The 54,535-nt window shown below is 44.6% G+C and overlaps 3 protein-coding genes across 4 annotated transcripts in view; 1 reads left to right on the top strand and 2 right to left on the bottom strand.

The window, feature by feature from the left end:
• Positions 1 to 8,987, bottom strand: part of CASP9 (caspase 9) — a 26,592-nt gene extending 17,605 nt beyond the window's left edge. The window contains exons 1-2 of the mRNA XM_029227968.1: positions 8,812 to 8,987; positions 4,711 to 5,107 (exon numbers count right to left, since the gene is read on the bottom strand). Of these exons, the coding sequence (XP_029083801.1) occupies positions 4,711 to 5,107; positions 8,812 to 8,943 (529 nt within the window). The 5' untranslated portion in view covers positions 8,944 to 8,987. The remainder of the gene's footprint in view (positions 1 to 4,710; positions 5,108 to 8,811) is intronic.
• A 4,128-nt stretch (positions 8,988 to 13,115) lies between these two features.
• Positions 13,116 to 45,198, top strand: DNAJC16 (DnaJ heat shock protein family (Hsp40) member C16). The gene is made up of 14 exons (XM_029227980.1): positions 13,116 to 13,294; positions 17,879 to 17,945; positions 18,965 to 19,298; positions 28,329 to 28,513; positions 30,311 to 30,415; positions 31,117 to 31,275; positions 38,730 to 38,860; positions 40,544 to 40,727; positions 41,703 to 41,885; positions 42,027 to 42,103; positions 43,244 to 43,324; positions 43,416 to 43,514; positions 44,087 to 44,257; positions 44,761 to 45,198. Exons 1-14 carry the CDS (start codon positions 13,128 to 13,130, stop codon positions 45,155 to 45,157), a joined length of 2,340 nt encoding a protein of 779 aa, XP_029083813.1. The 5' UTR covers positions 13,116 to 13,127; the 3' UTR covers positions 45,158 to 45,198.
• A 3,782-nt stretch (positions 45,199 to 48,980) lies between these two features.
• The window catches only part of AGMAT (agmatinase), an 8,216-nt gene continuing 2,661 nt past the window's right edge, over positions 48,981 to 54,535 (bottom strand). Inside the window, exons 3-7 of one of the 2 annotated variants that reach the window (XM_029227970.1) lie at positions 53,375 to 53,423; positions 52,131 to 52,326; positions 51,513 to 51,692; positions 50,283 to 50,367; positions 48,981 to 49,179 (exon numbers count right to left, since the gene is read on the bottom strand). In XM_029227970.1, the coding sequence (XP_029083803.1) occupies positions 49,106 to 49,179; positions 50,283 to 50,367; positions 51,513 to 51,692; positions 52,131 to 52,326; positions 53,375 to 53,423 (584 nt within the window). In that variant the 3' untranslated portion in view covers positions 48,981 to 49,105. The remainder of the gene's footprint in view (positions 49,180 to 50,282; positions 50,368 to 51,512; positions 51,693 to 52,130; positions 52,327 to 53,374; positions 53,424 to 54,535) is intronic. The other variant, XM_029227971.1, reaches the window with a different exon arrangement.

Raw genomic sequence — 54,535 nt, 5'->3', positions numbered from 1 at the left:
CTACTGGGCATACGCCCATGTCTCCAGCACAAGAGAAGGGGGGAGCTGAGCACTACTGGGCATACGCCCATGTCTCCAGCACAAGGAGAAGGGGGGAAGCACATCCTCTCTGCTGCCCAAGGGAAGGAGGGGTAGATGTCCTAGCGCTGGCCCTTGCCAACTCAGAAATCACAGAAGGAAGCCAACCAGCCTGAGTGCTCGCCCGTGGCAAGGCCCCACGTGAAGTCTTTTCCAAGAATGGCTTCACTGACTCCTCGGAGCAGGCCTTGCAGCTGCGAAGGACTGTCATTTATCCCCAGCTGCCAGAGGGGAACTGGAGACTCAGAGAGCTTGACTGTTAATAGTAGGTGAACACAGTCACCAGCTCCACGGTGAAGGGGCCAGGAGACCAGGTAGGACTAAAAAGCCAACTTTCAAGAAAGTTTTAGCCCAGGTAAGCAGGCCACCATGATGGCCAATTTATGTTTATGTGTCAGCTTGACTGGACTACAGGATGCCCAGATATTTGCTTAAACATTATTTCTGGGTATGTCTGGGAGGATGTTTCTGGATGATATGAGCATTTCAATCTCCAGAATGAGTAAACAGATCACCCTCCCCACGGTGGGTGGGTACCATCCAATCCGTTGAGGGCCTGAATGGAACAAAAAGGTGGAGGAAGGGAGAATTCACTCACTCGCTGCCTGACTTCGAGCTGGTCATGGGTCTTCCGCCCCCAGACTGGAATGTACAGCATCAGCTCTCTGGTTCTCAGGCTTCTGGGCTTGGACCACAAATATACCGTGGGCTTTCCTGGGTCTCTAGGAGAGCAGACTGTGGACCTTTCAGCCTCCACAATCACGTGAGCCAACTCCTTATAATAAATCTCTTTATACATCCCTATATCTATATTCTGTTTCTCTGGAGAACCCTGACTCATGCCGCCACCAACAGCTCTCCCAGCCCGCCCCCTGCAAGCGGTCCTGGCTGAGACAAGCAGTGACAAGGCATCATGTCCAAAACTAAGAAAGTTAATTCCATTCTGAAGGAAAAGGCATTTCCCACCGAACATCAAAAGACAAAGCCACCCACTCTGGTAAGTCCCCCAAAGCACTGTATTCAATTTCTTTGAGGCACTAACCACAGCGGTGATTAAAGACCCAGCTATGCAGGCATGGATTGAACGTCTGACCCTCCCATGTGAAGGCATGGACTCTGCAGCTTTGTTTAATGCTGCGTCCCCAACACCAGGCTGATGCCTAGGTCTCAGCAAGTACTCAGTAAATATCTGAGTGAACTAATGAGTAAATGGCACAAAAACAGGAACAAGAAAGAGAATGAGAGAATTAGTTCTTTATGAGGCAGTAGATGGAGTGGATCTGGACTTTGGAGCCAGAGTCCCTGGGTTCAAATCCCTACTCTACCACTTACCAGCTGCGTGACATTGGACAAGTTATTCAGTCTCGGGGCCTCTACAGTTCCCATCTGTATTATTGGATAAGAGGAGCAACTACCAACCTCATAGGGCTGCGGTGATGCCTCAGTTCATTAGTACATGTGAGGTACATAAAACCCGACACGTCTGACAACTTAATAAAAGTGAGCTTAGCTACGATTATTATTAACACTCATACTCCAGAGCAGTATGTATATACAACCCCAGCACTCTTGACATTTTAAGCCAGATTATTCTTTGTTATGGGCTGTCCTGTGCATTGTAGGATGTTTAGCAGCATCGCTGGCCTCTACCCACTAGAGGCCAACAGCACTCACCCACCCTCAGTCGTAACAACAAAGTATGTCTCTAGACATTGCCAAATGTCTCTTGTGGGGAGGGGAGATTGCCCCTCCCCCTTGAGAAACCTTGACCTAGAGCACACTTTCCCATATTAACTTATTAAAGGCTCTGAGAAGTCCAGCTGATGGCCCTAAACCTACTCATCCACTGGTATGACTACAGAACTCTTCCTTTGTGGGTCACCATGAAACCTACCTTGGGAAACATTCCTGTGCAGTACTTAGGAGCCTCCAGCCCAGCTCCTAAAAGGGACATCCTTCAGCAGATCATGGGTGGATGGGGCAGTCGCTCTATTAAGCCAGGAGACCAAGGCCCAAGTCCTAGCTCTGACCTTGAACTTGCTTTGTGACTGAGCTGTTCTCAGAGCCCAGCTTCCTCCCCTGTAAATGGGGCATGATAACAGAGGAGCTTGCCCTGTCTACCACTGCACAGGGTTGTTCTGATGACCTGAAAAGCACTGTGTATCAATAGATACATTTTAAAGTGATCTTATTATTGTTATTATCATTTACCCTTCAGATTTAAGCTCCCACTGGGAAAAAATACTCACAACAAACAGGAAATAAAATAACTCACACGAGACCAGGAAGCTTTAAGCCAAGACTGTTGGCCCTAAATGACTCACACTGACATTTCCCGGAACAAGATAGCAACAGTTGGACTTTGTATTTTGCCTCCCTCCCTAATGATAGAATAATAATGCACATGAACAATTCCAGAACTGGTCTTCTTCCCCAGACCCTCAGTATGTATGTTTGTTTCTCTGCGTTAATGAGTCATCCAAAATCATGCAGTTATCCAGCACAGAAAACAGATACCACTTTTTGCCCATCACATAGGAAAAAATGTTAATACTCATTGTTGGCAAGAGTGTGGGAAAATGGTCTCCTTCACTTATGGTTGGTGTGATTATAAAATGGCATGTTTTTGAAGTCCAAGTTGGCAGCATCTATCAGATGGGAACATGTACGCTTTAACCCAGTAATTCCATTTCTAGAAATGTATCCCCAGTCGGAGATAGATGAACATGCAAGGCCACTGCAGAAACAACACAAATGTCCATTAACAGAGGTTGGATAAATGAAATACAGTGCAAAGTACATGTGAGACCATACAGCAGAGCAGGCAGTGGGGAAGCCTGGACTGCAGTCCTGTTTCCATATCTCACTAACTACGTGATTTGGGGCTTCCTGGTCTTGTGTGAGTTATTTTATTTCCTGTTTGTTTATATACAGGTGGGGGAACTAAGATCCTGCAAGCCGAGCAACACGGCCAAAAAACATAAACAAAACAAACAAACAAAAAAAAAAAACAGTAAATTGGGAAAACTGTAGTACCTACCTTACAAGAGAGTTGGTAAGATTAAATTAAATCATTTATTGAGGGGACTTCCCTGGTGGCGCAGTGGTTAAGAATCCACCTGCCAATGCAGGCGATACGAGATCAAGCCCTGGTCCAGAAAGATCCCACATGCTGCGAAGCAACTAAGCCCGTGCTCCACAACTACTCAGTCTGCGTTCTAGAGCCCGCGAACCACAACTACTGAGCCCACGTGCCACAACTACTGAAGCCCGCACGCCTAGAGCCCGTGCTCCCCAACACAGGGGAGACATCACGATGAGAAGCCCGAGCACCGCAATGAAGAGTGGTCCCCGCCCGCCGCAACTAGAGAAAGCCCACGTGCAGCAACAAAGACCCAACGCAGCCAAAAATAAATAAATAAATATAATAAATCATTTATTGAGCACTCCAGACAGTGCCTTGCAAAAAGTAAGCACCCAGTAAGGTTAACCATTACTACTATTATTATTATTAGCATCCATGCAATGGCCCACTAGGCATCCATGAAAAAGGATGTGCTGGATCTCCATGTGCTGCCACGGAAACGAAGCCCTAACAAAAAACCACATGTCCATCAACAAGAGATGGTTAAATAAATTGTGGATGATTCAGAATAAGAACTACCTTGTAATGAAAAAGAACTAACTACTGATATGCACAACCACATGAATGAGTTTCACAAACATAATGATAGCAAGAGAATCCAGACTCAAAGTTTACATAGGATTTCATTTATATTGAAGTTCAAGGACAAGCAAAAGGGATCTATGACAACGGAGCTCAGAATAGTGATTCCCTTGGATGGGGTAAGAGTGGGAATAGACTGGAAAGAGGTACAAGAGAGTGTGATAGGACACCAGAATGTTCTATGTCTGTTTTTTGTTTTGTTTTGTTTAAATTCCTTAAGTAGAAAATGCAATTTTTTTAATTTAACTTTATTTTTTTAATACAGCAGGTTCTTATTAGTTATCTATTTTACACATATTAGTGTATATATGTCAATCTCCATCTCCCAATTCATCTCACCACCTCAACCCCCCACCACCCCCATAGAATGTTCTATGTCTTCATGATCTGGGGTTTGGTTATCTGTGTGTACACATAGGTAAAAATCACCCAGCTGCACTCTTTGGATTTCTGCATTTTACCGGATGCAGCTTTGTGACCTTGGGTGATGATTTAACTTCCCTGAGCCTCAGTTTCCCGGGCCTTGCAGGGCTGTTGTGAGGGAAGGAGGTAAGGGTATGTACGGTGCCTGCTTGGGGCAGACACTTAACAGGCAGCTGCCTCCCTCCTGCCCCCAGGCCTGGGCTAGTCCACACCACCCACCTGGAACCAAAGGCAAAATCCTAAACAATAGCTTGATCTGGAAATACTGATCAAAACCTCCAACATCCAAAACAGACTTCAACACATGCTTTTCAGAGCAGGGGCTCTCCTGAAGACCTACCAGAACAGTCCACCCATCCCCTACGAGTACTCAGAAAGACAACACCAAAATTAAATTAAACCTCACCCTACCCAGCTGTACCACTGGTCACTCCTCAATGACCGCTCAGTACACCCACCCACCACCCACTCTTGGTACTCACGGATTTCACTGAATCCTCCAGAACCAATGTCCACTGGCCTGGGTGCCTCTGGTCTGAGAACCTCGGGCCTGAGCTTGGCTGGCCAGAGCTCCTCAGGCCCCAGCACCACTGGAGCGAGTTTTCCTTGGCTCGGCCTCGATGGATCCTGCTTCGCCCCTCTCAGCTCCTTTGGTTTGAGGCTCACTGGTCCGAGCACCACAGGCTTGAGGTTCAGGGGTCTGATGGCCTCTGGATCCTGCTTTGCTGCTTGTCTGCTGGTTCTCAGTAACGAAGCCAGAGTCTCCTGGCCTGTGTCCTCTAAGCAGGAGATGAACAAAGGAAGGGCCTGACTCCCTCGGGTCTCTAGATCTGTGATCAGCTGCCTGGCCTGATCTCGCCGAGACCCAGAGCCTGCCCGCTGTTTGGAAAGAAAGACATGGCACTATTATCCACGTGCCTTCCTGTGAATCTCACCCTGTCCCCCCATCCCCCATCTACCTAAGTCTAAACAATCAGGCACCTCCGCAAACGTTGAGCCTGTAGTTGCACTGAGCGTGTGCCACCTGCCAGTCTTTACCTCTTCAATCAGTATGTTGGAGGTGTCTGCGGTGTGCCCAGCACCGTGCCAAGTGCTGAAAATGCAGCAGCAAAGCGTCGCAGTCTTCAGGGACCAAACGTCTAGCGGGGGATGTGAACAGACACATCAACGACACAGCAAAGAGAGAAGTGACAGAAGGGAAAGCACATGGGGCTGGAAGGGTACAGGGGCACTCAGCTCAGCCTTGGGGCGTCAGGGAAGCCTCCAGGAGGGGCTATCTTAGCTGAGACCCCAGGGAACATTAGGAAGTGAGTAGTGAATTCAGAGAAATGAGAGACATAAGGGGGGAGACAAAGTGAGAGAGGAGACCTTTGCACTGTTGAGTCAAGAAAGCTGTGGAAGCCACTGAAGAGTTTTAAGAAGGGAGTAACGGGGACTTCCCTGGTAGGCCAGTGGCTAAGGCTCTGCGCTCCCAATGAAGGGGGCCCAGGTTCGATCTCTGGTCAGGGAACTAGATCCCGCATGCCGCAATTAAAAGTTCCCGCAAGCTGCAACGAAGATCCCGAGTGATGAAACTAAGACCCGGCGCAGCCAAATAAATAAACAACTAAAAAGAAGGGAGTGACAGAGTCAGATGCCTTTTAAAAAATCATCCTGGGACTTCCCTGGTGGCACAGTGGTTAAGAATCCACCTGCCCATGCAGGGGACACGGGTTCAATCCCTGGTCCGGGAAGATCCCACATGCCGCGGAGCAACTAAGCCCAAGTGCCACAACTACTGAGCCTGCGCTCTAGAGTCCACGAGCAACAACTACTGAGCCCGCGTGCCACAACTACTGAAGCCCGCATGCATAGAGCCCGTGCTCCGCAACGAGAGAAGCCACCACAATGAGAAACCCGTGCACTGCAATGAAGAGTAGCCCCCACTCGCCGCAACTAGAGAAAGCCCGTGCCCAGCAACAAAGACCTGTCACAGACAAAAATAAATAAATAAATTTATTTTAAAATTAAAAATAAATAAATAATAAAAATTTAAAAATCATCCTGGGGGTAGGGTGGACAATGGCAGGGAGTGGGCCATAGCCAAGTCAGGTGGTGGCAGAGACTTTGCAGCTGGAATGGAGAAAAGCGAGAGGACATACCAGAGAAATAAGGAGCGGAAATTGACAAGACTTGGGCATTGATCGGGTGGACTGTGAAGTTGCAGGAATGGTCCAGGTTGACAGGTGTCAGGATGGTGGTACCAGACAACGAGATGGGGATCAGGTTATGTGCTGGTTGTCCTTTGAGGCCCAGCTCTGGGCAAGTTCCACAGGGATAAGACATCACCCTGTCCTCAAATATCCTACAGCACCGTGGTCCAAGAGAACTTTCCAGGATAATGGAAATGTTATCTGTGCTGTCCAATATGGCAGCCATCAGCCACACGTGGCTACTGAGAACTTGGGTCATATGACTGAGGAGCTGCATTTTTTGTTCAGTTTTAATTACTTCATATTTACATTGAAATAGCCACATGTGGTTAATGGCTCCTATATTGAATAGCACAGACCTATACTATCATTGAGAAGGTAATTCTCATTAGCAAAATTAGCTGCATGCTTACTTCTCTGCAAGTAAATCGTGGTGTTTTGGTTTCTCTCAACATTTACTGAACACTCACAGACACTGTGATAAATGCATCATTTCATTTAGTCCTCCTCAACAAACTTAAGGGGTTAAATTACAATTATCCCCACCTTATGGATGAGAGAAACTGAGTCTAAGAAAGGTGCTGCAACTTGCTAATATGTAACAAAGCCAGATGACAGCCCAGATCCATGTGGTTCCGCCATACTAGGGGTGGCAAAATGGTGGCCCATTGTTCATAAGACATTCTTTAAAAATTCTAAATTTGTTGCTAACATTTTTTTTATATTGGAGTATAGTTGATTAACAATATTGTGTTAGTTTCAGGTATACAGCAAGGTGATTCTGCTATACACATACAAGTATCTATTCTTTTTCAAATTCTTTTCCCCTTTAGGTTATTACAGAATATTGAGAAGAGCTCCCTGTGCTATTTTTGCTAACATTTAAAATCAGGGAACTCGACATCGAAATCAAGATTTCCAGCTTCTCGGGAATTCCCTGGTGGTCCAGTGGTTAAGACTCTGCGCTTTCACTGCCAAGGGCCTGGGTTTGATCCCTGATCAGGGAACTAAGATTCCACAAGCCACAAAGCGCAGCCAAAAAAAACCCTAACCTGGCAACACTGGGCCAACATTCTGGTATAACCATACTCATCTGGAGCTGTGGGGCAGGGCAGAGGCTGCCTGCTCTAGTGCCCACCCATTGGGCCTCCAATGACATTCGAGTTTATGACTCCTGTGAATGTACCTGATGGCAAGGGTATGGCCTCAAATCACTTCCACTCCTCAGTACACAGCAGATGCTCATAAGACTTCTTGTAATATTATTATTCATTGGCAATTTTCCATATGATATTTATCCTATTAAAGACTTCCTCACTGGATCAGGCCAAGTTCCTGGATGATGCAGAAACTGGCCTGCAAGCAGCCCACAGGGCACTGTGCAAGGGCCTCTAGGAAGCCACACATTCCCACTGTATCTTGTGGTAAAAAATACCTCCTGTGGGCTTCCCTGGTGGCGCAGTGGTTGAGAGTCCGCCTGCCCATGCAGGGGACACGGGTTCGTGCCCCGGTCCGGGAAGATCCCACATGCCGCAGAGCGGCTGGGCCCGTGAGCCATGGCCGCTGAGCCTGCGCGTCCGGAGCCTGTGCTCCGCAACGGGAGAGGCCACAACAGTGAGAGGCCCGCGTCCCGCAAAAAACAAAACAAAACAAAACAATACAAAAACCTCCTGTTCCCTCCTGACCTCACAGGCCTGTAGGGAGAGTCAAATAAGCCAAAGACATGACAGTGCTTTTAAAGAGAACCTCAAATGTTTGACTTTATTATTCTCTTCATTACCTGCAGTAGGCCCCGCATCTCCAAACCCCTTACAAAACATAATCGTAACTCATGAGGGGCTGGCCAAGGAGGACAGGGCACAGCCAGCTACCATATGATGTGCCCTCACTCTGTGCCTGAAACTTTACTGTTTCACACCCGTTATCTCTTTTAGCCCTCAGGACAATACTGCTGTTGTCCCCACTTCACGGCCCAGGACACTGCAGATCGAAGAGGATACAGCATCAGGCAGTCTGACCGCCCAAATGGGTTTCCTGAACCTCCACGTTAGAAGAGGAAAAAACAGTACACCGCCGCAGCAGCTAACGGTGTACTCTGATGGAATCGCTTTAGCAAACCCTCGAAAAGGCGTTTGGGGTTGTCTGGTTCCTCTAGGCAATTTAGTGGGCTCGACGCCCTGCGGGAAAACGGGGTTCCCTGACAATGGTTCCCCAAAGGGAGCGGGTACTGCGTGGCACAGACGCGAGAGGAGAGGGCGGGAGCTCGGCCATTAAGTCACGGTGTGGCTTCAGCAACCCTCTCCGCGCGGCCTCGCTGTCCCCATCTGTGACCTGAAGTGTTCGCGGCGCGGGAAGATGGGGGCGCCGGCTGGTGGGGGGGGTGGGCCGCACCTGGATGTCCTCGATCATGTCGGGGGTGAAGAGCTCGCGATTCAACAGAGCGTCCCAGAGCGCGGCCACCTGCAGCTCGCCGACCAGCCGCACCCGGGACTGCCGCAGGAGCCGCCGGTCGGCCTCGTTCATGTCGGGCAGACGGCAGAGGTCCCGACCGCCTCTGACCGCTTCCGGGTTTGGGCCGCCGAGCCCCGCCCTCTCCTCAGGACCTGCCCGGGGACCTGCCACCGCGTTCCGCCCCGCCCCCATCTCCCCACGCCCCCGGGTCCCGCCCCCAGGCCCCGCCCTCGAAACCCACCCCAGCGTTACTGCACCGCCCCCCGGTCCCGCCACCTCACTACCTCTAGCCCATCGGCTCCGGCCCCGCGCCCTGCCACGCCCGCAGGGTGCGACCCGCCCCCAGGGCACACCCGCGCAGCTCCGTCAAGGGCGCCTGCGGGAATTCATTACCCCTTCGCTTTCGCAGACTCGGAGTGGGTTACTCTTCTAGTAAGAGACGGTCATGCCTGGAGCGATGGTCTGTCCCGCCCCATTCGACCCTCTCCTGGGCATGATTCCCCTCTAGCCCCCTGCCCTGCCCCCAATGAAACCATAAGTCTCCGCCCCGTGCCCAGATATCCTGGTTTACTTTGCCAAACTTTTCTCATGCAACCAAGTCCACCTTATAGGTCTCCCATTCCCCTCTTCCCTCCCTCCCACCCTAGCACCTCCCACAAAGAAAAAAACCGGCAGAAATCATGTCCTCTGATCAGTTTGTACGGCTCATTTCCTCATTTCAAAATTTGCTCCTATGTCAACTATATTTCAATTAAAAAAAACATTGTGCTAGCCACTTTACATTGTATTACCTCATTTCTCCCTGACTACAATCCTACCAGGGTGATAGTCTTTGACATTTCCCAGATGTGGACGCTGGGGCTGTAGGAAGTGAAGTCACTGTTCAAGATCACAGAGGTAGTAAGTGGCAGAGGCGAGTAGGATTTAAACCCGAGCCCAACTCAAGGTCCACACACAACCGGGAATCCACTTTAGAATGTATTCTCTTGAGCAGTGAAACCTCAGCCCCATTCATCCATTTATTCCCGAATATTTGTTGAGATCCTATCTGTGCCAAGGTCTGTAGAGGCACCAAGAATATAGAGACGAACAAAACAGACTTTAAAAGGCCTGCTTTTATTTATTTATTTTGGGCTGTGTCAGGTCTTCATTGCTGCGCGCGGGCTTTCTCTAGTTGCAGCAAGCAGGGGCTACTCTTTGCTGCAGTGCGCAGGCTTCTCATTTCGGTGGATTATCTTGTTGCGGAGCACAGGCTCTAGGCGTGCGGGCTCTAGGGCTCATGGGCTTCAGCAGTTGTAGCGCGTGGGCTCAGTAGTTGTGGCTCACGGGCTCTAGCGCGCAGGCTCAGTAGTTGTGGCGCATGGACTTAGTTCTTCCGCGTCGTGTGGGATCTTCCCACACCAGGGATCAAACCTGTGTCCCCTGCATTGGCAGGTGGATTCTTAACCACTGCGCCACCAGGGAAGTCCAAAAAGCCCTGCTTTTAGGTGCTTACATTCCAGTGGGAGGAGACAGATTATAAACAATATAAATAAATAAAAGATACAGTATGTTAGATAGTGATAAATGCAAAGGAGATAAAGACTAAATAAGCAGGGCAGGAGGACATGAAATCTCTTTCTTTACATCCCCAAGGAACCTATGTCATTGGCTCAATGAAAGTTTACCTCACTCACTTGTGCCTCTCCTCCACCGCCCCCACCAGCATCACCATACACATATCCCTTTCCCGTGCTTAGGACAGGACCTGGTACATTCTAGAGTGGAGATCGCTTTTGGGTATATAGGATTAGGAGTCCTGGATTCTAAGCCTTGGGCAAGTCCCTGCCCGTCTCTGGGTCTCAATCTCCCCCATCAGGTTACGGTGGAGTTGGACTAGAAACGATCCCTAAGGTCCCTTCCAACTCTGACGCTCTAGGATTCTATGAATAGGGTTAAAGAGAATATAGGGACCAGCGACTGCTTCCCCATCCCAGCAACTGTTGTTAGACAAGGGCCATCTCCTGGTAGAAGTGGAAACTCCTCCCTGGATAGGGGAGGTGTTTTGGCATCCCATCATGCATCGCGACTTCGCCTCGCTAGGAGGGACGTTTTAGCCTCTTTGGTCGCCACCATCCTTTTGGATCCAGCCGGAGCGCGAGCCTCGTTCCTATGACAACCGCGCCAGGTCCACGCGCAGACGGCGGGTGGCAAGGGTCAAAACAGATTTTCAAAGTTGAAGCCCTAGAACTGTTCAGTCCGCGCCTTTGGTGCGCCGGGCCTTTAAGTATCACGTGACTGCCCTCCGGCTTGTCCCTCCTCTTTCCCCTCCCCAGGCCCCGGCGAGCGCTGGTGGACCGGAGGCTCTCGGCCCCGGGAAGTAACTGGAGCACGGACGTTGCAGCCGGTTAGGACGGTGCCCTTTCCAGGTAACTACTTCCCGGCGTGACGCGCGGAGCCGCAGACGCGGCGGGGCCGGGCGGGCTCAGGGATCTCCCGTCAGTTCCTCCTCGTTCCCGGTCCCCGCTGGGCCCGGGGGGAACCCGGAGCCGATGGGGCCTGGCCCAGGGTTCTCGGGGGCGGCGAGGGATGCGGCTGTCTCCTGGAGGGTTGCGACCTCCGGCGGGAGCTCGAGGCGGGGCTCAGAGCTAACCATGTCTCTGGGACCGGCTGCCTGGTCCGGGGTATACTGCCCGAGGGCGATAGCCTACCTGTTGGGCAGGTTGTTTCCTGCCTTGAGGCCGGCACCGTCGAGCTGTCAGCAAAAGAACACAGCCCCCCGGCACTTGGGCCCTCTAAGTGGAGGCGACTGACACAGTTGAATAAGGCACTGGTTGCACTGCATGGTAGAAAAAATAATGGCAGTAAATACCGCTTATTGGCTGCTGACCCCGTGCTCAGTAAATCCTTTACATACGTTTAACTCCCATTTTGATCCTTTCAAGGTGGTATTATTTACCCCATTTTATGAAGGAGGACGTGAGGCTTAGCAAGTTTTAAGTAATTTGGCCAAGGTCATAAAGTGGTAGAGGACAGACCCCAATGTTAGACGGATTCCAGAGTCCATGTGCTTAATTAGTAGCTACATCACCGTCTCAGTTTTTAGCGTGCTGTATGTGTTTTGTGAGAGAATAGGTTATAGATTGCCTTTACAGAAAAGAAACTGGTTTGTTTTAGGATTTTATTCAGCATGCTTGCAGTCCTAAACAGTGGCCATCAGATTAGTCAATTTCTTGAGGATTTAGACTCCCACTTGTCAAAATCCACAATGTTACAGCTTTGTCTCCCTTAAGTAAGATGCCATATTAGATACTTGATCCTTAAAATTTTAGTGATTTGTGAGAAACCAAGATATGGCCCTTGAAAAATCATTGTGTGATATCACAAAGATCATACTCCTGGAGTGTAAATGTCCCTGCAGTACAGCACTACCTTGTTCATTTACCAGCTGGCATTATTTCCAAAATCCACAGTGAATTCAGTCACTACACTCACCAGAGCTGGAGCTTTAACATTTGAAGATCATGCCTGGTCTACGATCTTTGCCATTAATCCCCCTTCACGTGGCAAACTAAAATGTTTCTCACCACTTTTTTTCATCTGAGGTCTCCATTTGTAATGACAGTTGCTAGTGATTAAAGAACAGCTTCTTATTTTCTTGTTTGAATGGGCATGGTGAGAAAGAATAGAATTGGGGCACACAAAGTTGTAACTGCAGTTTTTTTTTGAGTATTTCACTTTCATTCTTATACTTACTTAACTCCCAAGAGCATCACAACTATCTCATTTTGTACTTTTGCACATGGTAAATCTTAAGATTTCATGAATTTGTTTAGCATGTGCTCAGTGAGGTATTCTCTAACCACATATTTTAAGTTTAAACTATTATTGTCAGAATAAGTGAAATAGTGTATTTGAGATGTAGTTGCCTTGATTTCCCTGTGTATGTTTTCCCACGTTTGCTTATTATTTCTTCTTCTCATTCGTTTTCAGTCATTCCTGAAGCTTTTCTGATACAAGGATTTTGGAGAGTTGCTATTCTTATTGCTCATCTCTTCATCTATAATAGTTCTTATTTGTGATATTCAAAAACAGTAGCAAGATTGTTCATTTAAGAAGATGTGGTCAAACAGCTTGGCACTTTTCCTGCAAAATATCTTTTGTTTTGTTTTTCATCTGTATATCTTATACCTTTACCTAGAAAGCAAGACTCTCCAGATTTCTACCAGTAAAACTTACTGCCTCTTCAATCATTTCAGCTCTGGAAAGGAAGAGAAATGGAAGTGAAAAAGTTGAGCATTTCCTGGCAGTTCTTGATAGTTCTGGTTCTGATCCTGCAAATTCTGTCTGCGTTGGATTTTGACCCATACAGAGTCCTAGGGGTCAGCCGAACAGCCAGTCAGGCTGATATTAAAAAGGCTTATAAGAAGCTCGCCCGGGAATGGTAGGTGAAACAAAGAAATAGCAGTTTAAAATAAGCTAAGCAGTTTTAGTAGGAGAATGAAGCCTAAATTATGGTTAGCTTTTATTTGTCTCTGTTTCTGTGTTCATTAAATATATAATATATATTTGTCTAACGTATTTTATGTGGAAGGACCTGTATTCGTGTGATTCTAGAATTTTTAGTGATGAGATCCAAAGCCTCTGTTACTATGAAACCCCCTGTTAGGAATTCTTTGGCTTAAAGAATTGCCTTGATACTGTTCACTTATTTAATGTTAAAGTAAGTAGGAGGAAACTTTAATAAATATATTTTAATATATATTATAAATTATATATATAAAATATATATAGTCAAGAGTGGATAAGCTGCCCTTCCCGTGATTCATAAAGTAACTCTTTGTTTTTGTTTTTGTTTTTTTTCCGGTACGCGGGCCTCTCACTGTTGTGGCCTCTCCCCTTGCGGAGCACAGGCTCCGGACGCGCAGGCTCAGCGGCCATGGCTCACGGGCCCAGCCGCTCCGCGGCATGTGGGATCTTCCCGGACCGGCGCACGAACCTGTGTCCCCTGCGTCAGCAGGCGGACTCTCAACCACTGCGCCACCAGGGAAGCCCCATAAAGTAACTCTTTATGAGTGCCATTGCTAAACAGAACACTATCCAGTCCTATTGTCTAGGTCTTTAATTTTTAAGCTTTCAAAAAAATTTTATAATAAGAGCTTTTTGCCCTCAATTTAGTAAGAATATTCAGGAACTGAGTACATTACTTTAAAAAATTATCACACAGAAAAATCTTAATTTTACCTGTAGACATTGGGGAATAAGCAAGTGTTTGTGATTTAGCAGGATAGCAATAAATTTAAACCTTATTTTGGACAAACATCGGTTTCTTCCACCGATGCCTTGGACATGACACAGTAGAAGCGCTAGATTATATAGCTGGAGGGGAGCAGCAGGAGGAGGAAGGGATGGTGAGGACACAGGCAGCTAAAGCTGGCAGAAGTAAGGAGAGGAAGTCTGGGATGGGAGCCATCATCAAGTACCTGCTGCATGCTAGGCTCCAGGTTCTATGCTGTTTATCTCATTTAAACCTTATAATTACCCTTTGAGGGAGGATATTGCTGTCCCTGTTTTTCCGGGGAGGAACTAGGCTCATGGTTGGTAAGTCTGTATTACCTGTGGGTTCCATAGGTTGACCTTCTGCACCAGCAGGTAGTTTATTGCTGTTTTCTTTCTTTTTTTTTTTTTGCGGTACGCGGGCCTCTCACTGTTGTGGCCTCTCCCGTTGCGGAGCACAGGCTCCGGACGCACAGGCTCAGCGGCCATGGCTCACGGGCCCACCCGCTCCGCGGCATGTGAGATCTTCCCAGACCGGGGCACGAACCCGTGTCCCCTGCATCGGCAGGCGGACTCTCAACCACTGAGCCACCAGGGAAGCCCTGCTCTTTTCTTTTTTAATCACTTACCCATCTGGGCAGAAGCGAGAGTGAGTGGGTTAGTGTCTGGGTGGGTAGGAAGTTATGCAGGAGCAAAGCTGCCACGTGCAGATGACACTGCGGGCTGTGCATGACTCTGCCTGACACCATTTTTCTTCAGTGAGAGATGCGTCTGAGTATTCAGTTGGTTGCAGTAAAGGTGAAAGATAGTTTAAAATATACTTTTGAATGTTTTGAATATGTAACTATCTTAGACCATATATTCATATCATGAGGAACCCAGAATTGGATACTAAAAACACAATCTCTGATTATGCATGGCCTCTTTCCAGGGACTCTACAGCAAAGTTGCTTTTTTTTCTACATCATTTCAGACTCTTGCCTCTTTGTATTTAAAGCAAAATACATAAATCTGCAATTCATAAGGTAACAACATTCTTTTAGACACAGTGTGGCCTTTGAATTAATTCACAAGGTAGCAATATTCTTTTGGACAGGATATGGCCTTTGACACAATTTGAAAGCAGAAATGATAGCTTGGTTATGTGGGATCTATTAAAATGTACAGCTTTGACTTTTCTATCTTCCAGAGCTAAAAAAAGGTGTTATGATATTAATTAAATAAATCATATGCTTCTCCTCCTTAACTAGAGTCTCTCTAGGCATAATATGTCACCATAGAAAGTCTAAAATTTGATCCAATGAAAGTCTAAAATTTTACTTCACCTTTGTATTTTCACTGTACTATTATTTTCTGCTGTTTTGGCTATGGCAGCATTTTATCAATGAAACAGTTTGTTTCATTTCATAATGGTTTCATATACAGTTGGCCCTTGAACAGCATGGGTTTGAACTGTGCAGTTCCGTTGAGCCCCATGTTGTTTAAGGGTCAGCTGTACACTGAAAATAGCAGTTTCCCAGTTTGACTTTTCAGAGTGAGCTGTCACAGTGGGGAATGGTTCATTGTTGAATTGGATTTGTAACCTTCCTCTGCTGTTTCACCACTTAATAGTATTCCTTACATCGCTCAAGAGCTTTCCCTTTGCTTGGTGAAACCTCTGGTGGGTTTTTTTTTTTTTTTGAGAGTTTTATTTGGCAAGAATTTTTAGGACTTCAAGCCCGAGAGGCAGCATCTCAAGTAATCCTGAGAGAACTGCTCCGAGGAGGCGATGGGGGGAGCTAGGATATATAGAGGTTTTGCAACAAAGGGCAGGTAGTCCAGAAACCATATTAAATTACTTTTTATCTCAGAAAAACTGTTTCTCTCCCAATAATTTTTATTATCGGTACTTTTCTTTTGTCATCTACACTGGCAGAATAACTCCTCCCACCCCAAGAAAAAGGCATCATAAAATTTGATTTGAAGCAAATGGGTATAATGTAGTCATTCACCTCAACAGTAATTGATTTGTCTGATACTTTCCTATATTACTTTTTCTACCTTCGTTTTTTTTCCCTTAAAGGTAGCGTTAGACAGCCAGTAGATACCAAGTACAGTATTTTCTTCACTTTGAAATTTAAAGGGTGTGTATAATATTGTAGTCTGTGAAATGTTTCATGTACACTGAAAATAGCATTAGATGGTACTTTCCTAGAGCTGAATTTATCCTTTTCTAAATGTTTTCAACTTTGTGGTATCTTCCTGTAATAAGGAAAATATTCCTTATAAGCTAAAACCGTCTTATGGTATCCTCCTTGTTCTTGGGCCTTGGTTTCCTCTGTTTCAGGATCTGTGGTTTTAACGCAGGTCTCAATAGTCTGTCTTTGGTTCAGTCTCCTTAAAAGCTCCTTGCTACCCTTCCCTTCTTCCCCTACAGAGTTCTGTATGTTAAATCTTCATTTGTGCAATTGCATAATTTTTATCTTCTCAGCCTTTGGCCTAAGTTTGAACATTGAAAGCACTTTTTTTTTTTCCAGTCATCCAGAAACATACTTTGGAACCACCATCTTGTTTCCTTAAGTCATTATTTTCATTGACATCTAGCTGAGATTTTTTCCCTACTAATATTCGTAACAGGATTAAATATTTAAGGGAGGAATGATGTCTAAATTCAACAGCCAATAATTTGAAGGTTTTTTATTTCTAGAGAAGTCAGAATATTGGTATAATTCATTCAAACATGTTCCTGCTAGAATAAGTTGGTCAAGTTGTAAATTTTTTTTATTCCTATGTACTTGGTGCTGTTTTTAGTAGTCATTTGCTTCCCAGTGGATTGTTTCTTTCCAGAACCTTTGCTAGAGGAAATGTACTAGAAGTTAGCAGGAGTGATTACAAAAAAATAAGCTCTGTAATAGAATCTCTTAATAAAATGAACATTGAAAAAATCAGTTGGTAGAAAACACTGATTTAGATCTTAAGCAGTTCTAAGGAAGTAAAACCCAGCCCCTACTTTCCAAAACTTTAGAATCCCCAAAGCTGAAATTGGTGCCAATACAAGAAGATTACAGAATAATATATGGCAGCAAGATGGATACAGTTAATTGCCAACTGTGTATAATAGCAAATATTAGTTCCAATATTAGTTGAAATCACTTTGTATAAACTAGATTTTTCTCACATTTTAAAACATGTGACCTTGTAATTATTATCCATTTGTAAGTAGGCAGTCAGGCAGGTGGGATAACCAGGGGAATAGTGAAAACTAAAATGTCCTAATTTGAACATCAGCAGCAAGATACCATTTGGAACATGGCTGTTACTAAACAAATTCATGGATTATCCTAAAAACTGTTTGCTTTGTCTACCTGAGTTGTCAGAAGAAATACCTACATTGATACCATTCTAACATTGGGATGAAATGCTGCCATCCTGGGAAAAGAAGTGGGTTCTTACGGATAAGTGACTTGACCCTTGAGCTCCAGCAGTGTTTGGGAGCAGCGTAAAGACAGATACACATCCCACCCTTCCTCAGTGAGAGCCTGGAGCGCTCTCTGGTGCTTTGAACATGTGCCCAGCTGAAGCGCTTTGGGAAGAAATTGCCTGTTCACAGTTTATTTACTGTAGTCACGTGAAGCAACTCATTGCTCCTCCCATTTTTAAGAAACTGTCCTAACAGAATGCCCTTCCCTTTGCCTCTGTGTGTACGAAGATGTCAATTGACCGTGTACAGAACAGTAAGTCCATCCTCACTGCCTTCCCCTTTGTGTTTCAGGCATCCTGACAAAAACAAAGATCCTGGAGCAGAAGACAAGTTCATTCAGATTAGCAAAGCTTATGAGGTATCGTGGCAAACTTTGTGATGTATCTTTTAGCTCTTATAAAATATATCTTAGGTGATCCGTTTGGGAAAGTCCTCTCGGAGAGGGCATGTTCCCCATGCCCTTGACCCCGTTTCTAGGTGATGGTAGAGACAACATATTTGGCCACATCCAGTATGTTGAAACTAGTACCTGAACACTCAGCTCTTAGGAAAACTGGCCTATTTTAAAGGCTTTAATTGGAATTTTAGAGTCACCCTGAACATATGTCTCTATTTCCTTATATTGCATGCTCACTTTGGCAGCACATATACTAGAAACTTACATTAAAGAATCACAGAACAATTTGCCTATATTTATTAAAGTGAGTTAAGGTTACAAATACATTTAAACACAACGTTTTTAACAGTTTTCCAACATATCAGGTTAAGTAAGTTGGTCTGGAATATGCAAGAAAGATAAGTCCATGGCTTCCTGATTTGTGTAGGGTAACGTTCTTCCACAGACGGTGCTTGGCTTATAGAATGATGCTTCATCCTAAAACAGGTTCTTGAATTTTAGACATCAAAGTTACTTCTAAGTAAGACAAAGTCAGCTAACATACAGTCACAGAATTCAATCCTGTGGCTACTTTTTGGTGTTCTCAGCTTTCCATACCTTCGTCTGAATGACTCCAACCTAGATGGTATGACTGAGTCAACGTTCTCGAGGTTGAGCCCTAGCGATCAAAGTTACATTAAGTTTTCTTTGCTTTATTGACGTGTTTAGTCGTGTGATAGCTCAGAATCTTTAAAGCCAAGATGATCATGAGTAGCTACACAACTGAAGTATTTTGTTTCTGAAATACTTAATTTTTCTATTAAGAGAAGTGTTTCATGGTATATAGAGTGATTGTGTTTAAAACATCTAATTGTGTTGTATCTTTACATTTATTTTTTTCCTATGTCTTCCAAGCTGCTTACAGGAAAGTCCTTTAGATGATCTCCTTTTTTTTCCTTCGTTTCCCGGATTTCTTATTTTTTTTTTCCCTTTCTTTATAGATTCTTTCCAATGAAGAAAAGAGATCACATTATGACCACTATGGAGATGCCGAGGAGAACCAGGGCCACCAGAAGCAGCAGCGAGAGTATCGCTTCCGCCATTTCCATGAGAATTTTTATTTTGATGAACCATTTTTTCACTTCCCTTTTAATTCTGAACGGCGAGACTCAATTGATGAAAAGTATTTATTGCACTTTTCACATTATGTGAACGAAGTGGTTCCAGATAGCTTCAAGAAACCCTACCTCATTAAGATCACCTCAGATTGGTGCTTTAGCTGTATCCATATTGAGCCTGTTTGGAAGGAAGTAGTTCAAGAACTGGAAGGGTTGGGTAAGATCATTTTATTCCTTGGAAGATGTTGGTATAGGAGAAGGTGACTTTTACGTCTCTTGAATTTTATGGGATATTTGGGAGAAGGAACAGTTAATGTGACTTCCCTTCACAAATTCATGGTGACTGGTGTTTTCCTGGGGACACATTTTCAGAGAGGGGAAATGTGTAAGCCACTTTCATCAAGTTAGCGTTACTAACTTGAAGCTTTATCTATGTAGTCTGCTAACATCTAGTTGAGGGCCTAATATAGAGGAAAAATTTAAAAATTATTGGTTGAACAAAGCAGCCCTCGAGCACCAGTTTTAATGCTGGTAGGATCTGCAGGTTATCCTTATGGTGTTTGTGATTTCACTCTGTGTATTAATTTGCTAGGGCAGCCATAACAAAATACCACAGACAGGGAGGCTTAAACAGCAGAAATGTATCTTCTCATAGTTCTCAAGGTTAGAAGTCCAAGATCAAGGTGTTGACAGGTTTGGTTTCTTGTGAAGCTTCTCTCCTTGGCTTGCAGATGGCCACCTTCTCCCTGTGTGTTCACATGGTCTTCTCTATGTATGTGTCTGGGTCTGGTGTATCACACTCTTTCTGTGACCCTAACAACCCCATTTTAACTTAATTACCTCTTTAAAGGCCCTATCTCCAAATATAATCACACTCTGAAGTACTGGGGATTAGAGCTTCAACCTGTGCATTTTGGGGGCACACAATTCAGCCTATAACCCATAGTATTCTAATGGTTCTAGGTTACCACTCTCAATCACAGATTAGCCTTTCCTTTGTTCATAGGCACCACTTAGCGCCAGGAAAATTTTACTGATCCAGGAAGGATATTTATTTTAATAACTCCTAAAAGTTGGAATTACTGAATTAAATGTGTGTGCATGTATTTGTATGTGTTTTATAGGCATTAGCAGACCTATTGAGTAACTAAAAAGGGACAAACTCAACCATAGGGGCCGAGGGGCCTGGATTTCTCTGGAGAGCGTGCCCCCCTGAAAGCCATCAGTTCATTTATTCTAAAGCAGGAATTTCAACCTGTTGTCCAGAGGCACTCAGGTACTCAGATTTGCCCGAATGCTTTCCTAAGATGTAGTCAAGTTCTTGGAAGACAAGGGAGTAAGTTTAGCACATTGTCTCACGCGGGGCGGGCGGCCGGCAGGTGCTTTCTGTGGCGCCTGATGAACGAATGAGAGGCCGAGGCCAGGCGGAAGCCACCGGGTTCATCACACAGCACAGCTGCACTTTGTGCCATGCCAGGTGGTGTGCTGAAAATCATTTAACCTCTTCAGTCTAGGAGCTGACATTAAAACCCCATAGCAGGGCTTCCCTGGTGGCGCAGTGGTTGAGAGTCCGCCTGCCGATGCAGGGGACACGGGTTCGTGCCCCGGTCCGGGAAGACCCCACATGCCGCGGAGAGGCTGGGCCCGTGAGCCATGGCCGCTGAGCCTGCGCGTCCGGAGCCTGTGCTCCGCAACGGGAGAGGCCACAACAGTGAGAGGCCCGCATACCGCCAAAAAAAAAAAAAAACAAAAACAACCCCATAGCAGAACGTAAACATTGACCCAGTGCATAATTTAGAACGGTAATGCATTTACACCAAGGTCAGATCAGAGCCAACAGGCAAACATACATGACGTGAGGCAACATAGCACAGTGGTCAGCTGTTATGAACACATGCCTTGGAGTCATAGAGACCAGTTTTCAGATCTCAGCTGTATCATTTACTACTTTGTGTCCTTGGACAAATTACTTAGCCTAAGTTTCTTCAGCTCTAAAATGGGGTTATGATGTCAAACCAACAGGATTGTTATGAATATTAAATGAGAAAAAAATGTGTTTTAAGTGCCTGATATATATGAAGTACTTAATAAATGAACCTTAGAGAATTTCTGGTTAACGGGGTTTTCTGGTTTACCAAACTAAAATTTTTGAGAGCACCTATTTTGTAAATTCCTTTTAAAAATCTTTCTCAAATGTTAGTTTTCTTCAGCTCATAGACTGTCAAGCACTGACCTTTGCCTTATTTTTAGCTAAAGATGATTAGATGATTAGAAGCTGGCTGGACAGGAAATGGAGGAGTAACATTCAGGCAAGAGGGAACAGTGCAGGCAGGGCAACAAAGAGCATCCTCAGAAGAGCCAGCAGCAAGGTGTGACTTGAGTGCAGGTGAGAGTGGAGGAAGCAGGAAGAGCATGCTGGGAGCCAGGTGGTAAGGATCCTTGAAGTCCAGGCTAAGGAAGCTGGACTTTATTGTATAGTACGTAGTAAAGCCAAGAGTGATCTAATCAGGTCTGTGCTTTAGAAAGCTAACTGTTCAAGCTGTGTGAAGGACAAATTAAAGAAGGTGAGAATAGGGGCAGGGAGGTTACCAGTCCTGGCAAGACAGCAACCATTGGCCTGAGCTTGGGCAGTAGGAGCAGAGAGGGGCCAAGTGTCCGATATTTCAGGGGTAGGATCACGAAGGGACCTGGCACCTGAGGACCATTTAAATGTGAGAAATGAGGAAAAGAGAGGGAGTCAAGGTTGACTCTGCATTCTGACTTGAGCAACTGGATGGGCAGGAAATACAGAGAAGAGTTGAATTGGGGAGAAGTGATTCTAAATAATGACTGTGGTTTGGACATACCAAGTGCAATGACATGACAATAATAATATAAGCATAATAATAATAGCTTATATTTATTGACAGCTTACCGTATGCCAAGCACTAATGTGAGTATCAACTCATAAACAACTCCTTGAGGCAGCTGCTGTTGTCATCCCGCTTTTATAGAGACTTGGCTCATATTGGTACCTTGTCCAAGGTCCCACAGTTGGTATTCGGCAGAGCTGGGATTCAAACCCAGGGAGTCTGGCTCTATAATCCCCGTGGAGAACACGATGCCCTGCTGCCTTTCGGGGTCCTTAAATCTGTGATGATTGAAGGTCTTGCCATCCTTTGGGGTTGTTGTGCTGTATAGTCCTAATAAGTCAGGACTCAAAATGACAAGGATGGAAGAAGATGGATTTAGATCCATAGAAGCAACGTTTATAGGAATTTAGTCTGTTCCCCCGCCTCACCCCCCAAGTCTCCTCGAAAGCAGGTTTTGACTAAATGTATTAAATTAGTTTGGTTTTCCTCTTTGGAACCTTCGGATTTGTTGAAGATTCCTGACAGTCAAGTTCCACTTGGAATGTTAGATGACATTGAGATGAGATATCCATGTATCCATGGGCGCTCCCTGTCCGAGCAAGGCAGCATTATCCTTGAAGAGAGTTACTGCAGAAAATGTTTCTATTCTGAGTTGACAGAAAGAGCAGACAATCTTAAAGATTAGCTGGGTGGTCTGGGGAAGCCTGGACATTATCTCAGAATAACATAAAATGCTGAATTGCAGTAAATGAAGGAAATGGAACAGTTCCACCCAGAGGAGAAATGTTGTAGCTATTTAGATGGAATCTACGGTCATGCAGTTTGGTAATAACTAGTGTGCAAAAGCATCCAGCATTTATAGACAACCATGCTGTGGAGGAGGGTCCAGAAATAGTCAGCACTGCCCCTGACCTTGAGGAGCTTACTGTTAATTGAAGAGAAAATAGGTACCCAGAAAATTCACACCAACCTCACATTCGCAAGTACAGAATAGTATAATACTACAGGAATAAGTAGAAGATGATAAGGAATTCATTGCATGTTCTCATTTAAAACTTCTTTCTTGGGAGTTCCCTGGCAGTCCAGTGGTTAGGACTCAGTGCTTTCACTCCCATGGCCTGGGTTCAATCTCTGGTCCGGGAACTTATATCCCGCAAGCTGCATGGCATGGCCAATAAAAAAAAGAACTTTTTTCTTAATGGACCAAGTACCATATTAAACACTAAAGTAAATATTATAACTTTTTTTTTTTAGCATTTTACTTATTTTTCATTGTGCTAAATGCTTTGTATGGATTGTCTTTATCCCCAAAGTAACCCAACGAGGGAGAGACTATTATTATCCCTATTTTACAGATGAGGAAACTGAGGCCCAGGAAGGTTAAGGAACAACTGAGGTCACACTGTTCATAAGCAGCAGTGTCGGGCTATGGACCCAGAAGTCTGACTCCAGAGTTCAGTCTTAACCACTGTGCTGCACTGCTCAGAAATAAGTAAACCTGGTCCTCGCACCCAGGAAACTCAACTAAGAGACACACCTGAATCATCACAGCACACTCAGTGCTCGCTGGGAGCTGCAGACAGTTACCAGGGCGTCAAGGAGGTTGCGTGTCTTGAAATCAGATATCGTTTTAGGGAAACCCAAGTTGGATGATCATGTAATGTTTATCCACCATGACTTCTTATTTTAAAAGAAAGAATAATTCCTCTCTTTCAAGGAATTATTCCTAAAAATAGCTAAGTGTATAACAACTTCATACTGTGTAGGAAAGCGGTCTGCCTAGATACTGGTTACAGTATTTTTTTTTCCTCCTGAAGCTCTGTGTTCTTGATTTTGTGTTGTTTCACATCATTTTGCATCTTAGTAGTTTGTTTATTAACAGGTTTGTATTTAGCCAGATTTGACAGTGCCATGTTCTTTGAGTTGGCTCTGTACCATCCCTTAAGGCATATGGAAAAGTTGAAAGAAAGATGAGTATGTGTATGCGACAGAGGGGAAAATGAAAGAATTTCCCTAAAAGACGTGACACACGTTTAGGATTGCATAATGAAAGCAAATATAATTTGACACCTCAAAAGAGAGATCTTTACTACTTTACAGAAAGAACACCCTCTTACAAACTCAAAAAGAGGAGAAGATATTTGTATTTTTAATTCCCCGGGATCTGCAAATTAGCCCGAAACATTGATCCGTAGAAAAATCAAATGTTTCTGAAAACAGTAACACACTTTGCCTTTCTTTTAAATTTGCTGCTCAAGTTCGTGTGGATTCTGGTGTGTCCTTGTTATCCAGCCAGGTTATGCTGAATCAGGATAAGAATAGGAGAACTGTACTTGCTGAGCTCGCTTTGTGAACCCGGAACTTTGGAGTGTAGAGAGTTTCAGGGAGGAGACGATAGAAATTGTGTTGTCCACTGTAACTCAGAGACCCTAAGTCACCACCAGTCATAGTGGTCATTTCCCAGCCTGAATCTTAGGGAGAAAACAGTGCTTTCGACTTTTCTGACTCTTCCTTCCCAGCTTGGATGGAGGGAGAGGAAGGGATTAGTTAGGTCTGGACTTTAAGGAATTTCGGTATTCTTATTATAATCTTAAGTATCTTTTCAAGAGGAAGAATACCACAAATTTAAACACCAAATATGTATCATTCTTTATGCTATTCTAATTCATGTGATAGTCTATAGGAAAGAAGTAACATTCCTTCAGAGTTTAGAAATCGGTATAATATTAAGAATCGAAGTCCTTTGTAGAAATGATCCAAGGAATAGCCCTTTATAGACTGAGAAATGCTTATGTTTGATGAAGGTGATGTAGGTAATTCCAAGGACTCAATGGTAATTTTAAGTAAAATAAATGAAACCAATCACTTGTATTCTGTTTTAACTAGAAAAAAGCTATATTGATGGGAGCATAGTGAGAGTGTAACATTGTTTATCCCACTCCACACAAGGAAGGGAGAGAGACTCATGGAGGTTAAAATTCCACTCATATAAGAGACAAGTCTCTAGATCAGACTTCACATGGTCTGGATGAAATAATACTTAATAATAAGAGTTGTGATTAATTAGGCGCCCACTATATTCCAGGCTCTGGGCTAGGCTCATTTTTATATTATGTCATTTAGTCCTCACAACAATTTATCTCCATTTTACAAATAAGGAAACTGAGACTCAGAGAGGTTAAATGACTTGCCTAAGGTTGCACAGCTAATGGGTAGCAGAGCTGGAATTTGAATCTGGATCTGACTTTGAATACTTTTATCCATTTACTTGTTTTTAAAAAACTGAGTGCCAGGAACTATTCTAGATATTAAGGATACAGCAGTAAACAAAATAGCCCAAAACCCTACATTCATAGAGCTTCTATATTCTAGTGAAGAGAGACAAACAAACATAAAATATACAGCCCGCCAGATGGTGGTAGAGTGTGATAAAAAAGGCCGGGTGCTGGGGAATGCCCGGGTGAGAGGCTTCAGTTTTAAATCAGGCAGATGAGGAAGGGCTCACTGAGCAGGTGGCCCATAGGGGGCGAGAGAGCGAGCTTCCGGAATATCTGAGGGAAGAGTAGGGGGGAACAGCAAGCGCAAAAGATCTCTTCAGTTTCCTTTGCTCTCCCAAGACTCCTGCATCCCTTGTCCTGATTCTGGGCCCACCAGCCACCATTCTAATTACTGATTCTAGTCCCAAAGTCTGGTAGAGGGCACCGCTGAATGATGCAGGTACTGGGAAGGCATATTCCCCAGGATCAGTTAAATACGGTGGCTTCTGGCCTATGTAGTCATTGATGGTGGGTCCGTCTCTAAGAAATTGATCCCTCCAGCGTTCAGAGCCGAGGGTGGAAGAGGGTACTGGAGACAGGAAGGAGCCAGGCTTTGCAGTCGGCTGGGCCTGGGTTCAAATCTTGGTCCTACTGCACACTAACTGTGATGCCGGCTAGGTTGGCTCAGCCTCTCCAAGCACCCGCTTCCTCATCCATGAAGATGACGATACTTAACCACGCAGGGGGTTTGTGGGTGTGAAAAGTGATAACGGATATAAAGCTGTAGGCATGCTGCCTGTCTTAGAAAGGGCTCAAGACACGTTGATTCCCCCCTTGGACCTTTGCTGTGTGGCCGCTTGACCTTGCTAGGTGACGTCTCTTCTCGCTTTACATGAGACTGGGTCTCTCAGGTATGTGCCTGCTATGTTCTCGTTCTTTCTCCTGCTCACACAATCTTAGGTGCACTTTAATTTACTGACATTGTTCAGTGGTTATTTTTAATGCCTCTAGTGTGATAGAATAGTGTACTAGACTTGACTCTAGAACATCAAGCTGGGACTCTTTTTCTGCAATTTTATCACCTCTGCAAACTGGGATAAGTCAGTTCACCTCTCCGAGTCTCTTTATCTGTAAAATGAGGGGAGTGGACTATGTGATGTCTGAGGTGCCTCCTTTCCTGCCCTTGAGATACTCACAGTCAGGTGGCCAGCAGATAGATTTGTTTAGCCTACTCAGCAATTTTAAAGTATTAAGTTTGCAGTCGCTGCCGTTTACTCAGCAATTCCATTTGGGGGATTTTTCAATTAAGAAGTTATCACACAAGTACACAAAGATGTACAAGGATGTCTATCGAAACATGCCTTATAATAGTGAAAGCCAGAAGCCATTTCAATGTGCAGCAGTAAAGAATGGGTTAAATAGATTGAGGGTCCAGTTTCAGTGATGAGCTCCTACTGTGTGCCAAGCTCTGTTCTGGTGCTTGGAGTACATCAGAGAACTAAACAAAGAGCCCTGCCTTCAAACGGCTTACATTCTAACAGGGGAAGACAGACAATTAAAAGATCCACAGAATGAGGAACTTGGGCGGTGTGTTAGAAGATGGTAAGTGCTATGGAAAAGGAAAAGTGAGAGACTTGAAGGGGATCCTGAGTGTGGGGAGGGCAGTTTTAAATACAGGAGTCGGGTTGTCCTCATTGAGAAGGACCTGCAGTTGGTGAAGGAGCCAGCTACACAGATGTCAGGAGGTGCACCAGCCAGCACCGAGGCCCAAAGGCAGGAACGAACGTGCCAGTGTGTTTAAAGAACAGGGATGCTGGGGGCTAGAGCAAGTGAGCCTGAGGAATGGGAGAGGAAGGGGGCCAGGGGTCAAATCACAGAGGTCTTGTAGGCCTTTGTGAAGATTGTGGTTTTATTCTGAGTTAAAATGGGGAGGCTTTGCCAGATTTGGGCAGAGGAGCGACATGATCCGTTGTTTATGTTTTAGAAGGAACAGTCTGGCTACCGTGTTGAGGACAGACAGTAGGGGGACAAGGAGAAACACGACACCATTGAGGAGGTTATTGCAGCAACTCAGGGGAGAGAGATGAAGATGCATAAGAGACGGGGTACAATGGAAGTGGAGAAAAACAGTCGGATTCCTGCTGTATTTTGAAGACAGGACCAACAGGACTTGCTGACGGATCGGATGGGGGGTGTGAGAGACGAGAGGGGTCAAAGATCACTCTTAAGACTTTCATCCTGAGTAACAGGAAGGAGGGAGCCGCCATCAATGGAAATGGTGAAAGCCAGGGTAGAACAGGTTTGAGGGAGGAGATCAGGAGGTTGTTTTTGAAAACTTTATACTTAGAGGTCTGTTAGACACCCAAGAGAAAAAGCATATTTACTGCCTATTAACATTTACTGTATCTCCAATGTTTAGCAGAGGAACTAGCCCTCCAAATACAGTGGTTGAATGAAAGACAAGAAAAGTTATTCAAATACTAAGCGAAATAAGTGTCAGATGATCCCATTTTATTTTATTTATACCTGTGTGTATACACACACACACACACACACACACACACACATATTTGCGTAAGAAAAGGCACAGATAGATACCAAAATGTTAACAATAGTTATGTGGGATACGACCAAGTAATTTTAACCTAATCTCTTTCTCTTTCTGAGAATCTGTACAAAATCTCTATAAAATAGTTTATGTAAAAGGGAGACATGCTCTGAAAGGTGAGAAGATTATGATTCTAGCCCATCGTTAGATTCTAGGTTTTTTCAACCATTGCAGAGTTGATGAACCCTTGAATTGTTTACAGGTGGTGTTCTTTATGAATAGGAACACTGTGGACAGATTATTCTTTTCTTTTGAAGTATTTCTTCATGATCTACTCCCAAAATTAGAAACAACAGACTGAAAGATAGAAAGATTTGTGGCCCTTCTTAAACATTGCTAGATGGCTATGCAGAAAAACTGAACCAATTTAGCATTCCAGCAGTGATAGAATGCTAGACAGTCTATCAGGAAAGATATCCCCTCCTACTAAGTCGGGATTTCATTTTCACACCAAAAAATTACTTAGCAGCATTTCTTCACCTGCCATGAGGGCATTAAAAGTCTTCATGGAGGTCTTCCGTATTTTTCAGGCGTAGGAATCGGCGTGGTCCACGCTGGCTACGAGAGACGCCTGGCCCATCACCTGGGAGCACACAGCACACCAGCTATCCTAGGAATCATAAATGGGAAAGTCTCCTTCTTCCATAATGCAGTTGTCCGTGAGAACCTGCGACAGTTTGTAGAGAGTCTTCTTCCAGGGAACTTGGTGGAGAAAGTAAGTACCTGGCTGAGAAGTAGTTTAAGAGGCTCCTGGGACTGCTGGCTGCCCCGAACTCTACCGGTGGTCATCCTCAGACCTGAGTTTCATTTGGGGCAGGGCAAGACACATATTAATTAATTAATTACTCGAACTAAATCATTTAAATGAAGTCTGCCAGAGACTGAAAATTGAAACAGATGAAGTAGAGAGACTGAAAGAATCATCCTTGTCAAAACCGCTGGGAAGGCTTACACTGTCATAGGAATCTGAGCCTAAAATGAGAGTGCCTCTTCTTTTCTCAACAAAAAATTAGATCACAACATGGGACGAAGGAGGTCTTTCCAACTCATGCATGTGTTCGTTTAAAGATACTTTTCTTATGAGAGTATTCAAATTAAGTTATATTTGGTTATATATTTAACGATCATATCTATTGAAAACACCAGATTCCATGAAATGAGATATTATTTTTGGAACTTTCAAAGCATATAGCGATGCAACAGTGTGAATAAACTTCACAAACAAAAGATTGAGCTAGAGAAACCAGGCACAGAAATTCCCACAAACTATAAACTATGATTTTTATATTTAAGAAGCACTTTTCCCTCAGTATCTGAGGTTAGAGATCACAGGAACTAGAAGAAGCTTCTTATGTTGCTTTAAATGAAAATGATTCATTCTTTTAATAATACCAAGGAGAGTGAACATACAGATACTTCCATCCTATTTCTACACAGCCTGTCCCACCAGGATCATTACCCACAGAAGAAATATTTGTTGGAGTTAACTCGAAATTGTCAGAGAGCATTGTAGCCTCCTAAAATGATGATGGGTTGTCCTGACAGGTCCGCAAACCTTTTTAAAATGCCTGTTGTATGTCAGACATTATGATAAGTGCTGAAGACACTTTCCAAGGAGCTCGCAGTCTAGTAGGTGATTGTTTCCATCCTATATGTAGAGTGCCCATCCTAGAGATTTGAGAAAGGCTTCCTGGCAGAAATGACCCCTGTACTGAGTTTGCCAGGTGAGGAGAGAGAAGAAGGGAATGAGTTCCAGGCATACAGAGGTAGCCTGCTTTGTATGAAGTAGTCATTAGTGAGTGGGAGAAGACAGGATTAAAGGGGTTAATGGGAATCTCACTGTGAGGGTCTCCTTTAAGGAACTTGGACTTGGCCTGCAGGTGATGGAGCCATTGAAAGGAGCTGAGCAGTGGGGTGAAACGATGAGATTGAGGTTTTATATAGATCATTCTGGAAGCAAAGTGGAAAGATAAACTTTTTTGAACTACTGTGAACATTTTCTAGATAGAAATTTAATTTATTCAAGTTTTTAATTTGTTTTCTTGGGATTATTTTAAGGCATAAACAGGGAAACACAAAAGTAGCAATTCAGATGGCAGTGAATGAACTTATGTAATGTATAGGTGGGGTGGGCCCACTTATTTTTATTTAAGCCATTTTAAAAGAGCAGTTGTTGCATTATCTTCTAATAGATTAACAAGTGCAGTCTATAACTGAGCAAGAGCCAACTTTGAAAGCTCATTTTTTTTTATAGTATGGTCAGTAATTGTTTCAGAAAAGATTATGATTTCAGTCTGTAAGGGTTGGATCACATGAAAATATGAAATCAATATCTCTGTTCTTTTAATTAATTTTAGTCACATAAAGGCAAAAAATTTGTTGTCTGCATTTTTTATTTTTTACAAAACAATCTTTTGCACATATTTGATTTTGTTTAATTATCTCCTGACTGGACTATAATGCAGTTGTTAAGAATTAAATGTTGAAACTAACATCCTTTATTCAATTTAAGGTTACAAGTAAAAATTATGTCAGATTCCTCTCTGGCTGGCAGCAAGAGAATAAACCGCATGTCCTTCTGTTTGACCAAATGCCCGTTGTACCACTGCTCTACAAGGTACTTTAGGTGCTGGGGTAATGTTTTCTCTTATTTTTGGTGATTTTCTTTTTTGTGAGTAATAGCTCATCCCAAGAGAAATGCTTGAAGACCAGAAATTTGCTTTAACCACCATACATTGAGGACCTACTGATGCTATTACTGTGCTAGTACTTTCCACACACATAATAGCATTTAACCTTTAGAAGAACCCAGTGATACAGATTATTATCCCTACTTTTACTGAAGCTTAGAGTGGTTGTATAACCTGCCAAGGTCTCCCATGCTGAATATCGATTCCCCTGTAGCCTGTCTGATTCCAGACCTGCCCTCTGAATATATGCTGTACTTCCATCTAGCACACCTCTGGTTATCACTGTGACATGAGATGGGAGAGGAAAGTGCTAAACTGTTGGCGTGGTCACTGCCATCTTACATAATTAGGGTACAGTTAACTCCTCAAACCTCCCACCCAGTACAGATCTCAGTAAGATGAATATCTTGCTCTGTCTGAAAAAAAGAATTATTTGCGGTTTAGCTTTGTTGGTACAGTTTTTGTTCATGGAGCACCATAGCATTCCTACAAGGGAACGAGGGTGTAGCAGCCTGAGTGGGGCTGTATAAGCTAGCGTTCATCTCCACCCACTGATGAGAACAAGTCACACTTAATTTAGATGCTGTGCTATCACTTTCATTTCTTCCTCTCTGTTATGCCCTGACAGTTGACTGCTTTCGCATATAAAGATTATTTGTCATTTGGATATGTGTACGTCGGTTTGAGAGGGGTGGAAGAGATGACAAGGCAATACAACGTCAACGTCTATACCCCCACCATCCTGATCTTTAAAGAACACATACACAAGCCTGCAGATGTTATCCAGGTATGTGAGTGTCACCTTGTTTCAAGATGGCCCTCCCATTTTATCTCAAGGTGTCATATAAATAAGCAGCAAAATCGAGCACACAGGAGAGGAGAAGAAACTAGTTTTAATCTCTTCCTTTAGGGACTTCCCTGGCGGTCCAGTGGTTAAGACTCCGCACTTCCACTGCAGGGGTGCGGATTTGATCCCTGGTCAGGAACGAAGATCCCACATGCCTCGCAGCGCAGCCAAAAAATTAATTAATTAACTAACTAAATAACATCACTGGAAAAAAAGAAAAAAACCCATAAACTAAGTTAAAGAACATACACTGAATATTTATCTGATCTTAAGATAGGGAAGGGCTAAAAACATTGGGGAAAATCTTGTTGGAAAATCTTAATAACTTGATTATAAGTTTTAAATTTTTATATAAATGCTTAAGAATTTTTGATTAAACAATAAGGGAAGTAATTACTACCAATATAAAAGGGATCATCATCTTTAATTTCTAATGAGCTTCTTCTAATCAAGGAGATCAACCCAAAACTTCTTGAGAATGACCACTTAATGAGTACAGAGTTTTAGGGTGATGAAAATGTTTTGGAACTAGATAGAGATGAGGGCTGCACAACACTGAATGTACTAAATGCCACTGAATTGTACACTAAAATGGTTAATTTCACGTTATGTGAATTTTACCTCCATTTTTAAAAAAATTTTTAAAACTTCCCCCCAAAACGAAATGAACAAAATCCTGAGATGAGATTCAAGTGAGTAATAAACACCTTTAAAAAAACAAATCTCACTAATAATCAGAGAAAAGCAAAATAAACATTTTCTTCTCTCATCAAATTGTTAAAGATTTTTGAAGGAAAAATCCTCAGTAGAGTTGAGACTACAGAGAAACAGGGACTTGTCTCTCTTGCCTTGCTGGAAGAAGCCTCAAAAGTTTTCCAAAAAGCGATTGGGTGATAAAACATCAACTGCCTAGCAGAAGAGCGAGCACTCCTGAGTACCTGCCAAAGCAGTGTGTGTGCCAAACACTGCCTTCTGTGCTGAGGGTACGGCCCTGGACAAGATTGACAGAATTCCCCGTCCTGTGTTCTAGTGGGGACGACAGACAATCAGCGTAACATACTCTGTCGTGGTATTTATATAGTGATACGTGCCAAGGAGAAAGATAAAACAGGGAAGAGGGTATTATGGGAGAGGGCTCACATTTTTAAGGTGGAGCAGCCAGGAAGGGCCTCATTAAGGTGACACGAGGAAAGACCTGAGGGAGGTGAGATTACCTTTTAGGGCTCTATCCTAAAGGAATAGGAACTCGGGCAAAGAAGTACATACAGAGATGTTAAGTATCATTCATAATACCAAAAATGAGGTGGAAATATAAACATCCAACGGCAGGATAATTATTGGTACATCCCAGAGACTATTATATAGCCATTTAAAATGGCAACTCGAGAATACTTAATGATGGGTATAAAAGGTTAGGAAAACCTAACATAATGTTACATTATGTTAGGTTAGGAAAACCTAACATAATGTTACAGAGAAAGCAGGGTGCAGAATTGTATATGCAGTTTATTCACTGACCTCAATTTTGTAAAGTGAGTGCGTGTGTGCATGTGTACACACAGGAAAAAACTAGAAATAAATACATCAAAACATTAATGGTTATCTTTTGATGGCGGAATTAGATATTATTTCAATATTTAGGTTTTCAAAAATCCCTATAATGGACATGTATTTTTTAATATTTTTAATGTTATTTTTTTTTAAATCGTCAAGAACCCTTTGATACTTTCTCTTATAGGAGGCTAGAACGAGAAGAAGGAGAAATTCTCTAAAATCCTTTATTTCATTCATTCAGTACATTCACTGCCTGCCTGCTGAACACTAAATACAGAACAGCTCCGACATCCAGTTTAGTCTTCGTCCTCCTTTGACTCACAGTCAGGAGAGGAAAAAGACCGTCCACTGTAGTAGGTGTCTCACTAAGATGGAGGGTTCCTCCGGGTGCCCTGTGGACGTAGAAGGGGTCCTGAGACTATGGGACTAGGGTAGGGGTGTTGTGTGTGACAGAACCAGATGGGGAAAGTGGATAGTAAGGAAGGGAGAGCAGGTTTAAGAAGAAGGTAATGAGTTCAGTTGTGGACATAAGAATTAGAACTGCCTTCAGGAAACCCAAGGGGAGATGCCCATCAGGCAGGGCTCTAGATCCAAGGAAAGGCGGAGGGGCTGGAATAGAGATTTGTGAATCGTCAGTGACTGGTTAGAGGGTGAAATCTTTAGTGTGGGGAGATCTCACAGGCATCGTATGTAAAGTAAGGAGAGAAGGCAGCCAAGGACAAAACTCTGGACAATCGCCAGCAAATAAAAAGGGGGAGGGCTTCCCTGGTGGCGCAGTGGTTGAGAGTCCGCCTGCCGATGCAGGGGACACGGGTTCGTGCCCTGGTCCGGGAGGATCCCACATGCCGCGGAGCGGCTGGGCCCATGAGCCATGGCCGCTGAGCCTGTGCGTCCGGAGCCTGTGCTCCGCAGCGGGAGAGGCCGCAACAGTGAGAGGCCCGCATACCGCAAAAAAAAAAAGAAAAAAAAAGAGGGGATGCCTGATGGCGACTAAGAAGGAGCCAAGAGAGGGTCAGGAAGCAAACAAATGCCAGTTGTGGAAGAGAGGAAAGAAGGTCATCTCAATCCAAGGTTAATCTGTAAGATTTCCTAAATTGCTTTCTAGTGATAGCTTGTACTCTTGGGAATTGTTATTTATTTATTCCCTGGGGAAAATCGTTAATCAGATACATTAACAAAATTGCTGGTACAATGGATGCTTTACCAGTTTGCTCTTTGTGAATGTAAAACTGCATTCTTAACATAAACCGAGTCCTCCCAGTGGCAAGGGGCTTAGCAAACACTAGTAGCACTAGTGGTTTCTCTTAGCTCTACTTAATTTGTTTTCATCTGCTGTACAGTGGCTATGGCCACACGATAATGGGTTTATTCATTCTTCTGTTGATGGACATTTCGGGGCTTTAGGACCAGTGATGCTGTGGACATCACATGTATCCCGGTGTACCCAATCACAAGTTTCTACAGGACAGCAGTTTTAAAAATGTGGTTCACAGACCCCTGGGGGCGGCGGGGGGGGTCCAAAAGACCCTTTAAGAGAGTCTGTGAGATCAAAGCTGTCTTCACAGGAACCACTAAGACATAATTTGTCTTTTCTCTGTGTTGACGCTTGCACCGATGGTGCAAAAGCAACGGTGGGTAAACTTTCCAGTGCATAACCACCAAGTGCACACACCAAGGCCCGGGCACCAGGCTGCCAGTGGCCATGTGTTCGTCACGCCTAAGCACTCACCGTAACAACACAGAGGATCAACTCCCATTTCACTGAATAGCCTTGATGAAGCAGTAAGAAGTATGAATTTTATTAATAGGTAAATTGACACTCAAGTCCACGTCTTTCTGGTATCTTCAATGTTCTCTGTGACAAAATAGGAAGTGTGCAGAAAGCTCTGCTGCAGGCCAAGTTGAGAGGGTGTCCTGGGGACAAATGTCTGTGTGGTTGCCTAACTCAGGAGTTTTGAACTAGCCACTCTCCTTTTTTTTTTTTTTTTTTTTGATGGAACATCATTTACTTGAAAGAATAATTGACGGACAACTATGGTTACTCAGAGTTAGGCAGACATTTTCTTTAAAATGAATGAAGTGAGCCTGGCACTTGAAGGGAAACAACTCACAGCATCTGTTGCTGACGATAGAATCCAGGCTTCCAAGGAAATTATAATTTTGAAAAATTTGTATCAGCCATCGTGACCTTGATAGCTTCTCAAACTTTCTTATGAGATTGGTTCATCGATGTGATGCATTTTTTTCATATGAATAAGAAAATTTGTCAGCGTCTGGGAGATCAGTGAACCAATATTTTTCGAATGACCATGCATGAGTAAAAGATCCATTCTAAGTGCAAGGCGATCAGTGAATTTTACCTTCTTTATTTTTGATCAGTGAATTTTAATTTAACAGAGTACTAAAAGTTCATTGATGGGAATTCCCCCGCGGTCCAGTGGTTAGGACTCAGCGCTTCCACTGCAGGGTCACAGGTTCGATCCCTGGTTGGGGAACTAAGATCCCCCATGCAGCGCAGCCAAAAAAAAAAAAAAAGTTCATTGAATCCACATAGCAACTAACCTTTAAGAAACTACCATTTGTCCAGTTTCGGTGTAGTGGCAAAGAAGGATATCCATAGTTATCTGAAAAGCTATTAAAATAAACCTCCCTTTTCTAACCATATATCTGTGTGAGGCTGGGTTTTCAACCAAAACAATATATGACCCCCGATTGTATATAGAAGCAGATATGAGAATCCACCTATCTCTTCTATGAAACCAGACATTAAAAAGATTTGTAAAAATGTAAAGCAGTGTTAATCTTCTCACTAAACATTTTTTGGTTTTGGAAATTATTTTTTTTAATGTTTAAAAAAAGTTATTTATGTTAACATATATGGCTTTATTTTTTTTAATGATTAAATATATATATATATCTTTAACTTTACTGGCTAATGTGTTTTCCTAAGTACGTTTCCACCAATCATGTGTGAATGTTCCATTGCTCCATATCCTTGCCAACACTAGACCAATTTAATTTTTCTGATATGAATGGTGTTGATTTTTATCAAATACTTTTTACGCATCCATTATGATTATCCAGAGTTTTCTTCTTTCATGTTCTGTAATGTGCTAAATCATATTAATCATTTTCTAGTGTTAAACCTAACTTGCATTCATGAGATAAATCCAACAGGATCATTATTTATATTTTGCTTTCAGTATATTGCTGTATTCGGTTTGCTAACATTTTGTTTAGGACTTTCACATTTATGTTCAGAAATGAGATTGACTTCTAACTTCTCTTTCTCAAGATGCCCATGTGAGGATTTGAATCATGAAACGAGATGGGGTGTGTTCTCCCTTTTTCTCTTCTCGGGAAGACTTTGTATAAGATTAGATTGTCCTCCTTGAAAATTTGGTCAGAACCACCTATGTAAAGCCATCTCAGCCTGAGTTTGTGTTTAAGGAGAGATTTTTGACTACTGACTCATCTTCTTTAATGGTTATAGAACTATTTAACTCTTCTCTTCTTCAGATGTTGTTTTATTTTTCTAGAAATTTTTCTGTTTCATCTAAATTTTCAAATTTAAATGTATATGTGTATATATATATGTATATGTATATATTTTTAGTTTCTACAACATAGGGAGTGATTCCTCCTCGTCATCCTTTTTTTTTTTAATATTTATTTTTTTGGTTGCTCCAGGTCTTAGTTGCAGCAGGCTCCTTAGTTGCAGCTCCAGAGCTCCTTAGTTGTGGCATGTGAACTCTTAGTTTTGGCACACATGTGGGATCCAGTTCCCTGACCAGGGGTCGAACCCTCATTGGGAGCATGGAGTCTTATCCACTGCGCCAGCAAGGAGGTCCCTTTTTTTCTTTTTTTAATATTTATTTATTTGGCTGCGCCGGGTCTTAGTTGCAGCACTTGGGATCTTTGTTGCCACGTGCAGGATCTTCATTGTGGCATGCAGGATCTTTAGTAGCGACATGCAAGCTCTTAGTTGTGGCATGTGGGATCTAGTTCCCTGACCAGGGATCAAACTGGGTCCCCCTGCATTGGGAGTGCAGAGCCTTAGCCACTGGACCACCAGAGAAGTCCTTCGTCATCCTTGATAATGGTTATTTGTGCCTTCTCTCTTATTTTCATGATTGGTTTTACCAGAGGTTTGTCAATTTTATTAGCTCTTCCAAAGAACCAATTTTGTTTTTGTTAATTCTTCTTCTTATATATTTATTTTGTTTTATTGATTTCTATATTCATCTTTACTATTTCCTTTTCTCTACGGTTTTTTGTTTTGTTTTGTTTTTTGTTTTTTGTTTGCGGTACGTGGGCCTCCCACTGCCGTGGCCCCTCCCGTTGCGGAGCACAGGCTCCGGACGCACAGCCTCAGCGGCCATGGCTCACGGGCCCAGCCGCTCTGCGGCATGTGAGATCTTCCCGGACCGGGGCACGAACCCATGTCCCCTGCATCAGCAGGCGGACTCTCAACCGCTGCGCCACCAGGGAAGCCCACTACGGTTGTATTTTTGCTGTAACTTCTTGATGTGGATGTCTAGTTCATTAATTTCTTTTCTATTATATTCATTTTAACATTACTCTCCAAGTACTACTGATACTTTATCTGAGTCCCAAAGTTTTGATAAATAGTATTTTCATTAATCACTTCAAATTCAAAATATTTTCTTATATCTGATATGCTTTCTTCTTAGGTCAATAAGTTATTCAGAGTTTCTTAATTTCTAAACAAAAAGGGATTTTCTGGTTTCTATCTTATATTGATTTCTTGTTTAATTGTGGTCAGAGAAGCTACTATACATATAATTTCAGTCCTTTGAAATATATGAAAGTTAGTAATAACAAAGTGGTCATATTACAGTTTTGTTGTCCGCCTGTTACTTTGGAGTTTTGTGGGTGGTTTTGTTTCTTTTTGTTTTTTTGGCCACACGCAGCGAGGCATGCGGGACCTTGGTTCCCCAGGGATTGAACCCGTGCCCCCTGCAGTGGAAACACAGAGTCTTAACCATCAGACTGCCAGGAAGTCCCAGGGAGTTTATTTTCAATTGTTCAGTTTCCTATAAATCTTGAAGTAAATTTGCCTAAAAATTCCAAATTATTGACTTTTTAAATCTGCTAGCATAAAACAGTATATAAAAGTTGTCCAGTGAAAAGAGCACTTGATTTTTCCTTTGACCTGAAATAGCTACGTCATTGCTCTCAGCCCTGCTTTTTTTTTTTTTTGTCTGTGTTGGATCTTTGTTGCCGCCTGCAGGCTTTCTGTAGTTGTGGCGAGAGGGGCCTACTCTTCGTTGCGGTGCGTGGGCTTCTCATTGCAGTGGCTTCTCTTGTTGCAGAGCATGGGCTCTAAGCGCATGGGCTTCAGTAGTTGTGGCACGCAGGCTCAGTAGTTGTGGCTCATGGGCTCTAGAGTGCAGGCTCAGTAGTTGTGAGGCACGGGCTTAGTTGCTCTGCGGCATGTGGGATCTTCCCGGACCAGGGCTAGAACCTGGTTCCCTGCATTGGCGGACGGATTCTTAACCACTGTGCCACCAGGGAAGTCCCAGCCCTGCATTTTTTAAAAAGATCACCACATGCTTATCTACTCAAATGAGTCTGACGTACGTGGTTTTATTACTTTAGCCAGGATCAGGCACTTCTTCTTTTTTGGTTTTTTTTTTGGCCACGCTGCACGGCATGCAGGATCTCAGTTCCCTGACCAGAGATCGAACCTGTGCCCCCCGCATTGGGAACACGGAGTCTTAACCACTGGACCGCTACATGTTTACTAAGCTGTAAGTAAAGCCCATTTTCAGTGAGAAAACTGAATCAGAACCCACTGTCTCTTGGTTTTTCTCCAGGCCCGAGGTATGAAGAAACAGGTCCTTGATGACTTTATCACCCAAAACAAGTATCTGTTGGCAGCCAGGCTCACCAGCCAGAAGTTGTTCCATGAACTCTGCCCCGTGAAACGGTCTCACCGACAGAGGAAGTAAGGACTGAAGGCTTTGCCCTTGCTCATCAGTGCAGCAGAGGGGCATGTTGCATTTTACTACAAGGCAGTTAAACGTCGACCCTGAGACAATCAGAATTTATTCTTCATGTAACAAATATTGATGAACAGCTATGACAGTGAAGGGTATAACAGTCCAGGGCACCTTAGGACCAAATTATTGGGTGTGCCAGAGAAGATCCCCTTAAGAGGTAACACTTTAGCTGAGCCCTGAAGGATGAGTAGATTTTGCCAGTGTCAAGGAGAGCCTGGGTCACTGTAGAGCAGCATGGAGTAGGAGAGAGTTACTGTTCCTACCAGAGTATTCCACACAGGGTGAGCCTCTGGGCGTCTTGGAGAGGAGCCAGGTTAATGACTAAACAGTAGAGAAGTGAGAGTACTCAGGAAATGGTAAAATAATTAAATGGGAATAGTAAGGCTGAGGCATACTTATTCATACAGAGTGTCTAAAGTCTGGAAATACAGGGAAAATACTTATTATACCTCTTTCAGATTAATGAATCAGTGCCTTTAAATTTAGGGCTGTTTCATCTGTGAAAGCTGTCTGGATGTGAGTGAAAGCTGTCTGGATATGAAAGGAAAACATTTTGATCACGTTATGTGAAAATACAACTAAAATATTGTTTAAAATAGGAAAACTTCCCTGTGTTTCCAGGCTTTTCAGTTTCCCTTATAGACTAAGAGAAGAAAGACTTTAATTAAACGTAAGGCAGGTGATCCTGGACTTTAAGGATTGTTATTTATACCGCCTTCAGAAAGTATCCCCAGTCCACGCACTCCTCCCCTTTGTTAGCACCGCCACCCTCGCCAGGTCACTGTCACCTCTCGTCGAGGCCACCGTGTTAGCCTCCTAACCTCCTCTGCCTCCGCTCCACTCTCCCACCCTCAGTCAGTTCATGTCAGCCAGCGATCCTCCTAACACTGTGAATTGGCTCGAGTGCCCCAGTCTCAGGGTCTTTGCACTTGCGGTGCTCTCTGCCTGGAGTGCTCAGACCCCACTTCCTCTTATGGCACCTCCTTCACACCTCTGCTCAGCCAGTCTGATGGATCGTGACTCCCAGCCCACCCTTGACTCTCTCCCCTTCACTTCTTTTTTTTCATGACCCTTGTCCCTACTTGTCACGATCTGTCTATCTATTTGTTATCTGCCTTCCACACTGGAATATCAGCTCCATGAGGGCAAGAGCGTTGTCTGTCTTACCTGGCATCTATTGAGGGCTCAGTAGTATTTGAGAGAATGAATGCATGAATGAATGGTTAGATGAACTTTCCCTTGGCACCACTACAAAGGAAGCCCTTCAGAATGAGGCCCAGTGGCCCTGGCCTCAGATAGGCTCAACCAGCCCTGCCTGCGGTGGAAGAACTAGAACAGGTGCCTTCTGCGAGGCCCTTCTGCATCAAGGGTTCAGTGACCATTGCCTTCAAAGGCATCTCTAAATGTCGTGAAGTTTGGTTTGGGGAGAGCATCACCAGTCTAGAAAGAAGCAGGTCCTTAATGCCTTGGACATTTTCTCTCATTAGAGGCTCCCCCATGAAGCTTTCATTCCTAAAACATGCTCGTTCACTTTGTAAATGAGCGTCTCCTCTCTTTCACCTTCACTTGCCATTCAGGTTCTAGCCGTGGCCTCAGGGATTAAAGTCTTCTCTTTTGTTGACATGCAGGTACTGTGTGGTTTTACTGACCGCTGAGGCTACCAAGCTGAGTAAACCCTTCGAGGCTTTCCTGTCCTTTGCTCTGGCAAACACACAGGACACAGTGAGGTTCGTGCACGTCTACAGCAATCGGCAGCAGGAGTTTGCCAACACCTTACTACCAGACAGCGACGCGTTTCAAGGAAAATCAGCGGTGAGTCGTGGATGCTGTCCTGGTCTCGAGCTCTTCACAAGCACGTGACGCTTAATTCTGTGTCCTCCTTCCTCAGGAGTTTTCAGTATAGATTCCAGGAAGTCCAGGAATCTCTGAAGCCTGTTTGTTCTGTTTTGTTTTGCCTTATGTTTTCCAAGCGCTTGGAAGCCATTTGACTTTTTTTTTTTTTAATTGAAGTAGAGTTGATTTACAATGTTGTGTTAATTTCTGCTGTACAGCAGAGTGATTCAGTTATATATACATTCTTTTTTATATTCTCTTCCATTACGGTTTATCACAGGATATTGAGTATAGTTCGCTGTGCTGTCCGAAGCCTGTTTTGAAAGCACTCCTAAACTAGTCTTTAACCATGCTGATTTCACCTCCTAGATTTTCAGCCTTGGACCTTCACAGAAAGCATCTTCCCTCTGGGTAAAGATTAAAGAGCATCAGCCCCTTTCACCAGTCTTTCCCCTTGGCAGGTCTAGTCTTACAGTACCTAGTTTGTAGAATCCTCCTTAGGCTACCAGTAATAGGCTTTCCAAACGTCTCCCTTCTGTGCTTCTGCCTCTTTTACTTCATCCTAATTGATTTCACCTTCCTTTCCCCTCCTTCGTCATCGCTCTCTGCAGAAGCATGAAATTTTTCTCTTTTTCATCATCTTGGTAATTATGGAAAAAAATCTCTCGAAAAACAAAGGTTTCCTTCTTTATGACATTAAGTCAGAAGTTATAGAACAAAGTCTATTGAGAAGAAGGAGCTTTAACTTTAGCAAAAGCTCTGGAAAGTCACCACAAAACTAATTTCTTTTGTTAGAAAAATGTCAAATCTCTTGCAGAGATTGTATCCTCATCCATACCTGTGTCTGAGCTTTGCTAGACCCGTTTTTTCCATCCTCCCTGAAAAAAACCCAAGCAACAGTAACTTCGCATTCTTTTGAGAATTCTCATGGTTTTTGCTCTCCTTTTCTCCCAGGTGTCTATCTTAGAAAGGCGCAACACAGCAGGGAGGGTGGTGTATAAAACCCTGGAGGATCCCTGGACCGGGAGTGAGAGCGATAAATTCATCCTTTTGGGTTATCTTGACCAACTGCGGAAAGACCCAGCTCTTCTGTCCTCGGAAGCTGTGCTCCCCGACTTGACCGATGAACTTGCCCCTGTAAGCACATAGCCAGGAGAGCGGGCACCGGGCAGGGCTCCTGAGCCCCCAGAGCAACAGTGCCATGTTGGAGGCAGGGGTCTTCTCCCTCCGGGGCTCAGGGGTCCAGGCCTGACCGTCACCCATTTTCTCCCTCAACAGATTTTTCTCCTTCGATGGCTCTATTCTGCTTCTGACTACATCTCAGACTCTTGGGACAGCATATTTCACAGCAACTGGTAGGAGTATTGCCAAGTTTGAATTTCTTTCTCTCTGTTAACTACCAGGACCGCTGTTTTTTTTTGAGAAGAGTCCACTCTTCTTTGATTTCAGTGTGGACTCCATAGGCAGGTGGAAGAGTGTTTACATATTTTCAACAACTGTTCCCCTTTTTCTTTCTTTCAGTGATTTCCCTTTTTTTATATTTGCTGATTGACCCTTTCCCACTGGTGGGGAAAGAAAGGATCACCCCTGGCTGCCCCTCCAGCTAGCAGAGCCTGGGACCATCCTCTTCATCAGAGCACCTCTGGTGTCCAGCACAGGGCCTGACACACATGGAGTCCAGTGAATAGATGCACAAATGAATCAGTGAATTAATCGGAGAAGGGAGGGCTATACCACTCCCACCCCAATGAGACCATGAGCTCCTGAGGACAGACCATGTCCCACTCATGTTCGTGCTTCCTGGCCCCCAACCCAGCTCCTGAAAAACAGCAGGCCTTTGATGGGTGTTTGTGGGTGAATTAAATTTCAGAACACCTAGTGGAGATCTTGAGAAGTCAACTTTGCCTCCCTTCTCCTCCCCTCTGGGCCACATCTGAATTATTCTGGCCAGAAAAAATAAATAAATCAATCAAAATAAAGGAAATAATTCCACAGACCTTTTTAGTCACCTGATACTACCCTTGACATTAGGATGTTCCTCCATGTTTACAACTTAAATCGTTTGTTACCTGTCTTATTGTTTCCTTCTGCAGAATTTATTCACCAAGCCTGAGACACAAAAACTTTTTGAATAAGTGACCTGTGCATTAGGACAGTGAGGGAAAAACCTCTGCTTTCACCACCACCACCACCCAAAAACACCTCTGTTTGTACGAGATTAGAAAGTGTCAGACTTCCCTGGCGGTCCAGTGGTTAAGACTCTGCACTCCCAACGCAGGGGTTACGGGTTCGATCCCTGATTGGGTAACTAAGATCCCACAAGCTGCACGGCGCAGCCAAAAAAAAAAAAAAGGTGTTTGTTGATGTGAAAGCTTTTTGGTTTGGGGTTGTTTAGGGTTTTTTTCTTAAGCCAGAGAGGAGAAACCTAAAACCATTCATTGGCACGTCACAGCAGCCCACATAGAGCTGACCAGAGCTTGTGAACTTCATTGTAGGCGGGAAATGATGCCCCTTCTGTCCCTGGTCTTCTCTGCCCTCTTCATCCTCTTCGGCACCGTCATCATCCAGGCTTTCAGGTAAGAGCCTCCGTGTCTGCTCAGTGCCGTGTCTGAAGCGTGAGCCCTGGACCGTACAAACCTTCTGGAAAAGTCCTTTTTCTTACTTCAGTGACTCAAATGAGGAGCGAGAGTCAAGCCCTCCAGACAAAGAGGAAGCCCACGAGAAGACCGGGAGGACAGAGCCAAGCTTCACCAAGGAGCCCAGCAGGTCGCCCTAACCAAACACCAGCACCTCGCCCTCAGCAGCAGCCCCGCGCGCCGCGGGGTCTGATGAGCAACGTCCGAGGGTCTAGTACAGCTAAGAGCCCTGGCTCCCCCCCTTGTGAGAGATGTGGATTTAGGCAAGAGTCGCAGCTGACGAGCGCTGATTGAGACTGCCTAGGCGTTCAGACGCAGGACTAGTTATCTTCTCCTCAGTACCCTGAGTTTCTCAATCCCAGATTTAATCATGAAGGCGGGAAGCAAGCAAAGAAGCATGTCAGGGAGATGCTAGATGAGCCAGAAGCAGAGAGCGGTGCGTCACCATAACTTTGTTGACGGCCTTCATCCTGTCCTAAAGCCGCTTCTGCACCAACTGCACGGCAGCACCGGCAAGGCTGTTTACGGTCCCGGGATAACCAGATGGGGGTCAGTCCCGCCCTGCCCATGCGCCAGGCTCGAGACTAGTAAATAACATATCTAGTCTGGTTAGAACATATCATTTTCTTCCACTTGTTCCTTTTAAAAGTCGTGGCATTCCCTTATCCTGCAAGATCTTAATTCCTCAGTTTTTCTCCACAGCAAGATTCCTAAAAAAGGCTTTGTGGAGGTGACCGAGCTCACAGATGTAACCTACACCAGTAACTTGGTACGCCTGAGGCCAGGCCACATGAATGTGGTCCTCATCCTGTCAAATTCCACCAAGACCAGCCTGCTGCAGAAATTCGCTTTGGAGGTCTACACGTTCACTGGGTGAGCTCCTGTGTGCACATGAGAGAGGGCGGGGGCTGTGGAAGCAGGCGGGGGAGAGCCTGCACACTTGGGTAAGGAGGGAGCTGGAGGGGCTTTTTCCGTGCAGCATGATGTTGGCTGTGACCTTTCCAACCCAGACCTCTAAGCCATCGTGTGGGGACCTTTCTTCCCCTTGACTGTTGGTTCTGAACAGAAGAGCTTGAACTCAGTCCTCCCTGAGCCCTTTCAGGGAACTCTCTTCTCTAGCTCTTGTGCCTTTTCCTGAAGCCAGACACAGAGTGATGTGAGTGACGCCCAGCAAGGGACAGGAAATGGATGAGGGGCTCTTGCCGCCATTGTAGAAGCCCTCCGGGTCCCGCAGAAGTCCTTCGTTTCTTCTGTATTCAGGCCCCACCCAGCACAAAGCCTTTTCCTATTATTTAAAATCTGACTGAGGTACTTGTGTTCCCTGCGACTAAATGTGTCGGGAAATACCCTAAATCCTCCTTCTGTCCTTCCTACAGGAGCAGCTGCCTGCACTTTTCCTTCCTGAGTCTAGATAAACACAGAGAATGGCTGGAATACTTACTAGAATTTGCTCAAGATGTGGCCCCGATCCCAAACCAATACGACAAGCATTTCATGGAACGCGACTACACAGGCTACGTACTGGCTCTGAACGGCCACAAGAAATACTTCTGCCTCTTCAAGCCCCAAAAAACAGTCGAAGAGGAGGAAGCCATGGGGTCGTGCAGTGACCTTGACTCTTCCCTCCATCTGGGTGAATCTCGAGGGAAATCTTCTGGCCTTGGATCCAGGCCCATCAAAGGAAAATTGAGCAAGTTGTCCTTATGGATGGAACGGCTGCTGGAAGGCTCCTTACAGAGGTTTTATATCCCGTCATGGCCTGAACTAGACTGAGAATTTCTAAAAGAGGCTCGAACTCTTCAGACTTTTTAACAGGCCCCTGTGAACAGGTATTTTCAGGATTCAAACTATCACAATGGACAGAGTATAGATTTTAGATTATTCTTCCAGAACAGTGGCTAGAAGAATCTTTCCTTTGTCCTGTTCTAACCTAGGAGTGAAAAACACCAAACGCTGAATTCCCCACATCTGAATACTTTCCTTTGGGTCTTTTTTCCTCATTTGAATGCCACACTATTTAAAATAGACTGCTCATTCCCTCTTCCTTTGTCGCCCCGCCCCGTGCTCGCCCCCCACCTCCCCTGTCCTGTCTCTGTGCTGTGGGACAAGCACAGGGCTGGACCCTGCAGCAGAGCCTGGGGGGACCTCGCGAGCCTGGTGTGCCGGTCGGGCCATCTGTCCCCCGCCCCGCCTCGGCCGTGCTTCTGCCGCGGTGCATGCTGTAACGGTGGGACAAGCCACCGCAGCTTCTGGGCCCTGTGTCTCAAAAGAGGCCTAGTTCCAAGCGATCTTACATTAGTGTTTTTTTTGGTAGTAAATGGCTAAAAGTATATTTGGGGGGTATCCTCCTACAACAGCTTGTCAGCCACGGTTTTAAAAGGTTAGGACTGCGTGGGGGTTTCTGCACGTATGTTTGGTTTTCTTCCCGAGACAAGAGAAGGGAGGGCTGGGCAGTGCCTGAGCAATGCCTTCTCGAGCATCCCATCAGCCCCCTCCCAAACACTAAGAGTAGCCGGGGAGGGATCCGCGTGGCAAGAAGTACTGTAATGACCTTGAGCCATTTACCTGTATGTTTTCAGATGCCTTTCTGCCTCTGTCAGTTTTAGGGTGTGGATATTAGGAGCCATAACTTGTAATCTTGCTCTCTGAACGTAGAGGTAAGCTGCTATAAGCCAGTAGATGTTAAACTGACGACACGTTATTCCTGCCGTGAGTCAGGCTCAAGGAACCTCTTCCCTACAGTGACGTCTCTTTAGTAAACTATCAGACATATCTTTGTATCAAGGAACTTAAAATTTCTCAGCAATTGTATTTTGAATACTGTTACCCCAAAAGTGCTGTATCTTCAAGTCCTCTTTGGTGACAAGTGAGCCAAGACACATCCTAGGCTTCCGTTTTGCTCACTTTGAGCTTCTGGCCTACATTTTGATGTCTCATCTTAATTGTTTTCACTCTTAAGTTACAACTGCTTCACCAGTAACAGGGTCAGACCTGTCATCAGCACCCCAGCTCGCTGAGCTCCAGTGAACGATGGACCCCAGGCGGGGCCCTACCAGCCAGTTAAGAGAGCTTACCTTTTCTTTTTAAAGCACACCACCAGTGGAGTTTGGACAACCTCAAAGTGTTCAAATGTCAAAACAAGTTGCCTTTTTGTAAAGTGAAGGGTCAAAATCAGTGATGGGACAAAATAGGTCAATATTTTCTTTAATCGTAATTGCTTTAAACTAAGCCATTTGGATTGAGCTCCAGTGGCAAGGAACAAATTATTTGAGCCCAGAAATCCCTAGTTTTCATGGAATCTGTAGCTTTATTTAAAAAAATAAATCACTGCCAGGCTTATTTTTCCACATGAACTTCTAAAAGTGGGTGTTTATTCTTATTGCCGTATCTCATGGCATCTGGCCTAGGTAGAACTGATCAAGGAATTCATTTTTGGCTCTGTGATGCACCAAGTCCTCAAAATTATTTTCTGCATCTCTTATGGCCAAGTTGCTTATATGAGTAGTGTTTTGGTTCAGTGGTAGGTTTTTATTTTTTTAATTTCTAGTACTAATGGGATTCCTGACCTTAATTTCTGAAAACCAAAAACACCCCAGATTCGTTCACTTTAAAAAATTGTATCATTAAAATAAAAAGCACCTTCAGACAGCTGCACCTGTCATTTGTATAAAGAAAGGAAAGTGATAATAGTGAAAACGTTCCTAGGAAATATTTCAATCGAAAAAAAATCATCTACAGATCCGTTTGGGGGCTGGTAGCTATCTATGTCCCCCAAGAGGAAACTGGGAAGCTTTTAAACTGACCTTTACCCTTGACCACCTAAGCCTTTCCTCCTGAATGTCATTTCCATGAATTTGTTTACTTTTGTGTCAAATGTATGAGCCACTGCCCTGGTCAGCCAATGCTACCATTTATCTTACATATGTAATCACACAGACCCAATTTTGGCTCTAAGTTAACTTCCTAGTCTTCGAGTGTCTTGAAACTGACAACGTTGATGTTTTCAGAGGTAGGTTTTTCTGATTGATACAGACTCTGCAACATGTTTAGCAGATGAGGACAACAACTGGCCTGAAACAAACCTTCGTAGATATACGCACCCATTTTTTAAAAATTGTTTTATCAGCCCAGGTGTTGGTGGCACAATCTAACACCGAGTTCATCACCTCCAACTAGGCAACATGTCAGCGAGCAGGCCTGCCCTAACTCCCACTGGGCACCACAGGCTTGCTGCCTTCGCTTATTGACCGTGAAAACTTGGTTGTGGTTTCAAATAATAGGTTGATTCCCTCCTTATTCAGTACGTAAGTGTTTTCCTGCTATAAAAAGAAGTGGGATCTGAATGTGTTTTAAGTGGTTTGCATTGTTTGGGGAAAGGGATTAGGAGCAAACACTCAAACATTTTTTTTCCAAGTAAAATTCTTGAAAAGCTGATGCAAAATATTCTTTAGAGCTGAAACGTTGGTCGTGTCCAAATACCTGACATTGTCCCTTGAAACAAACGCAGCGTGTCTGCTGCCCAGTCTGTTCCGTTTGTCAGGGAGGATGATGGTGCTTTCGAGACAGACCTGAAAAGAAGGTGAATATTTTGCACTTTTGATCCTCTTCGGAACAAATAACTTATTTGGCAAATGGTGTCTTTTTTATGTTGTTTTTGTTTTGTATTGTGAACAGGCGCTGAAGCTGTTATTTTGTTTTAAGAATATTTACAGACTGGAAACAGAAATAAACTATTTTAATGTGTGATGGTTATGGGTAGCTCTTATGTCACGAGATGATGATTTGACCGTGGACACGTTATCACCAAAACTGAATTCGCGTGTAACTCAACACGTGCTTAAGGTCATCACGCCTCCACTGCAGATTTGGGGAATTGCTGTCATAGAGGGTGGGTCAGCTTGAAGAGAAGATAACGCAAAACAGGCTCAGAGGGAGCGGGTTAAGGAAAGGCCACTAAGAGCCAGCTGATGTCACCTGGTTTTGAAGACATTCTTGCATCTTCCTGGGCTTTTTTTTTTTTTTTTTGCGGTACGCGGGCCTCCCACTGTTGTGGCCTTTCCCGTTGCGGAGCACAGGCTCCGGACGCGCGGGCTCAGCGGCCATGGCTCACGGGCCCAGCCGCTCCGCGGCATGTGGGATCTTCCCGGACCAGGCCACGAACCCGTGTCCCCTGCATCGGCAGGCGGACTCTCAACCACTGTGCCACCAGGGAAGCCCTTCCTGGGCTTTTGAGTGGGAAGTTTCTTTATCAGGATCTGCCTGTTCTTTTTTCTTTCAAACTTTTTCTATGTTCACGATGGTCCTAAAACCAAGATGCTCCTCAGCGTAGGGGCTGTATTTTAAAGGAAGATACTATAGAAATATGGAATGTTTTTCTACAGTATTATTTCATAGGGTTTTTTCATTTCATTCCTCCAGATTTTAGATAATCTTAAACTAAATTCTCCATCCCTTTCCCCTTTATCCTCCATCACCATTCATCAAAGGAAAAAAAAAAAAGCACAAATGCATTCTTTTTAAGTTAATTCAAACACCTTAGGAATATTAGCTGTTTGGATTAGAGTTCTACTGTAAACCCCTATTGTAGAGCCACCAGTGACACTTTTAGCAGAACGTTTTATTGGCATAAACTCTTGAGTACTCAGATTGCTTGCACATAAGTTCTGGAGAATTTGTCATCCGGGCAAGCTCTTGTTTTACTTGAACATCGTAGCACAACATTCAGGCGACTGTCACTTTGGGGAGAACACACAGCATCTCAAAGAGCAGGTTAGCCGCCACGAGGGCTGTGTTTCCTACAAAGCAGTGAAAAACCCAAACGTGAACACCACACAGACCGCCTCCTGAGGCCGAGCCCCTCGGGCTCCTCAGCCTTTGTCCCTTTGTGCTTCCTTTCCCAGAGTCCTGCCTTGCGTGCTTCTCTGCGGTTCCCCACCGCCCCGTGGACATGCTTTCCCCGGCGTTCTCTCCATCAAGCATCATTCAGAAAAGGTATTTTAAAATTCAGAAGGCTCTCTGTTTACTCTGAGAACAGATTTCCCCCAAAGGAAAACCTATCATATTGGTGTGTATCGTATTTACTATCTATCCTCTAAGGCTAACGGGCCTAACCCTGTAAGTTTTTCTAGATTAAAATTATTGGGATGGCATTGGCTTTGAATCTCTCTCCTAAACCAACTAACTCCCCCACTTTATCAATATTAATAAATACCATTTATGCCTTGAGAATTCACTTTTCAATGAAATATCCAAGGCAGATGGCACTGGGCAGCCCTATTGCTGAACTGCACGCTGGTTTCTCTCTCTTCTGCTGACGGGTGGGCCAGCTAACACTCCTTAGCCGCCTCCCAGGGGTTTTGTTAGGGTTCATTAGCTCACATCTGTACGGTGTACAGTAATAGGTTTATTTTCTTCACCGTAGGACATACTCAGCCGGTTCCCGAGTTATATAAAGGGACCCATCCATCTACTTATTAACTAGATTAATACAATTTAAACTAGCCGCTGGGACTTCCCTGGTGGCGCAGTGGTTAAGAATCCGCCTGCCAAGGCAGGAGACACAGGTTCAAGCCCTGGTCCGGGAAGATCCCACATGCCGCAGAGCAACTAAGCCCGTGCGCCACAACTACTGAGCCTGCGCTCTAGAGCCCGTGAGCCACAACTACTGAGCCCATGTGCTGCAACTACTGAAGCCCACGCGCCTAGAGCCAGTGCTCCGCAACAAGAGAAGCCACTGCAATGAGAAGCCCGCACACCGCAATTAAGAGTAGCCCCCACTCGACACAACTAGAGAAAGCCCGCATGCAACGAAGACCCAACGCAGCCAAAAATAAAAAATATAATAAAAAAATAAAAAATAAATTAGCCGCTGCCTACGAATCACATTTGTCTCCCTTACCAGAAGGATCGTACGGCGGTGAAACCTCCACAAGATCACAACCCACCACGTTCAGGCCTTGACAACCCCGGATGATCTCCAGAGCCTGTCCAAGATGAAGCTTGAGTTGTCCAGAGAAGTAATCATTGACAACAGAAAGCAACCAGTAGAGGCCTCCATGGATTTCTCCCAACACGGGCCTGCCCTTCGACTTGGAACTGTCGCTTTCCCTCAATAAACATTCATTGACCACCAGGCACCCTGGTGGGATCACAGAGACAAACCAATCGCTTCAATGCCAGCATGAAGGGCTTCAGGAATAGTCTGAGCACGTGTCGCAGCCTGAAGAGGCTGGGGAAGGCTCCCGCAAGGTGGAAACACTTAGTTCAAGGAACTGACCAAGCAGAGGAGCAGGGAGAGGGCAGCCCAGGGAGAGGGAAAGACACATGCAAAGGCGCCAAGACGGAAGAAGTACTAGTAGTCAGACGTGGCCAGAGATAGGATGAGTGAGGGGGGTGGCAGGAAGAGCGTCACTTTGCTTCCGTTCTGCAGGTGAAAAGCAGGAAGGATGCGAAGCCAAGGAATGAGGAGTGTGTTCTAGAAAACTGACGGGAACTGGGAAAGGCTTTAGAGAGGCTGTTGTGACCATCCTCCTTTCTGAGAGGATAGAAGACAGTTGATTAGTTCAAGCAGTCTTCATTCATTTACTCCAGTATCTGTGAGTACCTCCTACTTATGTCAGACACTCTCCTCGGCTCAGAGAGTAGTGAACAGAACAAAGGTCCACCCCTGGAGCTTTCCTTCTAGGTAGAGCCACCCTCCAGTTCTGCCTCCCTGTGCTATGCTCAGCATACCATGGGAGCTTTCTTTGGGGGTTTCTAAAACTCTTGAACTACCCTGGGAGGTGTTAATCCCACTGTGCATACCTTTAAAATTTAACCCCAAAAAGGTAAGTTTGGTGTCTGAACAGGGGGCACTACAGTATTGTCCCCATGAACAGGTGGACCAGAGGCAGAAAGACCAAATAACGGACTATTATATCCCAGATAAGAAAAGAGGGCCCTTGCCAAAATCAGTCACTCCTCAATAAGGGAGAATCCAAACCTGTGATCAGCCCTGAGCACAATAAAGGCCCAGGTGCTCTGATTTTAAAAGCCCATCCTGATTTGTAAAGACTCAGTTCAGGTCCCAGGAAAGTGGGGAGCTAAGTATCCTCACCCACAGGAAGTGTCACTGGTGGAGCCTCCTTACCTGACTAGGGGTGAGACCAGCAATTTCGGGTGTCCCTGTCCCTGGGGCATAGGCAGGGTCCAAGCCGTCGATATCAAAGCTGATATAAATGGGTCTGACTCCCATCTGCTGCCTCACTTTTCCCATCAGAGGAACCAGCGACTTCATCCAGCAGTCTTCAGCCAGGACCACCCGGAAGCCCTGAGAAAGAATTGAAGAGCAGAAAGGTGACACTTGGGCCTGGCAGCATTTACTGGGCATTTCCTATAGGCCTACCCCGTGCTCGGCTTATGTGCACCTCAAAGTTGACCCCCGATACCCATGAGGAGGGAACTATCGTCCCCATATCAGACCCATCGCCTTGGGTCTGGACCTCCTTCACTCTTTTCCAAGCCAGCAGCATCCAAGGGCCTGGTTTGTTTCTGCTTGTCTCCCCTCCCCAGCGATGAGAGGCCTCCTCTGTCTCGTGAACTATCATCCCCGCTCCTATCTGCTCCACATGACGCAAACTCACCCTTCTGTCCCCACTTTGAGCTTGATTAGCAAAGTCCCTTTGAATCCATAGCCTCCACTGAGTGGGCAATGGAGAGAAAGGCACTTTGGGGCCGGGGACAGAGGGAGGGGCCTTCGGCCTGTCACCTGGCTCCGGCTGTATCTGTAGGTATCCAAGGTCATGGAAGAGCCCCGGATGCCGATCTGTACCACGCGCTTACAGTCCAGGAGTCCCTCGTCCACGCAACGGCGGAAGGGCGTCCCGTGATAGAGCTTCTCACCCAGGGCCTTGTCCGCCACGTCCATGTGTGCATCCACGTGCACCAGCCCCATAGGCCCATGCCTGATGACAACAGGGCGGCTCAGAAGCCAGGCCTCCCAGTGGGGCCTGAACACCACCACCCTCCAGGCCGCCAAAACTTGATGACAATTCATAGCCGTGGAGGGGGGACCTGGCATCAGTTACCAGCCTTGCAACTGGTTTCTGTCTTCAAACCACTTAGCTTCTCAGAAGGACAATAAGCTCAGAGAAGTCAAGCAGAAGGTAGTCACGTGCTTTAGCTGACACTCCCTACCTATCGCCCAGAATTTTCTTCACTTACAGATGGAGAGGGCTGGGAGGATGAAAGTAAAGGGTGGCGGCTCAGGTGAGCTGGTCTGAAGGCTCTAATCAGCACCACCCTTTCTCCAACTGCGGTAACCAAGAAGCAGCTTCTACTCCGCTCTCCCTCTCTAATCCCCATCAACCCTGCCAGCCGCCCCAAAGAAACAGACAATCCAAATCAGTGCCAGGCAAACACAGCTTCCAGAAAAGCCTTGTACCCACCCACCCACCCCCAGCCAGAATGCCACCCACATAGCTTTCCTCTATATGAATTCTGGAGCTCACCACCTTGGCCCATCTGTCTATTTCTCAAACTAACTAACCCAAATTAGTCAATCCCTGCTAGATTTTCACTACTGGAAAAATCCATCTTCTCATCCTCTGGGAAAGGGGCCCTTTCAGGAAAAAACAGGGCCTCTCCTCAGCAAGCAATACCATTGTGCCTGTCAGTATTTGTATTTGGCCTCTGAAGCAAAACAGAAACTGAAGTTAACTGGGGTTGTGTATTTCACTAGGGGCTCATCTTCCAAAAACAGAGGCAAATGCTGAGCGGGCATACCAGGGCAGATCTAGGGCAAGGGCGGGTGGCCAGGGTGTTAATAATAAATTGTCTTGGCTCCCATCTGGTGACTGACAGACACACCTGGAGCTTGACCTTAATTTTGATCCATAGAAGCAACTCAGTGGGGAATTTCCTATCATCTCCAACAACCTGAGGCAGCAGAGGTCACCTGACGCCATCTAGCAGAAAACAACTCATTCCCCAGCTCCGGCCTTTGGGACTTACTTTTCTGCCACCGCTTGCAATATAGGATAGGTGATTGTGTGATCTCCACCTTCAAGGAGACAAAAAAAGAAAACATCTGGAACGTGGATAAGATTCGAGGACCACGTATCACCTAGAACGATCTTTAATCTGCCCAATTCTGCCACCCTTTCGATTAGACTGGAAGAACTATAACCCCAGCTAAAATATGATCTTGTTCAGTGGTGGAGAAATGGCCACTAAATGTTTGACATTACATTGTCATTTAAAAGAGGAAATTAAATTAAGGCTTATAGGGAAAATGCTCGGACCAGCTCTGTCCAGTTGAACTTCCTGCAGTGACACGCATGTTCTGTATCTGCACTGGCCAACATGGTGGTCACTAGCCATTGGCTATTGAAATGTGGCTCACGCAACTGAAGAATTGCATTTTTTATTTTATTTAATTGTAATTCATTTAAATAGCCACATGTGGCTAGGGGCTACCATAATGGACAACACAGGCCTAGAAAAGTATTACCATTGATAATTATTAATAACAACAACAGCTATATTTATGGAAGCTTAAAACATGCCAGTCACAAAGTTGGGCACTTTATATGCACTTTTGTTATATGCCCCTGACACAATATAAGAAGGTAGGTGGTGGTATTTTTATTCCCATATTACAGATAAGGAAATGAAGCATCAAGAGCTAGTGAGAGGTGGAGCTGAGATTTCAAACCACGTCAGCCAGAAACCCCACTCCTTACCACTATGCTCTGCAGGCTGGGCCCTCTCATTTGGCAAAAATAAATTTGGATATTTAGAAAAAGGTACTATTTTGACTATTGGTGAACAGGAAGAGAAAGAACTGCTACAGTGAGAGTGGGGCAGGGTGGGGGAGGGTAAGAGGAAAGCTGCCCTATAGATTGACATAGACCCTGACGAGAGGAAAAGACCCCCTTGCAGTTCTCTCAAATAAAGTCATTGAAACAACGTCCTTGAATACTTAAGAAGTCACAACTAAGCCCCTGCTGGCAGCCTCCTCGGGCCTGGCATCAAGGGCTGGGACAAGGTGAGGTGGATAGAGGCAGTTGCCAGATGCAAAATTGAAGGGACACCAAAAAAAAATAAAAAATAAACTCAGTAATTGGGGAATTCCCTGGCTGTCCAGCGATTAGGACTCTGCACTTACACTGC

The sequence above is a fragment of the Monodon monoceros genome, unplaced genomic scaffold (assembly GCF_005190385.1).
Source record: "Monodon monoceros isolate NGI ecotype Baffin Bay Population unplaced genomic scaffold, NGI_Narwhal_1 Super_Scaffold_18, whole genome shotgun sequence".
In the NCBI taxonomy this organism is placed as follows: Eukaryota; Metazoa; Chordata; class Mammalia; order Artiodactyla; family Monodontidae; genus Monodon; species Monodon monoceros.
This window is presented reverse-complemented; position numbering and strand designations above follow the sequence as displayed.

Coding starts and splice junctions, on each gene's coding strand:
- DNAJC16 (XM_029227980.1), top strand. CDS start 13,128: ATGGAAGTGAAAAAGTTGAGCATTTCCTGGCAGTTCTTGATAGTTCTG. Junction 28,514..30,310: donor CAGGGAACTTGGTGGAGAAA/GTAAGTACCTGG, acceptor ATTCAATTTAAG/GTTACAAGTAAAAATTATGT. Junction 38,861..40,543: donor CGGTCTCACCGACAGAGGAA/GTAAGGACTGAA, acceptor GTTGACATGCAG/GTACTGTGTGGTTTTACTGA.